A 53,298-nucleotide genomic window follows, 5' to 3' on the forward strand; every position below is an offset into this window, starting at 1 on the left:
GAAGAGGATTAGGGCCACTGGAAAAAAAAAAAGTTAACTGTTTTTTAGATTTTATTTCGGTTTAGCATGGTAAAAGAGTCAGAATTCTAACCTTTTTTCCCATACTAAACCGAAATAAAATTTAAAAATCAGTTAGCTTTTCTTTTTTCTTTTTTTTTTGTCCAGTGGGCCCCAATTCCAATTCCGTATGTTTCTGAATTTATTGGCGTAACGTTTAATTCACGGTTTCGCCTACTCCGTCATGCTTGATTGGTCAAACTTCAGAAGAGGAGGGACAACTCATAAAGCTATAATTTGATTGGACAGTGGCTTCGAGGGGCGGAGCCTGCTAGTCTAGTATCGTGTCGCGTCGGACGTGCACAGCTATTTGGCCGCTGCTCCACCGAGGAATGAACAGGAAGAATTTAATCCTTCAGAGGTTGTTTGTTTTGTCGTAATTTGCGGTGAAAACAGGCGGTTACTCATTCCTGCTGTTCGAGGTAAGAGTCCTGCTATGTGGGTGACTGCCTGATATCCTGCGGTGTTCAGGAATGATATGAGGACGGTTAACTACGCAGAATGCACCAACTGGGCTCAATCCAGGACTATTTTCTCCTAATCTACATTCAGAAAGCTCCTGTTTACATCCGGCTTTGATTCTACAAGGCTGTTTTTTTCGTCTGTTTACTTTGTATTAAAATTCTTTCATCTCAAATAAAACGATTAGAATATCTAATTTAACTTCACGGCTGAAATTAATGTACTCTTGTTGTTAGATATTGAGAATTGTGCACAATCTATTATGTGTTTGCTGTGGAAGGTGTGGCTCTACTGTATGTAACAATATCTGGGTTTTAAAACCACAACCAAATCTGTTGTCACATGAGTCTGTAGGAGTCTTAGCATTTGATTCATTTGCAAAGAAAAAAAAAAGAAAATATTACCAGAAGTTACCTGAATGGCTTGTTCATTGCAACTGTTCATTGAATAAATAAGTTTTCATCTCTGTTTTGTAAGAAATTTGAGGCACCAGCAGCAAAACAGGAAGTGCATTTTTTTCCCCTACAAGATTTTATGAGTTGCAGGCCCATACAGCCTTGGTGAATGTTGCTTAACAGATGATGTTTGTTTCTTTTCGTAAAGGATCAGACTCAGAATGGCTTGGCTGTGTCGTCTGAGGCCGTGCCACCCCACAGGCATGGCTATCTCTCATTTTCACACCAGCATCCGTGCCTCTGCCAAACAGCACTACAAGATGTTGGTCCTTGGAGGGGGAAGTGGGGGCATCTGTATGAGCTCACGGATGAAGAGGTTGTTTGGGGCCGAGAACGTGGCTGTTGTGGAGCCATCCGAGGCAAGGATCATAACCGTTAAGAAATGGAAAGTTTAAAAAGTAGTCATCAGTATAATCTTCACAGTTTTTTGTTTTTCTTTCTTTCTCCCAGGTGCATTATTATCAGCCAATCTGGACCCTCGTCGGGGCCGGGGCTAAAACTGTTGCCTCATCGGCTCGTCCCACTGCCAGCGTTATGCCGTCAGGTGTTAAGTGGGTGAAATCCAAGGTTCAGGAAATAAACCCAGACAAAAACAGTGTCGTTACAGAAGATGGGACTGAGGTGATTAAAACGCTACTCAAATGTTACCTGGCAGAGATTTAAGGTTAGCATGATTTTAAAATCAGTCCTAAGTGATTCTTTGTTCTCTACAGATCTCTTATGAATATTTGATAGTAGCTCTTGGCTTGCAGCTCCATTATGAAAAGGTAAGATCATCTTATTTTCTCACCTATTCCACATAAACGTAATCGCATGGAGTGCTCCTATCACCCACAGGGAGCAGGAAGTTTCCCATAATTTTATAGTTTGATCAGGGGTCATAATCTTTTCTACTTCATAAAATCTAACTAGCCTCAGCTAGGATCAGACACAGAGTCTATAGAAATAAAAAAATCACATATGATTTAAAAGATTTTTGTGTTTTATGATAAATTAAATAATTTAACAATCAGGGAAGAATGCTTGTATCTCTTAAGGGTTATTTTTTTTAATGATGGCTTTCAAACCCAAAGCTCAGACTGTCAAAAACTGAATTATCAAACAGGACCATAACAAAAAAAGATGTTTAAGAAAGAAATGAACAATGCAGGAACTAAATATATTCACTAAAGAAGCTGGTTGTTAGGAGGAATAAGTTCAACCATATTAATGGAAGGTTGAGTGGAAGAAAAACATTTTCTTTTTTAGTTTCTGCAGTTCTTGAGAAGATTGTGAAGCAAAGTAAAGGTTTGGACATCATGGAAATCCAGTGTTGTCTCTACTTGGACAGAGAAGAGAAGGGACTGGAGTGTTTATCAGTGGACTAAAGTTCTCTTTTTAGATGGAAGTAAATCTTTCACTTCATTTGGAAATGAAGGTCAGAGTCAGAAGGAATGGGGACAGAAATCAGGTCGTTTGATTTAATTTTCAGTAGGGCGACATTTCTGTCTTGATCGGATTTTATTTGTTTTTACATTTTATTCTGCAAGTATTCTAGGATAAAGAAATTAAGTTAAGATTGCCGCTCACACTGAAGGCTGAGTTATGCTCAGAAATCAGGTCGCCTGCTTGTGCGTCGCAGTGAACCCAGAAACGCCCCCTTCTGCACCACTCTGGTGCACCTGTCCAAAATTGTAGGTGACTGCAGATTGGAGGCCTGGAGGTCAATTCTACACCCGCTCTACTCTGTGTATTTCCTGTTTGGTTCCTTACCGGCTTGTTTTGTTTGTATGACCACCATTGTGGAAAACGACTGAAGTTGGACCAGCTAGAAGAGCGTATCTAGGCCCACAGCTAGTTCCTGATTGGCCCTCTGGTGTTGTGGCGTGGAATAACATAGCGCAGACCACACTTCAATATTGGGCATAAATCAAAAATGTCTGCATCATACGTCCGACAAGCTGACTGCTGTGGGACGATAACCAGCCCTTGAGCCTGGTTCTGATGGAGGTTTCTTCCTGTTAAAAGGGAGTTTTTCCTCTCCACTGTCGCTACAAGCATGCTTAGTGTGAGGGATTGCTGAAGAGTCAATGAGTCGATGCAATCAGCTGGTTTTCCTTAGATAGAAAACTTTGAATCAATCTGACTGGATGATCTGGTTGAACTGGAAAGTGACCTGAGATGATATGATGTGAATTGGAGCTATAGAAATAGACTGAATTGAATTGAAATAAGTTCTATAACATTATTTATTTACAATATAACATTATTATAAATATTAAAAAATAAACTTTTGGATGGTTATCTAATTTGTTAATCTCTACACTAGTATATGGATATAATATTGATGGATGTAGGGCCTAACATGTAATGCATAGGTACAAAATGGTTGTTCCAGTTGGCATAGAGGTGAAGTAACGACCAGTCCTTCGTTTTCCTTGTGGGTTTTGTTTGTGTAGATTAAAGGCTTGCCAGAGGCTTTTGAGCATCCAAAGATCGGATCCAACTACTCTGTCGAAACTGTGGAAAAAACCTGGAAGGCCCTGCAGGACTTCAAAGAGGGCAACGCTATTTTCACTTTCCCAAACACTCCAGTAAAATGTGCCGGAGCTCCGCAGAAGATCATGTACTTAACGGACGCCTACCTCAGAAAGGTAGCTCATCTTTGGGATGTAATTATGCCTTTTAAAATGAGCCAAATTAGTTTTTTTTATTTTTATCAAAACACTTTCCTGTTTATGTATTTAAGACGGGGAAAAGGGCAAAGGCCAACGTGATATACAACACATCTCTACCGGTGCTCTTTGGGATCAAGAAGTACGCCGACACGCTGTGGGACATCGTGAAAACCCGTGACCTGCAAATTAACCTCCGACACAACCTGATTGAAGTGCGGCCCGACAAGCAAGAAGCTGTGTTTGAAAATCTGGACAAACCAGGAGAAGCCAAAGTGTTTGAGGTAGCTGCCTGCCTCTCACGCTTTACACCGTGCAAACCTCTGAAAATGAAGCCCTTTCTGATTTATCCTGATCATTATTTTTTATCAGTATGAAATGCTTCACGTTACGCCCCCCATGGGGCCCAGCCTGGTGGTTAAAGGCAGCCAACTTGCTGACAAGAACGGCTGGCTGGATGTAAACAAAGAAACGCTTCAACATAACAAATATCCAAATGTGTTTGGGATTGGAGACTGCACCAACCTTCCCACCGCCAAAACCGGAGCTGCAGTCGGTAAGTGATTGCCGAGCAATCAGAATTTTCTTCGCATTATTTTTTTCCTGGGCTTTAAAGGCACACTATTTTTCAGGAAAATTTTTCAGTTAATTAATGTGTTCCATAACGTTTTGGATAATTAAATGAGTCATTTCAGGTCGAACAAAGGTTTTCTCGGCCGCCCTGGTGGTCTGTTGGGGAAATACCGTACTTGCAATTGCAGGAGCCCTCGGCCCGCACCCACAGGCTCAGAAGTCTCGTGCGTCGCGAGAGTCGGTCTTGCTTTACGGCGAGAACTGCTACACGCCCCCAGTGAAAGGCATGCTTGTTGCTAGCGCAGTGGCGATCTTTGTGCAGTTATCATGGCGGAACCAGCGAGAAAACAGCAAAAGCTCATGTCGGAGTAGGCAAGAAAGAGGAAAAGGGTCCAGTGTCTAGTCATACTATGGCAGACTAGAATAGTGATTATCTACCATACTATTTCAAATATTTCTGATGCATGCATAAGGTTGTTTAGATCATTTTCAATTCTTTGAAATGTACTAATTCAGTGCTCGAGGTACAAAACCACAGAAATCAGAACCCCCTTCCCCGAACGACAGTCGGATAAATGTATGGGAAACTCCAGCTTAGCTAACTACAATTCTTTGTTATTTAGACACATGCATAACAAATAATGTATGAAAACATGCTAAATTTTCAAACTCGAAAATTGGAACAAAATAGTCACTTACCGTAGTAGACGTGGTGATTCGTTGCGTTCGCCTGTCTGCTAAGCTCAAAACAACCGCGCCTGGCTTGACGGAGAAACCAGGAGAACAGCTGAGCATATTTACGACAGTGCACTTTTACTTTCGCCCTCTGGGGGGAGCCTCGCTGGAAAATCAACACCGGTTACATAGTAGACATTTAATCTTCAAAATCCGTGTTTGCAGAGCATCATAAAGGTAAAAAACAAACTTAAATAATTAGTAATACTGGTCTTTTTTACTTGTTATCTCTTTAGGCACATCTTTGCATTCAGGCATCCTTATCTCCGGGAATAATAATGATGTAATTACATTTTATGAATGCAATATAAATCAGTTCCACCCTGTATGCCTGGTTAAATGAGGTCCCCCCCCGATACAGGTTGTAATCTAGGTGTTAAAGTAAAGTTGGACTCTTTATCTCTCTGTACACATTCACTGTAAACAACATGAGGTGTTTCCAGAGGGGATTCGGCGCTCTGTTTTTTTTCCTTTATGGAGGAGAATTATTTTTTTAATTACTTCTTTCGCATCAGCATTTTAATAGAAAATGACAAAAAGCATCCTTAACCCTTTTAAAGCCCGATCCAAGAATAAAACAAAACAGAAAATTACTTTTTTTTGGGTTTGAATTCTTTATTTGGCCTTTTAACAAAATATGTAAAAAGAAAAAACACAAATACATATTTGATATGAATAATTTATTACTATGCGATAAGTCAAGATTATTTTTTGTGTAGTCTTCTGCGCTCTGTTATCAGGTATATCTGATTGTGTACAATAGGATTTTGAGCGAAGTTTTTACCATAAAATTATGCAAAAGGTGTCAGACGCAAAACATTTCAGAAACCGTATGTATCAAATATGATACATTTGGCATTATAGGGTTAAATGCCTTTTGTATTTCTTTATTTTTATTAGGACCTTTAATTATATTTGAGATATCAATCGTTGGGTCCATCGGGTGTAATGAAAACTGTCCCACCAACATTAAACGACACAAGAACATAAACTGATATCATGTCTTGTTTCAGTGGCCTAATAAAGACAAAGTCTGGGTGGATTTGTTGACCTCCATATTTAGATCTCTCCTTATTGTTGAATGAAACAAATGTTAGTCTGTTGTTTTCATATCAGATCCAGCCTCCTCTGGAGTCGCTCTTTAATCTGTGTACGCTGCAGCACAATACTATCTGTCCTATAGATGCTCCATATAAAGGCAGAGGGTGTTGCACACGAGGTCGGGAAATGAAACCAAAAAAAATGCTATAGTCTTATTATCCACATGTAGTTTAGACTCAGTTTACTTGGTTTGATCCAATTTAGGACGGAGTGAAATTCCTTAAAGTCATTATCTGTGCCAGATCATGGATCTTTTTGTTTAAATTTCACCATCTGCAGTCCTGTTACTGTAACGAGCGTTTCTTGCTCGCTGTGAATTATCCTCCTAATGACGTCTTTGCCTCTGGTTGGACCCGTCTGGTTCAAATAATTTCAGACTTTTTACAGACCGTCCCCCACCATGATAGAGGGAAGGAGGGTTGTGCAAGTGTGAAAACGGCATGTCCTGATGCCAAACCAGTTTGGCTTTTAGCTGAGTCATTGTTACACTGAAAGACGACTCTTGTTGCATCGTAGGGAAAGGGTTACCTAAAGGCAGCGGAAGTAGGTCAGTGAAAGCCTTTTATTGTTGTTGTTAGGCAAAACATTTAAAAAGTACAATCAGCTTACATTACGTTGGAAAAAGTATTGCTACCTTCTTAAGCATTTTACTTCTAATTCACATTAAATTACAAACGTTCCTTTTTATGGTTATTCAGCCTGGAGACACTCAGATAAAAGCTGCATTTATAAAAGTATGAATTTATTTATACAGGTAACACAATCATTATTATTATTTAAAGACAACCAGCTGATTGCAAGGACTTAATGACTCTCTACAATCCCTCACACCAAGCATGCTTATAGCGACAGTGGAGAGGAAAACTCCCTTTGAACTAGAGACTGACACAGGAGTGGATTTTCACTCCTGTCCCGTCCCACTCCCACAGAAAAAAATTGTGTCCCAATCCCAGGCCAGAGTAGAAATCTAAATCCTGTCCCGTCCCACTCCTGGTGAAATTACTTCCACTCCCATCCCGCTCCCATTCAGAATGACTCCCGCTCCTGCACCACTCCCATTCTTGTTGTCTTCAATAAGATTTCTGCCAATACTCTGGCTGCGAATTGAGATTCAGCCATTGAATCTGAATTTGTTGTTTTTGAGCGTGGGTGAAAAACTCAGAGCGGAAGCACTGTTGGTTTTTGGGTCGTGTAGTTTTTTTGACTCGCATTATAGTGTAGGCTTCAAGGAAAAAAACTACAAAATGGCGGCGCCAGTACTGGATTTTTTTTCTTTTTATTTTATTTTTTGGCATTGATCCTAGTTTTTTTTTTTAGTTACTATTGGTTTTTTCCCGCTCCCGTCTGCTCCCGTTAATATTTAATCCTGTACCGTCCCAATCACGTGATCGTTACTAATACTGACTCCCATTCCACGGGAATCCCATGGGAATCCCGTGACCCGTGGGATTCCCGAAAAAATGTCAGTCTCTACTTTGAACAGATAGAAACCTCCAGCAGAATCAGGCTCAGTGTGAGCGGCCATCTGCTGAGGCCGACTGGGGTTCAAGGAGACAGAAGCAGATTAAGACATAAATGACATGAGTTATTTGACGCTTGGGCCCCGGCACAAGACTTTTATCCTGTGAATCAAAATTTGCTTGGACGAGTAACCTAGAGAAGAATTAAGAGTATTCTTCCTCCGGTGCCTGACGCTGGTGGTGGAGTAAAGTTCTGGTTCTCCTCCTGCAGCAGCGTGTCGCAGATATTTTTGATTTATGCCCAATATTGAAGCGTGGTCTGCGCTACGTTATTCCCACCACAACACAAGGGGGCCAATGAGGAACTAGCTGTGGGTCTAGATACGGCCGAGGCGGTGAGGAAGTGGGGGCAAGTTTGTACGACAACGGAGGGACATGAGGGCCAAAAAGAGTGGGGATCCAGGTGGAAAAGGATCCCAGCGTTCTCACGCACCTCGCTCTTCTAGCTGCTCCATCTTCACCAGTCGTTTTCCACAATGGCGGCCATACAAACAAAACAAGCCGCTAAGGTACCAAACAGGAAATGGGCATAGTTTAAAGCGGATGTAGATTTGACCAATCAGAGGCCTCCTGTCTGCGGTCACCTACAATTTTGAAGAGGTGAAGCAAGTGAGCGTCTGTGGAAAGGGGCGGGGGCACATTTGCATTCACTGCGACACACACACAGACGACCTGATTTCTTAACATGAACCAGCCTTAAGTCAGAGGAGAATAGTCTGAGAATGAGGGAGGAGATGGGGGGAGGTGGGTGCAGGAGAGAGAAGCTAGGCTAGGAGCTAAATGTAGGGGGGTGTGTGTGTGTGTGTGTGTGTGTGTGTGTGTGTCATGGGTACTTGTTGATGGCAACCTGGAGAGAAATATCAGCTGTGCTGCTTCCATCAACACCCTTGTTTATAGATGCTGGAGATCGGCCTGTTTTCCAGTGTAGTCCTGTTTCTCTGACCGTGACTGGCTGGATGTGCTCTCTTCATCCTCTGGCATGGGAGCTGGCTCAGAGCTCATCTGCCTGGCTGCGTGTTTCCTGGACGTGTCCGCCTTTTACAGCTGCTTTTTACATCTCTGCTTCTGTCTCCTTGAACCCCAGTGGGCCTCAGCAGATGGCCGCTCACACTGAGCCTGGTTCTGCTGGAGGTTTCTTCCTGTTCAAAGGGAGTTTTTCCTCTCCACTGTCGCTACAAGCATGCTTAGTGTGAGGGATTGTATTTGAGTCGATGCAATCAACTGGTTTTCCTTAGATAGAAAACTTTGAATCAATTTGACTGGATGATCTGGTTGAACTGGAAAGTGCCTTGACATGACATGTGTTGTGAATTTGGCGCTATATAAATAAACTGGATTGAATTGAGTTAAAATTATTTCTAAGAGCATTAAAAAGTATTAAATTAGAGGTTCGGATCCGGACCGCGGTCCGCTAATCCGTGACCTCTGGTTTAAGACTGAAGAAGTGTATCAGAAGACGATGTGGTTTGAGATTTACTAAACCAAGTGCCTGCATTTTTGAGACTCTAATTGCTAATTGTTTATTAACTTCTGGGGTGAGGACAATGCCAATCAAGGGGTAATTATGTTTTATTACAGGTAATTAAAAGATAGCTTGTTATTATCCCTTTTACAATTACTAACACAGATTAGCAAGTCAGAGGATTGTCGCCGTTGGTTGGAAAGCCAATTAAAACTTCCATTCTGAGAACGAAAGTGGCAAAGTACAGTTTGACATGGGTGGGATCAGGATCAGGGATGAGCGTGATAAATACCAGCGTGCTCTTATAATCAGAAGTCCGGCTTTAAAGCTGATGAACCTATGTGCTGCTCTCATTGTACAGCCTTATTGTGGCAGCATTCCTGCTGCTGAGAAACTCCACCTCAGAGTCAGATTTGCCAGGGAGGATCGCTCTGTGGTGTTTACCCAAATACAGATAATCCAGTTTATGGCTCTCGCTCAGATTTTAGAGCTTTTCTCTTATCTTTCCAGGGTAACTTTGAACTCCAACTGGGTGCGCTTGTTGCAGGTTGAAGTCTGGCTTTGGTCCAGCTGCTCTACCATATAGTCCGAAATGTTGGAACGATTGTTCTGAGAGATTCTACTATTTTTACAGCTGTAGCTCAGGATCAAGTTCCACACACAGTTTCCTGACCTACTAGCTTGCTGTGTCTGTGTGGTTTCAGGTTACTTATATTTCACAGCTATTTAGGTCAGTGTGCCATAGAAAATCTCAGTGCCAAGAAAATAAATCAGAATAATTCAGCTTTGTTTTTTATTAAAATTGAATATACAGCAAAGAGCCTTTTCAGACCTTTAAAGGTTTTTTAACCGGCAGCTTTAGAAACATGAAATACCTGGATTAGCTCCTCCTGATACGGGTTTAAGCAGGGTGTATGAAATAACATTTGTCCCCAGTTTGTTGTGGTATTGCTAAAGGTTAAATCTCACTACCTTTACAACTGTGTGCCTAATTTAGAGCAGTGACAGCTGCTGGCAGCCGATTGGTCCAATCTTTTTAACGAGCCTCCTGCCCTGGGTGATAAATTTAGTGTTCGCTGTAGAGGGTGGAGAGCAGAGGAGCTGGTGGTTTGCCAGGCCTGTCATTTCAGGTTCATTTTATTTATGTTTCATGATGATTTTGTTTAACCAAAACGCTCAGATAAAAATGACTTTAATATGGAAGAAAAACCGTCTCATTGGGATCTGCCTTTTTTTGAATTTTTTTTAACACTGTATTTTAAACACTGAATTGTTTACACATTGAATTCCTTACACTGAATTTTTATTTGATGAAAATTTATAGTACACTAAGAGTGTATATAATCGATGCAGCGATCCACCAGCTGATGATCCGATGTATCGATACGTCCGCAAGATAATCGATTCATGTTTTTTTTTTTTTTTTTTTCCAGTCAACTTTTATCCATTTGCTCCTGGGCGTAATTCTCCCTCCCGTGCTGCGGTGGCGCTAAACCTATTTTGCCCTCCTACCTCGCTTCCTGGTTATTCTCTTACAGCAGTGTGTTGCAGTGAGCTTGACACAGACATTTTTAAATTATGCTCAATATTGAAGCGTGGTCTGTGCTACACGCTGTGGGTCTAGATACGGCCGAGGCGGAGAGGAAGTGGGGGCGAGTTTAGTCCGACGACGGAGGGACATGAGGGCCAAAAAGAGCGGAGATCCAGGTGGAAAAAGGGTCCCAGCGTTCTCGCGCACCTCGCTCTTCTAGCGGGTCAAACTTCACGAGTTGTTTTCCGCAATTTCGGTCATAAAAACAAAACAAGCCGGCCTCCTGTCTGCGGTCAGCTACAATTTGGGAGAGGAGCAGCGGAGCGTCTGTGGAGGGGGCGGGACGTCTGGAGCCGAGGTATTGCATTGCACTCATTGCACTGATTCTGTGCAGTATTTTTTTATGCAAGGCCTTTCAGAATCTATAACACCGGGGCATTATTTTTCAGTGAATGAGGTTTTAATAGCAATAGATGGACTACAACTTTTCTACTTCTGTTATTTGCTGTTGTTTTTTTTTTTTATAAATTGCACAACGATATTACAGCTTTCATTGATTTTTGAAACATTGTTTAGCCTGTAAGGTGTAAAAAAAAAAAAAAATCGAATCGTTGGGTCAGGAAATCGATACTGAATAGAATCGCCATGATGGATGTGATTTACACCCCTAGCATACACTGCAAATATATTAGAATCTGTCCTTAAATTCCAGCCAAACCCATTTACACAGTAACAGAAAAAAACATTTAAATAAATCAAACATTACCGCTACATATCAAACTCGATAACCATTAAAACAACTATTTTCATTCATTTCAGACGGAACTATTCACATACTTGTATTATATATAATATATTAATAATAATATATACATATATATATATATATATATATGCTATATCAACCATCTCTGGGCGCGCATTTATGCATGTATGTGGCGTCGCGGTTGAAGGAAAGAAACAAAGTAGACTATAAAATAAAACCGTGCATCTTTAACTTACCAGAATGAAAATGCAGGGAACACACTCTCATTGACATCGGGATGCTGTGGAAAGTTATGTTCGGTCGTCTTACAGCCGCGATCCAAGCTAGCCGACGACTCTTTATCTCTGACGCTTGGTCTCCATGGTTACGCCTCCAGGCAGGAAAGCGGTGGAAAGTTAACCCATTTTCTATGTTTTTCCCATGGCGATCATGTGTTGCGCTGTTACTCCCCACAATACAGCAACGGTTTACCATGGTTGAAATCAAGTTAAGGTGAAATTAATCAAATTAAAACACGGCTGAGAGGGAGTGCAGTACGCGGTAGTCATAGGCAGTAGTCTGAGTAGCGGTAAAGGAGGCCATCAACATGGCGGCCGCGCAAAGTAAATACATCATGACGCCCAAGCCCTATTTTTCTGCACGGCAATACGAAAAAAAAAAAAAAAAACGGCAAATGGACTTGCGAAACAATGTTTTTAAAAGAATTATTGGAAACTGTTCTGCCATCACAGCAAAATTTTATTTGAGGCAGGCTAAGTGGAAGTAGGCTACCAGTATCATATATTTCAAAGGAAATTCAGAACTACGAAGGCCAACGAAATTCTGTCATTTTAACGCTGCCTGGTTACCACCAGACCTACAGGTAATCACATGAGTCTTTCAGATCAGAACGATTGTGTAAGGCCACTACGATCATGGGACTAATGTCTTGGATTCATTAGCAAACATTGCCCCCCTGTGGTACTTGTATGTTACTATCACAAATTGTTGAGGACTGCCCAGGAACATTGTTGGTTCTAATTATAGCCCCGGCCATCATTTACCTCTGCTGACAGCGAGACAGGCCATTGTTAGAGTCCCGGCCGCTACTGGAATACAGGCCAATATTAGAGGATTTACGGTATTCAGTAAAGAAACCTTTCTGGAGAAACGAGAGGGAGGAAAACTAACTGGGTCAGGGTATCGGACGCCTTCTCCCTCTCTCCTCTTCCTCCTTCCTTTCTGTTATTTTTGAAACCCAGACTTTTATGCGCTGCTTTTTCAGCCACGGATGTTTTTTTTTTTTACCACATTGCTGCTTATTTACACATTTTCTTGTTAGTTTGTTTCTTTAGTAATCGCCACACTAAAGGACGTGTGCGTTGCATTTAAGCCCCGGTACGAGCGAGCTGCCGGTGGCAAACTGGGAGACCTGATGTGATGCAGGACATGAGGATCAAACCATTTATTGCAATTTCACAGGAGAGGGGGGGTGTCAATATATTCATGCTTTGTTTCACAGTTTACTGCTGAAAAATGAGGGAGAACATGAAGAGTGTTTATTTTACTGCTGGATTATCTTTTTATATTTGAAAAATATAGGGGGACTATTCTTCTTCTTCTGCCCCCCTCCCTCGACATTTCCCTCCCCATCCAGGAAGCGTAACTTCATCAAACTTGGAAACAAATTTCAGTGGATTGTTTTTTTTTTGTCTTGTTTTTTTTTTTTTTACTTTTTTGATTGGGCTGAATCTGATCACTATGTTCCAACCATCAGCCTTTTATTCCCATTATGTCTATGCAAACGTAGCTTTAGTCTCCATCTTTGTCAGGAGTATGAAGACAACATGTTTCTGTTGGTGAATACCAGCAGATACGCCTGAAATGCTGGCATGCATTTTTGTGTTAAGGTTCTTGGTTTAAAGAAAAAAGAAAAAGAAAAAAAATCAGGTAACAGATTGCAGTTGTGTAACAGAAACCTCCTGCCAAAATGCAACTTTCCTTTTCAAGGTGTAATTATCTACGTTCATTCATCAGAGCAGCGTGTAGCAGGATCTGTTTTTTTAGCTAAGAGCAAGCTGGGGCACGCTGTAACCTTCAACCTGATTATGATGAGTGCTGCTTCAACATTGGTAAAAGTGTCTGGGTTGGGTTTAATTTCAGCAATATCTTTCTTCCATAAAGTAAGTTAAACTTTTTTGGTTTTTGTTTTTTTGTCTATTTAGCTGCACAGTCTGCAGTTCTGAGCAGAACGATCAGCAAATTCCTGAAGAATCAGAAGCCAGATAAGAAGGTAGGTGCTGCTAATCAGTGTTTAGATTTTGAATAATGTTTCACCCTCTTTAAACTCATAGGGAAGTCATATTTAAATGTCAAATCATTCCGGCTTAAACATGTATATAAATGTACTCTTTATCAGACCATATTGTCCCAAGAGATAGAAAATTCCTATTTTAACAAAAATCCTGTCTTAAAAACTGTTTTTTTTTTCGTTATCTTCTGCAGGCCAGTTAGTTCTACGTCAGCCTGAACACTTAAATTCAGCCAATCATATATAACGCTCATCTGTCAATCAAATGTTTTCGGTCATAGCATCTTGATTCATATGTCGCAGCTAATATACGCAACGGTTGAAACCAGAATCCTTTCCTTTCCCATTGAGTTGCGTCCCAGTGTTCACGGGGATGGACGTCTGTGTCTTCAGCAGGCGTAGAGCTAACAGAACTGGCAGCGTTGTGAGGCAAGGGCTCAAACATGTACGGCTGGAAGCCTTCTACACCAAACCAAACTTCTGCCGCCCTGGCGTCCTCTTCCACAACATCTTCGTCCCCGCTTTCCTCCTCTAAATAAAAAATGGATGACGGAGGAGACTCATCCACGACCTCCGACACTAAACTCTCCTCCTCTTGCATGTTTCCGCTGTCCATAGCGTTCCTTGACAGCGTCGTTTCTAAGTTACCAATTTAGTGCTACTTGGTCCCAATGGAATTTCCCATTGGGAACCTGCTAGCACTAAGTTGCTAACTGGTTAGCAAGATGCTTCCGACAAACCGGCCACAACCAAACATGCTTGCGAACCTTCCGCCACAACAATCCCGCCCCCTTGATAATCGACCAATCACATTCACTTTATTAACTCGTGTAAAGTCGGGAACCACTCGGTAGAATTCGGAAATGCAACAGTTGGAACAGCCGCTTCTCTACGACTTTAAATGTTTACGTTTCTGCTTTTAGAGAACCTACGAGATTTGTACAGAAAATAATCATGCGTTTTTGTCCATCTGAGATTGGGTTTACTCATTTATCAGCTGTGTTTATTTGGTTTGAGGTAAATAAGACTGAAGCAGTGGGTAAAATCCCCCAAAACAATTAAAAACTTGCTTTTTTCTTCATATACAAGTATGACGGCTACACCTCCTGTCCGCTGGTCACGAGCTACAACACAGTCATCCTGGCAGAGTTCGACTATGACGGACAGCCGCTGGAAACGTTCCCAATCAATCAAGCCAAAGAGCGACGATTAATGTACTACATGAAGGCCGACGTGATGCCTCACCTCTACTGGCACGGCCTTCTCCGGTATGATCGTGTTCCATAAAATGCTTTATAATTCATTCATTACATGAACTGCTACATTTTTATTGCTGTTTCCAGGGGCCTGTGGGGCGGACCTGGACCATACAGGAAGCTCCTGCATCTTGGGATGAAATGAAACTGAATGTTTCCTACAACTATACATCATGTCATAAACTCCTGGTCTTCATCATAAAACAGCAGACTCATCTCAGCTGCCTAAAGAGAGGGGCGGGGCTTAATTACAATGGAAATGAATGATTATAACATGAGTAACTCCTTTTCATTTAGATAGCTTCTACATGAAGCTGTTGCTCAGAACTCCATCAGGTAAAGTGAAACTCCTCCTGAGTCAGTGTCATAAAGATGGGTCCACAATCCAGATTAATCCAGCAGATTAAGAGGGTCACAATTGGTGTTGCACAATGTTGAGTACACCTTTGTTTTTTCTTAAAATCATATTAATCAGTTATCGGAAAATACCATAGCGATGCCGTAGACTCTGTGGTTGTCTCTAAAAACTACATGAATGTGTTTTCTACAATAAAAAGCCCGCAGTGCTGGAAGCAAATGGCAGTTGTTTCAGCGCCGTCCGATTATGTTTGTTTTGTCTCGCTCATTATAAACAACAAGTAATCCAATTTATCATTTCACTTTTAAAAGAAAAGGCTTGACCGTATACATGAAAGCTCAGTGCTTTATCTGACTTTTTATATATCAGTGCTGGAGTTTGTTTTGCTGTTTTTTAAATGTTATGATTTATGCTTTGACACCTGGCCAATATAACTATCATGGGTGTATTGATACTAAATAAATAAATTTAAATCTTAAAAATACATTTTTTTTTTGTGTTTAACTATAAAAGTGTGGAAACAAACTGCTTTTTGTTAATTAGGGTTTTACTCTTAATCATTTTCCATTAAGATACAACTGCAACTTGCATGTATCTCACATGTTAAGATATATTGAATACATGTCGGTGTTTATTAATGAACACCTCCCTTTACTGCTGCATTATCGTTATCTCTATGCTGCAGAAATGCTTCTTTTTTTTGTGGCTCAGCGTAAATAAAGGTTGTGATCCAGGGTTGGGAATTCAGGTGGGTTTTTGTGTTGTCACTAATAGAATTTCACTTTGGTTACAGCATGCAGACATAAATATATAAACAGCTGCATGTTGTAGTTATATATATGTAAAAGAATTGTGATTTTGATTTCTCAATTATTGATGAAAGTAAAATTTTTGTTGCAGTTTTCACATTTATGCAGACGATAGATCTACGTCCCACTGAGGCAAAACTGAATCTTTTGAAATGTTTGGATAATGTAAAAGCACGAATGACTTCAAATGTTTTCCATTTAAAATTTTTATGAAAAAAGGAGAATTTATGTGTTTTTTTTCTAGGCACTTCAGAGAGCCTACTTTTAACCTGGGCTATCTGGATCACTTTGTGAAGACGGTGGCCCTAAATTTCTATTTTAAAATGGACCGCCATCTTAACTTTGACAGCAAGATCAAAGTTGTCAAATTAGGCCTCTTTCAGCTGCGGCAGGTGAACAAAATAAAGTTGGCTGGGTTACTGTAATGAACTTTATTTGGGTGTAAGTGGATCTTTAATTTCCCGTCTGTAGACGGTTCAAATTGCTGTTGCATGACTCCATAGTTTTAAGTTCACTTCATTGGCCAGTGGTTAATTTTAGAATTCATTTTAAACCTATTTTGTTTGTCTTTGAATGGCCTTGCCCCTTCATATATTGCTGATCTCCTGCCTACTTATGTACCGCTTCGTTCCCTTAAGCCAGCTGATCAGTTACTGCTGTCAGTACCTAGAAGGAGGCGTAAACTCAGGGGACTCACATGGGCAATGTAGGCGTTTTGGGTTTAACCCTCAGAAGAATGTTGGCGTTGGTTGATTTTATGTTGTACTATTTTTCTTATTTTTTTATTTTATATTTCTTCTTAATCTCATTGCATTGTATGGTGTTTTCATTTATGCTTTTATGCTGCACTTTGGTCCTATTGTTCGTTTAACGCTTTATAGGTCACTCAGTGAAATACTTTGAAAATCAAAAATTTAAGCTAAGAGTGTTATTGGAATCCAGGACCAGACCTTATTACCTTTGTAACATTTAAACAAATATGGATATTTTGATGGGAAAAATGAATGTCAATGTAATAACAAAAAACCCCAACTTGCCCGAATATATTAAGAAAAAATAACAAAAGTGCTTCTATAAGAAATTAATGAAAAACACTCAGAGTGAAAGAACTTTTTTTTTTTTGGGTCCAAATAACCTTAGTGGCATTAATGCTGATACTGGCACTTACATTTTTTTGTTTTGTTTATAACCCTAAATAAAATTGTTAACTAGGCTTTTTAACTTTACTTTTTCACTTTTCAATTAGCGTTTTACCTTTATTCTTTCGACTTAATTTCCAGTAGGTAATCTATCATTCAAGGGCTCATCTAATTGGTCAAATGCCAAAAGATGTACAGCCATGTAGCAGGATCTTTGCTGAATGGATGGATATAGATCTTGTTCTTCTAGACCTCACTGGGGGGGGTCCATTTGTAAGGGTGATCAAAAACGCTAACTTGCCCAATAAAGTATTAAAGTGCTATAAAGATAAATTTGGATTTGGATTGTAAAATAACACGGGCTCTAGAATCAAGGATTATTTGGAAAGTGAGCTGAAGTGTGACTATCTCCTCCTGTCTGTTTATAAAATGATAAAGCGGCTTGCCATACCGCATCATCAGTTCCTCTCTGTCGCATTCCCCTGCGCTCCGCCAGCGTTCTGTTTGTGCTGAGGCGGGAAATGGCGTCCGAAGACACGGCTGTTCTGCGACTTTAGCCACTGAGAGACGGACACAGCTGGCGGAAACAAGCACGGCTCGACCTCCAAACGGCGGCCGCCGCGGTCGACACTGACAACGCCCTGTCGGATTTTTTTTTTTTTTTACGAGCATCCGAAGTGATCGGTAAGAAAGAGCCGCCATATAAACAACAGATATCTGCCCCCTGTGAAAGTCCAACTGCTGCTAGCTAGCGGCTAACGTTAGTCAGCGAAGGGGGCGTAGTCTAATGGCTGAACATAGTTATGGAGCGAACAAAACGACATGTTCTTTAAGGTTGTAAAACACATTAATGAACGGCTAGTTTAAATATAGATATAATATATTATTAGAAGAAATGATGGTTGATGTGTGCTGTGCGAAAACTAACGTTACGGAACCGCTTGTTCTGCCTTTGGGGTCTCGTTAGCCTCGAAGCTAAATGTAGCTTGTTAGTCACTGAGCCCACTGACAGCATTTCCTTTAACGGTATTTAAACTGAGAGGTTAAACCCATAAATGTGATTTGAATCCAAATTGACTCAACGCTGTGCGATGGATCATAAAGCAGCAGCAGCAGCGTCAATCTGTTCGGTGTCAGAGAGCCCGGTCTGGGCTAAAGCGGTTTGTTACGTAACGACAGACAGCGGAGCTGCTGGCTGTCAGACACTATTTAGCAACAAAGCGCGACTCCTGAAACAACCCTAAAGATTATAACTAATTACAACAAAGTTGTAGTTTTTCAAATATATGGTAGTCCAACCTAACGTTTTTTTTTTTACTGACAGCAGGTTAAGCGTTTAAATCGACTCTTAAATGACTTTTTTTCTTGTCACAATGAGTTTAAATAGTGTTTTTATTTTATTTTACCTAATTTAATTCTGATTAATGTGACGACATGGCTCAGTTTAAGTACAGGTGCTGGTCATAAAATTAGAATATCATGAAAAAGTAGAGTGATTTCAGTAATTCCATTTAAAAAGTGAAACTTGTATATTATATTCATACATTACATACAAACTCATATATTTCAGATGTTTATTTTGTTTAATTTTGATGATTACAAATGACAACAAATGAAAATCTCAAATTCATCATATCAGAAAATTAGAATATTACTGAAGACCAATAAAAACAAAGGATTTATAGAAATGTTGGCCAACTGAAAAGTATGAACATGAAAAGTATGAGCATGTACAGCACTCAGTATTTAGTTGGGCCTCCTTTGGCCTGTATTACTGCAGCAATGCGGCGTGGCATGGAGTCGATCAGTCTGTGGCACTGCTCAGGTGTTATGATAGCCCAGGTTGCTCTAATAGTGGCTTTTAGCTCTTCTGAATTGTTGGGTCTGGTGTATTGCATCTTCTTCTTCACAATACCCCATAGATTTTCTATGGGGTTAAGGTCAGGAGAGTTTGCTGGCCAATTAAGAACAGGGATACCATGGTCCTTCAACCAGGTACTGGTAGCTTTGGCACTGTGTGCAGGTGCCAAGTCCTGTTGGAAAATGAAATCTGCATCTCCAAAAAGTTGGTCAGCTGCAGGAAGCATGAAGTGCTCTAAAACTTCCTGGTATGTGGCTGCGTTGACCCTGGACCTCAGAAAACACAATGGACCAACACCAGCAGATGACATGGCACCCCAAACCATCACTGACTGTGGAAACTTTACACTGGACTTCAAGCAACGTGGATGAAGTGCCTCTCTTCTTTTCCTCCAGACTCTGGGACCTTGATTTCCAAAGGAAATGCAAAATTTACTTTCATCAGAGAACATGACTTTGGACCACTCACCAGCAGTCCAGTCCTGTTTCTCTTTAGCCCAGGCAAGACGCTTCTGACGCTGTCTGTGGTTCAAGAGTGGCTTGACACAAGGAATGCGACAGCAGAAACCCATGTCTTTCATACGTCTGTGTGTGGTGGTTCTTGAAGCACTCACTCCAGCTGCAGTCCACTCTTTGTGAATCTCCCCCACATTTTTGAAGGGGTTTTGTTTCACAATCCTCTCCAGGGTGCGGTTATCTCTCTTGCTTGTACACTTTTTTCGACCACATCTTTTCCTTCCCTTCGCCTCTCTATTAATGTGCTTGGACACTGAGCTCTGTGAACAGCCAGCCTCTTTAGCGATGACCTTTTGTGTCTTGCCCTCCTTGTGCAAGGTGTCGATGGTCGTCTTTTGGACAACTGTCAAGTCAGCAGTCTTCCCCATGATTGTGTAGCCTATAGAACTAGACTGAAAGACCATTTAAAGGCTTTTGCAGGTGGTTTGAGTTAATTAGCTGATTAGAGTGTGGCACCAGGGGCCATCAATTTTGAACCTTTTCACAATATTCTAATTTTCTGATATGATGAATTTGAGATTTTCATTTGTTGTCATTTGTAATCATCAAAATTAAAAAAAATAAACATCTGAAATATATGAGTTTGTATGTAATGTATGAATATAATATACAAGTTTCACTTTTTAAATGGAATTACTGAAATCAATCTACTTTTTCATGATATTCAAATTTTATGACCAGCACCTGTATATATCTAGAAGACATACAGATAGAGCAGTGTTTCCTTTTTTTTTTTTTAAACAACTTTGTCAAATTGATTTCTACGGAAGAGGATTAGGGACACAGGGAAAAAAAGTTAACTGATTTTAAAATATTATTTTAGTTTAATATTCTGACTTTAATCTCAGAGTTCTGACTTTAATCTCTGGGTTGTGACTTTAATCCCAAAATTCTGACTCCTCAGAATTTTGACTGAATTCTGACAGCTAACAAACATGTTAGCATCAAGCCATAGCCATGTGCAGAGACTAATCTAGCTCTCTGTTTTAATCTCCTTCTGCTCTTCCATTAATGAAACAGCATCACCAGAGACCCTCGGGAATGTAAAAAGTCACCTAAGTCCATAATTATTCACCATTGTGTTCCTGTTCCTCCCAAAAAAACTACCATCTTTGTCAGTGAAGCTGAGTGCTCCACATCTCTTCCTTCATGGTGCCCATTAAGATCCAAAATTCTGAGAAAAAAGTCAGAATTATGACATTAAAGTCAAAATTTTGAGAAAAATGTCTATAGGCTGAATTCTGAGATTAAAGTTAGAATTCTGTCTTTTTTCCCCAAATTAAACTGAAATAATATTTAAATATATATATATATTTTTAGTGGCCCTAATCCTTTTACCTAATTTTAAAACCACACAAAGCTTATATGTTTACATCTTGAAGAGCTAATTTTATACAGCTCCGCCTGTGTGATGATAAAAGTCCCAAAGCCTGCGAAGTTGGACCAAAGGTCCGTATGGAAGCTTCTGTGTCCATACGGACCTTTGTCAGAATTCTGAGTTTTTTACCATATTAAACTGAAATTATATTTAAAAATCAGTCAACATTTTTTTCTCAGTTGCTCTAATCCTCTGCCGTAGTTTTCAGTTCCTGTTAGAGACATACAGGTGTTAGCGCTGTGCTATTCAGCCTAAAATTACATTTTATATATTTGCTCTGAGTTGATTTAGAAAAAGGAAATAATATTTTTGCAAACAAAACCACCTGATAACATTTTTGCTTTTAGTAAAATCCAAACTATGCTAAGCTAAGCTAAGCTGTCACCTGCAGATCGGACATGAAAACAAAAGTTTCTCTTTATCACATTTTGTCATTTTAAAATTATACTTTTGTTGGTTGCTGTTTTTGGTTTGTTTTTAATAACTAAAGGTAATATTTTCCTTACTATTTCCTTCTAAGTAAGTAATGTTTATATATATATAGCACCTTTCGCAGACATAGAGGTCAGAAAGTGCTTCACAAAATTACAATACAATTAAAATGTATTTACAGTCATAAACGACATGGTCATAAAACAAACCTGAATCTACTAGATTTAAAATGCTTTCTTAAACAGGTTTTTAGTTCACTCTTAAAAACATCAATTGAATCAAGTAAGAGCAAGGAAAGCGGAGGATCGTTCCAGAGCGCCGGCGCGACCGCCTGAAAGGAGCGATCCCTCCCTGGTCCTGTAACGAGTATGAGGGAACATGAGCAGGTTCAGCTCCTGAGACCTCAGCCTCTGAGAGGGGGGGTATAAAGACACAACTGGCCTCTAATGTAGGAGGGAACCTGACCATGGAAGGCCCCTTTAAGCGGTCTTTCCCAGGTTTACATGTGGGAATATATGAGAAATATTAGATATTTCTGCTGATTTTTCTTTGTAGATCAGCTCAAGATTAGTTCACAGTAAGATGGTTAGAATATCTGATTCAAACCTTAACGCTAATTGCTTGGTTTAGGTCTGGGCTTTGACTAGGCCATTCTGTATGGCTTATTGCTTACTTTAAAACGGGACATCCAGTTGCTTTCTTTGTAAAATTCTTACAATAAGGGAAGATTTAAGGAAATTTTCAGAGCTCATGATGTTGGTTTATAACTGTGCTTTAAACCTCTCTACATCTTTTTTTTTTCCTCACCCGTTTACTGATGCTTGGTGTTTATGATTCTGGTTGTTCACTGATGTTCTCTCTCAAAGGCTGTTCAGAACATCTGTAAAAATACCAAGATCTAACTGAATATGGGTGGAAACATTTTTTATTATACTTAATTTTATGTAGGTTCAACAGAGTAACAGAGAGCAAATATGAATGTATACCACCAAATGTCTACAGATTTCAATTAGTAAAATAAAAAAATCTTAACCTTGATCCTTTTTCTTCCATTTTACAAGAGTTTGTTAAAGTTATACTTTAAAATGACAATAAGCTTTGAAGTTTTTCACTATAGTGACTAAAAAGAGAGAAAGGATGGTAAGGTGTGATTACTTTTGCAGAGTGATATGTAGTACTAAGAGGAATAAGTTGCGTAAACAGGGCAACTAATGATTATTTTGCAAATCAGTTAATCTGTTGATTATTTTTTCAATTAATAATCAGCCAAAAGGTACTTGAAAAATACATTTTTTACTAAATTAAACCAGTGAAACTAAAACTTTTCCACTGTTATTATTGTATATTAACAAAAGTTTTTTATCTTAAATGCAAAATGTTTACATCTTGATATAATTGCTGCTCTAAGTGGGTCAGTCTGTCAACTAAAGGCATAATTTAGAGTCTATACTACAGTTAACGATTAATCGATTACTAAATTAGTTGACAATTTCAATAATTAATCACAGTTCATGTGATTAATTGTCACAGCCGATGTGTAAATATTTCTTTCTTTGGAAAGTTTTTTTAATTAAGCTCTCAACATAAAGACTTTGTTAGTCCTAAATCTCTCCTTAAATTCAAATGCTATTCCTTCATATTGCATGGAGTCTGATTTAAGAGACCATCAGAACTAAACTTTACTTTATTAACATTTAATGTTGGTTAAAAATGGAAAATATTTAAGAAACAATCGTAGGCAATAACATTTTTAATGCATGCTGTAACCATGTACTTTTATTAACATTTAAGTTAACAAACATTCTGCATATGGAACCTTTTTGTTCCAGTTATCTGTCCACATTGAACACTATTAAAGCAGAAACTAAATCATAACTATATTTTTCAGCTGGTGTTTCTGTTCCTCCTCAGGTTTTTCTATGTGACTCCGGAGCATGATGAGGCTGAGAGTGCGTAAAGCTCCTCAGCAGCCAAACAAAGGCCACCGAACGCACCCGTCCCCGGCCAAACGAAAACACAGAGAGGTGGAGCCGTCCCCGCCGAGAGGCCGAGGCAAAATGCAGAAAAATGAAACTGGGCTCCTCTCCACCATAAAGAAATTTATCCGTGGGAATGCTGTGAAGGTAAACACGCAGAGCTTTACTGCTTCTTGCTTTTATTCTGTCACCTCTATTTATTAAAATTACAGATTTTATTGTAATATTTTCTAGCTTTAGGATTCAGGAAGGATTCTATTCAACTTCATTACTTTTTTTTTTTAATCTCAAAACAGACTCAGCCTATTGTGATATTAAATCAGTAAAATTAGTTTCACGCTGATGATCGGTGGGATTACCTAAACCCATCTAATCCCGTTCCTCCTCCATGCGTTAATTTTCACTCCTCTTCTAATATTTATACTTTACACTGCAAAAATGATCTAAAAATCAGTAAAAATTTGTTAAATTAAGTGTATTTACCCTTAATTTGAGCAGATAATTAAGATGATTTGCCAATGGAATGATTATTTTGACTCTTAAAAAAAGATAATTAGATTATATGCACGTGTAATAAGACAATATAATTGTTTTCCTATTTTAAATGTAAATGTTCTTGTTCCATTGTCAAAGTGTCTCACTTACTTCCTTAATTCAAGCAAAAAATGCACTTATTTTAAGAAAAAAATCACTTATTGAGATTTAAATTTTTTGCAGTGTATAGATTAAATGCACATGAAGCTTAAGAATAAAAATTGATAAAACTTTTCATTCACATATATCTTATAGTTTAAATAAAAAATATCTAATCAGGGAATTTTAAATAAGTTCTCTAATAAAATGGAATTGGGATCATTTAATTAATGAGATTATTAAGGTTGTCTGGCATTTGTTCATATTTAACATCTACCTTGTATTATCTTCTACTTCATCTAATCAATAAAACGTATTTTATATTTTACATGGTACTATTAAAATAGAATGCATGATATCCCATAATAACCATATTGTAATATAATCTTTGAATTGTTTTATGCCTTAGGCTTGCTTTAGTTCTTAAAATTTTGTTTAGTTTAAAATTAGGTTTTACTCCTTTTATTAAAACCCCCAATTTTAAAACTGATGAATTAATTGAAACCCATCCCTTCCCCCGAACAGTCTTGAAGGGTTGTTTAATTATTAGTATTATTATTTGGATTTCTTTGTTTTTTTTTGGGCTTTTCCCCCAAATTCAAACTCTTTATTTTTTTACGAAGCAAGTTAATTTTAAGCATATTTAATGTATAAAAAGTGTTCCTGTTTTCCAGATAACCAGCTTTATTGAGACGATTAAATTTCTTATTCTAATTAAATACTTTTTTGTTTACTCAATAACTGCTTCCTTAGTCTCTGCACAGTAACTTGGATGTTACAGTCCTTAGCTTTCACTTGTTGATTTTGTCGTATATATTGAACATTGCATTAAGTCTTTATCATGTGTATTATCATGCATCAGTTTTGGGTTTTTCTTTTTTTCATTGAACTTTAACAAATTGAGTAAAGTGTCCAAATTTGACCATTTTTATTTGTCTGTTTGCTTTTAGGTGGAGCAGGAAATCCCGGCCAAGCGAAGTCGCATTGATTGTAATTCAGACGATGAGCTCATTACTTCAACGCCTCAGACCCGGGGTCTGGCCAACAAGTCGGTGTCAAGAGTTTGCAGAAAAACTCAAAGTAAAGGTAAAGCAGAGACGGCCTTCTGGTCTCTGTCCTGTTTTACGGCAAATGTAAAAGAGAAAAAAAAACATCTTTCAACTCTAAAACATTCGGTGTTCATGTTTTCTGATGAGAATGGGACTTTAGGAGGAATATGGTTAATATGATTTCAGAAGAACGGCAAAGTGTCTGATGCCTTTTATTATAGAGAACATTATTTAGTTTATTTAAGCTAAAAAATACCAGAAACTGGATTTATTGAAGCTAACTTGTGGAGACAAAAAAAAAAGTGGAAAAAAGAGTTATTCCACCTTTCTGATTCCTGATCCTCCACGGACGGGTTGGTCGTTGGATCGCCAACTTGAAGAGGGAGGATTTGCCATCGAACTTCTGGCCAGAGAAAAAACCCGTAATATGTAGCCAACATTTGGAAGAAGAATGTTTTCAAGATGACTTGGATAATAGCGCGTTGTGACAAACACCAGATACAGCACTGGGACTTGATCAACAGCCGATACCGCACCGTGACGTCACAAACCAGTAGGTGGCAGTAGTGTTCTTTGACAAACATGGATGCCTCCAGTAAAGCACATTCACATGAAAATTACTCTGAATTAAAAACACTGATCATTTATTGAACAGGATGGAATAAAATGTCCATGAATATTCCTTTAAAGTCGTAGGGAAGCGGCTGTTCCAACCGTTGCATTTCCGAATTCTCCCGAGTGGTGCCCGACTTTACACGAGTGAATAAAGTGAATTTGATTGGTCGATTATCAAGGGGGCAGGATTGTTGTGGCAGAAGGTTCGCAAGCAAATTTGGTTGTGGCCGGTTTATTGGAAGCATCATGCTAACCAGTTAGCAACTTAGTGCTAGCAGGTTCCCAATGGGAAATTCCACTAAATTGGTGACTTAGAAACGACGCTGTCAAGGAACGCTATGGACAGCGGAAACATGCAAGAGGAGGAGAGTTTAGTGTCGGAGGTCGTGGATGAGTCTCCTCCGTCATCCATTTTTTATTTAGAGGAGGAAAGCGGGGACGAAGACGTTGTGGAAGAGGACGCCAGGGCGGCAGAAGCTTGGTTTGGTGTAGAAGGCTTCCAGCCGTACATGTTTGAGCCCTTGCCTCGCAACGCTGCCAGTTCTGTTGTTCCATCCCCGTGAACACTGGGACGGAACTCAATGGGAAAGGAAAGGATTCTGGTTTCAACCGTTGCATATATTAGCTGCGACATATGAATCAAGATGCTATGACCGAAAAAATTTAACTGACAGATGAGCGTTATATATGATTGGTCGAATTTAGGTGTTCAGGCTGACGTAGAACTAACTGGCCTGCAGAAGATAACGGAAAAAAACACAGATTTTAAGACAGGATTTTTTTTTTAAATAGAAATTTTCTAAATTTTGGGGCAATATGGTCTGATAAAGACTACATTTATATACATGTTTAAGCCAGAATGATTTGACATTGACATGACTTCCCTACTACTTTAAATACACGACTCCATGTTGAGTGAAATCCAGAAAATCAACTGAAGAGCTTCATTCAAGCGGCAAATAAATTGGAGCGATCCAAGTTTGGGTTTGCTTTTTTTCCTACAGTGTCTGATTTCCAAAGCAGAGGGTGCAAATAAAAAATAGAGACGGACACAATTATATATATTTGTATTAATTAAATCTTATAATGTATTGTTTATTTTATAGATGCAACGACCTGCAACAGTAAACCTATGAAACCAAATGGTAAACTGGAGGCTACAGTAGACTCACCGAGCAGCCCGCCACGCACAACCCTCCTAGGAACCATCTTCTCTCCAGTTTTCAACTTTTTCTCACCAGCAACTAAAACTGGTAGGGAATAGAAACAACTTGTCAGCTTTATTAGGCCGTAAAGCTACTGAAATGTCATTTGTGTCACTTTAAGCCACTCCAGGCTCAGATTCGCCGGGCCAAGCCATGGAGGCGGAGGAAATCATTAAACAGCTGGACATCGAGCAGGCAGAAGAAATGCCAAGCAGTACTCTGACATCCAGGGATGGAATCACTCCGTGTCACACCATCCAGATGTCGCCTCAGAGGCTTCAGATCCCCTCCGAGACGACCATCGAAGAAGGAGAAATCGTCACTGAAACGGACATACCCCCATTAACAGGTAACCAAGTTTCTTTTTATTATTATTGACAAAACAACAACATGACGTTTTCTGCTTTTGGACAGACCTCTTCATTATAATGTCGGGCTTTTTGGTTTAAATAGAGCTCATTTTTAATTCTCTGTCTGCAGCTCCTGGGTGTATGCCAGATGGCAGCTACCAACACTCTTTACCTTCAGCACCTGCAGAAACCTCGTATGAGGAGGACTGGGAGGTTTTCGACCCGTAAGTTGATTTAAAACAAAAAAAAACATCAAAAAAACATTATTTATTTTTAATAAAATTCAAGTTTCCAGGTTTTCATAATGGGAAGCTTCTGACCACTAGGTGGCAGCAGAAAGCTGTGTTATTGTTTCAGCTCACAGTTTTACAGCTAAACCTCAAAAATTATTTTAAAAATATATATATTTTACAAAATCTTTTGTACTTTTCTGTTAGGGCTGGTCGATACGTCTTAAAATAAAAAAAATAAAAAATAAATAAATAAAACTGTATTTTTCCCCCTACCAAGTCCGATTATTAGATTTATTTATTTATTTTCCTTTATGGTTATGATAAAAATGACTTTTAAAACTAGCTTTAATTTTGGTTCATTCCCTTTAGGAGGTGACCTTAATTTAAAGAGAAACGATTCAAGTTGTGAAAATGCTTGCTAAACAACGTTTCACAGCAAATAATGAAAATGATAAACAGAATGTTTGCAGCCAGTGGTGTTACACAGTCAGCAGATTTATAAGTAATCATCTAATAACAAGAACGGAGGAACTGATGTCATCCAGGGCTGTGGAAGCCCAGGAAGTGCTTTGGTGGGAATAAAAAAAATATCCAGATTTTCCCAAAATGTAATCTTCATTTCCATCAATCATCCTCTCCTGGTATCTTTACGTCTCTGACATCAGAAAAGTGAAGGACTGAATTTCAATTAAAGTTATGAAGATAAAAATGACGACAAATGAAGACTTTAGATATTTCAATGTGTGTCATTAATCCTTATCATGTTTTACTTTCTGACCAGAATGAGAAAAAAATGACTTTTGCCCAATTGTCAAATATTTTAAGCTGTTCCTGCCTCATTAGTGCCTCATTTCTCTGGCCTCTTTCGGCTCTTTCAGTCAAACCTGTCATCCTCCATGTCCCCTAAGGACAGTTTTCATAAAGTGTTTTCAGTAACTCACAACTTCCTAATATTTCTAGCAAAAAAAAAAACTGGTATTGAATCTTTGAAGCAAGTTTCTGATCACAGCTAATAATAACTTGGCTGCAGGACGAAGCCGTTTAACCGATTTCCTACTATTTAACCCTTTATAGGGCAATTTAGCATTTTTGATCACTTGCATTCCCCTTACAAATGGAGTCCCCACCGCCCCTCAGTGACGTCTAGAAGCACAAGATCTATATCCAGCCATTCAGCAAAGAGCTTGCTACATGGCTGTACATCTTATTTTGGCTTTTGACCAATAAGATGAGCCCTTGAATTATAGATTCCACTGGAAATTAACTTGAAAGAACAAAGTTAAGAAAAAAGGTAAAAAGTTCATTGAAAAGTAAAAAAGTTAATAAGCCTTGTTAACAATTATATTTAGGTTTATTAACTAAAAAATGTCAGTGCTAGTGTCAGCATTAATACCTTGTAAGGTTATTTGGACCAAATAAAACATGTTTCTTTCACTTTCAGATAGGGTTGTCACGATACTAAACTTTTCAACTCGATACCGATGCTAAGGAAAATATTCGATACTCGATACCATTTTCGATACCACAAGAATAAAAACAAAGACTCCAAAATTCAACAGAAATATTTTCATTAATAAATAAAATACAATAAACAATAAGAACAATGTTTTGAGGTTGTATGCTGTGCACAATATTAAGCAAGCTTGATAAAAAACTTGGCACTGTATCAATACTTTTAAAAACGAGTATTGTATCCGGATACAACATTTCGGTATCGATACTTTTGACAACCCTACTTTCAGAGAGCTTTTTATGAATTTCGTATAGAAGCACTTTTATTTGTCTTAATATATTCGGGCAAGTTGGCATTTCTTTTTTTTCTTTTTTTTTTCTCTCTTAGTTTTATATTTTATTTGAACCCAAAGCAGAAAAGCAGTAAACAATTTATCACTAGAAGTGTGAAATCTCATATCCTCCACCGGCATCTTCTGTTTCTCTGCAGGTACTTCTTCATCAAGCATGTGCCTCCGCTGACAGAAGAACAGTTAACGCGTAAACCAGCTTTACCTTTGAAAACACGCAGCACACCCGAGTTCTCGCTGGTCTTGGATCTGGTAGGAAGTGGAATGTTTTTTTTTGTTTTTTTTTTTTAAATCTTTTTAATTAGCTTTTTTATAATTCTTTCATCTTCCTGCCAGGATGAAACCTTAGTCCACTGCAGTCTGAATGAATTAGAAGATGCAGCCCTGACATTCCCTGTGCTCTTTCAGGATGTAATCTACCAGGTAACTTTAGGAAAAAAGCCCGTCTGTTATTAAAACCTCTCAGGTTTTTATCCACATTAACAAAAACTCTGCTTGCCTTTGAATTCTCCAGGTCTATGTCCGATTGAGGCCCTTTTTCCGAGAGTTTCTTGAGCGCATGTCTCAGTTGTACGAGGTGAGGTTCTTCTCTGCGGCCGGCGGTTTTTCTTGGTGTCGCTGAATCTCATTACAGCTTAAATTAAATTTAAAAAAAAAAATGTTTGCCTTCAAATTTCAGATTATTCTCTTCACTGCTTCAAAAAAAGTCTATGCAGATAAGTTGCTCAACATACTGGATCCGAAAAAACAGCTAGTAAGGTAAGTTAGCTCAATTTAAAAACAGCTTTTAGAAAAGAGTTTAACTTTATATCTTCTCAGAATTTAATAACTATATTTCATATATCTAATGATTATATAACAGTAATAAAAAAACTATTTAATCATCAATTATAAAATGGTTAATTTTGTATTATTTATTACCCCTTATTAACATCACTTAACGTGTTTACAGGATGTAACCACAGTTTATGTTGTTAACCCTTTTATTGCTGGTGAGCATTCTCCTCCAGGTCAAAAAAAACAATCCGCTGGACTTTGTTTCCAAGTTTTAAGACGAAGAACGCAAGTATGGACCTGTGTCCTCCTCGCCAAGTATGTTCTTGAGAAGAAAACAGGAAAGTGTGGACTTGGGGAGAACGGGAGCATGCAGCATAAATCTGGGTCAATTGGAACAGAACTGATGACATCATCGCACGCTCTGCTCGTCTGGAGCTGCTTTTCACTTGTTACTAATAGTCTCTAGATAAAAATAAATGTTGACTTTTTCTTTTGTTGGGGGAATAATAGTTAACAGTCAGATAAAAACAAATCAAATGAACATTTTTCAATAAAAAACAAACTCGCCATCAGAGCCAGCGGTTCTTCGCAGACGGCTATACTGAGAGAGGACTGCCGCAGGCGGGCTAACGTTAGCCCTGGCTGTCCTTGGAGGGCCACTGGTTGCCGCGGTCCTCTCAACTTCAGAATTGTTTTTTAATTACGCAGTAAATCAGTAAATGGGCCATATAGTGCATTTAAAGTATACTGGTAATGTTCTCGCCTCAAATGATCTTAAAATGTACTTTTATTGAACAACGGCAACAGAACAGAAGACTTTCAACTTAATCCTCTGAGCTCTGTGAGCGCTAACCTGGAAGCTGCTGCTGCTGCAGTGCATGCTGGGACAGCTGTCAGTCTGCTCTGATGCATGCTGGGTAAAGAGGGAGGGGAGTGAACAACATCCAGGGACTTTGTCCGTTCTTGGTCTTCTTGTTCTTGTGAATTGGAACAGGGCTGAAGCTGAAGACGTTTCACGAGTACATTAGAACGCACAGATTGAGAAACAGCCAAAGTCTTGTTTTGTCATAGAAAACTGGGCTAATGTGTCCGCCCCTTTCGAATGGACGGTCGTTTGCCTTCTCCAAAGGGTGAACTGGTTCAATTTGCATGTTTTCTAAACCAAAACAAGGCTTTGTTTTAGTCCACTCTATAAAACCTGGAACTTAACGCTATTTCTGCCATTTTGAATTGAAAAAGCTTCCTGGATGGAAGAGAAACGTCTTCAAACTTGGAAACAAAGTCCAGTGGATTGTTTTCTTTTTTACTTTTTTGTAGTAACCCTTCTGTTATTTATTTTTTCCTCAGACATAGACTGTTTCGGGAGCACTGTGTTTGTGTTCAAGGAAATTATATCAAAGACCTGAACATTCTCGGACGGGATCTGGCAAAGACGGTCATAATCGACAACTCCCCCCAAGCCTTTGCCTATCAGGTAAAACCGTGTCACCGGAAGCAGAAAGACAAACTGGTGTTGGTTTTTGGTTATTTTTCTTCCCCCCACGGTTCTCCACCAATGAGATTCAATCATGAATTTTGTCTTTTTCAGCTAACTAATGGAATCCCAATCGAAAGCTGGTTTGTGGATAGAAACGACAATGAGCTTCTAAAGCTCATTCCTTTCCTTGAGAAGCTGGTGGAGCTGGTATGTATTTGATCGAACCACTCGGCTCCGTGGAGCCTGATGTTTTCTAGAGGTTTGGGATTAAACTTTAAAGCACGAAACTAAGGCACGGGGTTTAGCGTTCTGTAAATTTGTATTTTTTTTTCTTTTCTAAAGCTTTCGACAGTTTAGATCTCAATAAATTGGTCAGAGAGAGAGGGGGGCGGTTTACAGTAGATGGTTAACAGCAGGGTTTCAGGTCTAGTCTCAGTTCATTGGGCGCCTGCTTAAGACGGCGTATTCCTGACGTCCCAAATCTTCTAAAAGGTTGGCATACGCTGAACTTTCTATGTATTTTTTCAATTTTTGGTGTATACATAGAGTATTCATAAGGTGTCCAGCGACAGCCTGACTTAAACATAACGCACAGCATCAGTTAAAGCTGCTTCCATTAAAGCTACAGTGTGTAATAATTACAGGCATATAAATTCAGAAATTTAATATATTATACATAACTATGTTATTTATCATCACCTATGAGCTCAGCCTTTTAACCATAACATTTGCGTTGCCTTAGAATTCGTTATTTATAATTACATAGGAGCGGGTCTCGCAGCCATGGAGGCTGACATCTTTGCGCTACGGCAGCGCAGAGGCAACAAACTAGCGATTGCGAGATCTCCCATGACGCTCGAAAATAACTACGGCAAGTTGAGAGAGATGAACTGAGACGGTACTGAACAGTAGATGGCAGTATTATGCCTGAGAAGCGTTTAGTCTGCCTGAAACCAAAGAAGAAGAAGAAGCAGGTATACTGCGCCTCGGTAACAAGAAAGGTAAACAAGGCGGCAGGCGTGAGTGACTTTGCAAACTGTTTGGCACTGTGTGGCCAAACATCAGACGAATGGAGGATCATGCCTACTCTGTATCACAACGAAAAGCGGCGGACACCGAACCCCCGTCATCTAAGAAGCGGAAACACGACGAGAATAAACGCAAGAGTGACAAGAAACGACAAAAAACACGGATCAACATTGGCACGGCATTTACACGATGGAAGTCACTGATGGAGGAAAAAGGTTTTCAAAGTGACGCTCAAGTTGCCAGTTTTCTCTTGGACAGGTAATTAATCCTATACACACAATTGTCTAATATCACTGCAGTTTTTGGAGTACAGGATGCTCAGACCTGTCTAAAACAATAACATGCTGCGTGATGATGCTGTTACTCTCCAGTATACTTATTCAGCAACGTCCCTGACGTTTCACAGGTAATGATTCAGTTATTTTCTGTAAAATAATTTTCTGGATATATACCTCGGTTACTTCTCTCCGGCTCCTTTGGAGATCTTCAAGCCTTTCCTCCTCTGCTCTCACCCCGCTGGCTCCCCTCTCTCGCCTGGCCCCAGCTGCACGCTCACCCCGGCCTCTCTGCCCTCTTCCTTTCCCTCTTCCTTGCCTTGTAACCCCCGTGCCACAAACAAGACTTGGACTCTGTAAACGGGGAATATATATTCTTCCAGCGAACACAATCTCGCTGTTAAACTAATGACTACAATTACTTCGTCTGTTTATATCACCATGCAAAGCAGCTCACCAAAACGTCACAACGACGTAGAAAAAATAACGGGTATATTTATTATCTTAAGTCTACATGAAATCTATACCCTACACAGACTAATGAAATACTATCTGTAAAATTATCTATGTAAACAAACCTCATCACTTGAGAAGGTAGGTGATGCGGACGTCGTGGAAGACATTTTGTCCCGTAACGCTCGCCGTACTGTTGGTGGGGGGGAGACGTTCATGTTGCTGCAGTCTGCAGTCTGACCGCTAGATGTCGCTGAAAATTACACACTGTAGCTTTAAGCGCAGAGCAGCGATGTTCCCCGGTCTGCATCCAAAGATGTCTTTGACATGCTATTGACCTAGAAGTAAGCTGCTGCTTAACCCGCCCTAAACAAAATAATGGAAAAAAAAGAAAAAAAGGTAGATAAGCCCTTTAAAAGGAGTGAGTCTACTTTAACCCCCCCCCAATTGGTGTTTGAGCCGCTTTGAGCCTTGGCTACCTGATAGCAAAATATTCCAATTGCGGCAAAAAAAAACAACAACACTGCAACCCAATAGAATGAATTCCAATTTAGTCATCAATCGTTTACATCAGCGGTCCCCAACCTTTTTTGCGCCACGGACCAGTTATACGTCAGATAATATTTTCACGGACCGCCCTTTAAAGTGTGGGGGGTAAATACGATCAAATAAAATGATACGACTGGCATAAGATCAAATACAAACAGCATAAAAATAAAACTCACCATTATGTTGAATTAGTGGGAGCACTGAGCTTGTTTCTCCAAAACAAACCGGTCCCATCTAGGCGTAATCGAAGACAATGACAGACCAAGTGTGCTCCTGATGTCCAGTCTGCTCCGTAGCTTTGTTTTGGTCGCTGTAACCGCAGAAAATCCCGCTTCACAAAGATAGGATGTTATAGATAGGATGAGACTGGATCTGAATTAACCTGTGTCAAGAGGCACAGATGCACCGACTGATGGAATTGGGAGAGAATACCCTAATGTTTTGTATTTTTCAAAATAAAACACCACTCAGACTCTGATCGTCGATAAAATATATATAAATATATTTTTTTTTTCCTGTGCGGCCTGGTACCAAATGAACGACGGACTGGTACCAGTCCGCAGCCCGGTGGTTGGGGGCCGATGGTCTAAATGACCAGGTTTTTTGATTGGGGCACCAAAACACTATTTTAAAATGATGCCGAGTTCTTGCCAGGTTCAAGTAACTTTCAATTCAGTTTATTTCTATAGCGCCAGTTCACGCCACATGTCATCTCAAGGAACTTTCTAGTTCACCAGATCATCCAGTCAGATTGATTACACTGGAAAAATAGAAATTAAATTAAAGTAATTTTTTCTTACAATAAGTGCATTTGTTCTTGAATTGAGGAGGTAAAAGAGACATTTTGCCAATGGAACAAGACAATTTACACTTAAAGCAAGAAAACACAATTGCATTGTCTTATTTCAAGTGCAAATTCTCTAATTATCTTATTTTAAGAGTAGAAACACTCACTCCACTGGCAAACTATCTTATTTACCTACTTAGAATAAGGATAAATACACTTAATTTAAGAGATTTTTACTTATTTCTAGATCGTTTTTGCAGTGTAGAAGTTTTCTATCTAAGGAAAACCAGCTGATTGCATCGACTCATTGACGCTTCAGCAATCCCTCACACTAAGCATGCTTGTAGCGACAGTGGAGAGGAAAAACTCCCTTTGAACAGGAAGAAACCTCCAGCAGAACCAGGCTCAGTGTGAGCGGCCATCTGCTGAGGCCCACTGGGGTTCAACGAGACACTTTAAATTTATGCTTCCTTTCAGCTGGAGTCTTGTGGATTTGGAAATAATTTTCCTCAAGTTTTGCAATAGTCAAACTTCCCCTATAGATGCTAGAAGACCTGAACTCTTCTTCCTCTTATTTTTCTTTTTTTTTAATTGAATTCTTCTGTCACAGAATGAAGACGTCAGACCGCACATCAGAGAACAGTTCCGTTTGCACGACCTCCTTCCTCCAGACTGAGGAGCCTCCGTTCATGCGTCACTTCAACATTGTTTGTGGGAAAGACTCGGCAGAAGGAGATGTTCAGTGGTTTTCTGTTTGCGTAAACATTGCCATAGCTTAAAAAAAAAAAAAAAGAAGAAAAAACAAGCTCTGATTCAAAACATCCTGGGTGTTGAACAGGAGCAGAAGACCTTCTGGAGGGTAGTTTGTCTCTAACACAACCATTTTGGATTGACAGAAGTGAATGTGGCGTGACGTCGGTTCGTACGGACCTCGTTGGTTCCAGCCTGACTTTAAGGGGCCGGGCAAACCTGTATATTATTCATTCTGGTTACTTGTAAATAATATGTATATAACTGTTTTTTGTTTTGTTTTTTTCTCTAAGGTTTTTAAGTCGTTTTATTTTCACTTTGGATTTTAGTATGTACTCTTTTGATCGGTTGCTTTTTATAAAACCCACAAACTCTTGTGTTTTCTTTAAAACTGTTAAGCAGATGCTTATTTTTTTTTTCCTGTTGTATGCCTGCAGTATTCCTGTGATGCTTTTCCCCGTAACATGCAGTCGTCTGTAATAAGGTCCAGTTTTTAAAAAGAAAAGAAAAATAAGACTGTTTCTGAAAGGTTTTAAAATTAAGATATATAAGCTAGGATAAGGTCTCAAACGAATACAAAGCCATAACGGCCAAACAATAATTTTAGAGATTTGTTTCCGAGTATCCATTTCTGATTTCGACACTTTGATCGTCCTCTTTGTGGGGTGCGGGGGGGGGTTCAGGCATCTTGCACTTTGACTTCCAGCCCTTTGTAAGTTGATATAATAAAATCTTGTCACTTTTCTACACTGGTGTCAATCACCTCAATTTGATATTTAGGGGGAAGATAAAATTTGTAGCACCAGCAAATGACCAACATTGCTTTCAAATCTCGTTTTCCAAACATCTTATTTGTCAGATCTCTGTAAGAGTCACAGGTTTAATTGACTATTGAATGATCACTCCTGGTGTATTCAGTGTTACTCAATGGATCTCTGAAAATAAATACATTTTTATACGACTTTAACGTTTCCTTTTTGATAGGAATATTAATGCATTTAGAATAGAAATACTTTATTTTATGTTTGCAGAAATTTGTCTTTGGCTTGCTCACACACGACAGTCATAAAATAGATTAAAATACAATTATAAAAGAGTTAATTGCAGACAGAGCAGCAGATTCACTTGATCAAGGAAAAGGAAGCAGAACAAATGCTGATGAAGGTTCTCAGTCATCCAGGGGTCATAGTCATTGCAGAACAGACTGAGAAATGTACAACTTGTTCAACTCTTTGATGGCAGAGTGAACAAAATCATTTCTGTACACATTTTCTGGGCATAAGGAAGTCGGACTCTGCCGTGATGGAAGGAGCTCAAAGTGACGGGAACGTGAATACAGTGCAAATGTGTGGGGACATAAAATGTCCAAATAAAATTTCTTACTCTATAGACTCTTTACTATAGAAGAAAAACAATCTAATAAAAATCTGCCATTTTTTTTACTCCGTATTTTAAATACTGAAATTTTTAAACAGAATTTTAAACACTGAATTTTTATCTGGTAAAAATTCACTTGCAAAAAATTCAGCTGCAAAAAAATTGCCTGCAGAAATTCAAAGTTTAAAATTCGGTATATAAAAAAATATATATTTCAATGAGACTGTTTTTCTTCCATACCGATTTCTCAGATGATTAAAATATTACATTATGAGGTAACATATGGCCTACATACTGGAAGACTATACTATATATCTATATATATATATACACTCACCGGCCACTTTATTAGGTACCCCATGCTAGTAACGGGTTGGACCCCCTTTTGCCTTCAGAACTGCCTCAATTCTTGGTGGCATAGAGTCAACAAGGTGCTGGAAGCATTCCTCAGGGAGTTTGGTCCATATTGACATGATGGCATCACACAGTTGCCGCAGATTTGTCGGCTGCACATCCATGATGCGAATCTCCCGTTCCACCACATCCCAAAGATGCTCTATTGGATTGAGATCTGGTGACTGTGGAGGCCATTTGAGTACAGTGAACTCATTGTCATGTTCAAGAAACCAGTCTGAGATGATTCCAGCTTTATGACATGGCGCATTTCCCTGCTGAAAGTAGCCATCAGAAGTTGGGTACATTGTGGTCATAAAGGGATGGACATGGTCAGCAACACTACTCAGGTAGGCTGTGGCGTTGCAACGATGCTCAATTGGTACCAAGGAGCCCAAAGAGTGCCAAGAAAATATTCCCCACACCATGACACCACCACCACCAGCCTGAACCGTTGATACAAGGCAGGATGGATCCATGCTTTCATGTTGTAGACGCCAAATTCTGACCCTACCATCCGAATGTGGCAGCAGAAATCGAGACTCATCAGACCAGGCAACGTTTTTCCAATCTTCTATTGTCCAATTTCCATGAGCTTGTGCAAATTGTAGCCTCAGTTTCCTGTTCTTAGCTGAAAGGAGTGGCACCCGGTGTGGTCTTCTGCTGCTGTAGCCCATCTGCCTCAAAGTTCCACGTACTCGGTTTGAACTGCAGGAGATTGTCTTGACCATGTCTACATGCCTAAATGCACTGAGTTGCCGCCATGTGATTGGCTGCTTAGAAATTAAGTGTTAACGAGCAGTTGGACAGGTGTACCTAATAAAGTGGCCGGTGAGTGTAGATATATCTATATATGATAAGGATTGATGATAAAGCATATTTATGTGATGAGGATGCATCACTTAAAATTACCGTTATACCTATGGTTAAAAGAATTATTTTTAATTGTTTGTATTCAAACTAATAATCTGGATCAAGAGTTCATTCTGGTTCCATTTTCTGAGTCAGAAACCCAAAAGTTTGGGAACTGAAATAAAATTTTTAAAAGTGAATAAAAATATATATCAAAAAATGAATGGAGATGTTTTCTGTTTGCAATTCACTAGTTTTTTCCCCCCCTCCTAAATGAAACTTAATTTAGGAGGAAATAGACTTTACACGGTAGAAGGCAAAAGGCTTCATGCTCCAAACATCCGACGTGCACAAAAGTTAATTATTCAGCCAGATTTTGTTGCGCTGTGAATCTATAGAAGTTCTACTTTTTAAGTTGATGTGCAAAACTGAAACCACCTTTTCAGTGATGCTCTAATTCATCGCTGAGTTTAGCCAAAAATACGTTTTTTCTTTTTATTCAGATGGTTTGCTTCTAATCTGGTCTCTCAAAAGATGAAAGCAGTAAGAAAGGATTAGCAGTTTTTAAAAGATGTAATCCTGATATTATATTTTTAAGAGTAAAAACATATTTTTCAGTAATCTTCACAAGAAAATCGTAATTGGCTCTGCAGCAATCAAATCAAACCCTTCTTCTCTCTGCTGACCTGCTTTCTGTATCTAATTATTTATCGTTTTATCTTTTTCTGACGAGCTCCATGGTTGGAAGGCCTCCTTACCATCACCCTAATCATTTGCTCCCTCCACACACGGTTCATGTCAGGGCTGTCTGGATCGCTTCAAAACATTTATATTAACTTCTCTTAGAAGAAACCTTTGGGTTAAATTATATAAAAGAATGTTTTGGGTTTTAATTTCATTTATTTATAGTAGTGTTGCACCGATACCAGTATGGGGCGGGGCCCCGATCCAGCACTGAAATGGTGGTATTGGTATTGGCGAGTGCCAACCAATAGGGCACCGATACCATTTTGAGAGCCAGAAGTTTATTCAACTATTGTCACCCATTCTAGGTAAAAAGTTCTACTGGATTCACTTTGTTTTAGTCTGTTTCCTGCTTAACGAAGGTAGGCAGCAGCTTGACATTAGCCTCGTGAGACCATCCTGATCTCGCGAGCTTTCAAGGTTTCACTCGCAGATCAGTCTGGAGACTCTCCGTTAAAGACAATTTGGAGCCGTTCACCAAACGAACGTCCAATCAGCGTTGGCTTTGAGGCGGGTTGAGGTGTGACGCAACGAGAAGCGCGACAGTTCAGTCTAAAGAACATGGCGGCTTCAGCCGATGAAACTAGCGTTAGCGTGGCTATCGAGCAAGTTTTATGGGAATTACAGAGTATTTCTGCACTGAAAGAAGAGCAAAACACTGCTCTGGAGGCTTTTCTCAGAGGAAAAGATGTTTTTGCTCTTCTCCCGACTGGTTTCGGCAAGAGTTTGATCTATCAATTGGCTCCTCTTCGTCGTCGCTCTGTTAGTACGTCATATGCTTCGTTGATCTGATTGGTTTATTTGGCCCGTCTATCACCAACATAGGCCAATCAGCTAACCAGTATTTTCGCCCCTTCCCAAAATTACTTCAACCGAAGGTTTCCAGATGGATATGGGGAGCAAATCCATCTGGCGGAGTCAGGTTAGCATGACAAAGCTTTGATGGAAATTATTTTACATCCAAGTAGTCTGCAGTTCTTCATATTTACACACAGATGGTATCGGTATCGGCTGAAACTGCACGGCCAAGTATCTTTCATCGGTATCGGGGTCATAAAATGGCATCGGCGCAACACTAATTTATATTATATTAGACTTCAGGCAAGAATGGATACAGATTTCACAATATATTGGAAGGATCTGAAACTTGGCAAAAATCTATTAAAACAAAAAGGAACTTCAGTTTTACTGAAAATAGAGGTAATCTGAAATAACGGAACACATTTTGTTCTCAATTAGTCAGTTTGATTTATTCATAGAATTTAACATAAACAAAAGAAACTATTATGCACTATGGTTGACTTATAAATGGAATACAGAGGAAAGGGAAACGATGGTCCAATTTACAGACTCCATCGTCTTTCCTTTAATTGGTAACACGTGAAATGTATTCTATATTGAAGAGATTTATGGAATCTTCCTCAGTTTTTATAAGGAAAGACAAAGAGGATTCATGGATGGTGATGCAGAAGTTCTGCAGAGCTGATTTAATGCGGTGAAACATAAATGTTATGATGTTTAAATGTTTTAAAGTCTTCCGCTCTTTACAGTTTTTTTCTGTTTTCTAGCTACTATTGAACTTCTAATGTTATTAGTGTGAGCTTTATAACTATTAACCCATAAAGATTCAACGCGTTAACGTCATGGCAGCGATGGTTTCACCTGACTTTTACTATTATGCAATTTTAAATAATTCCCTTAAAAATATATAACAATTTATTGGTGAAATGTTCCTATCGTTAAAACGTTCACTTTCTGTCTTTTAGTTTGAAATTTAAAATAGCTTAGAAGGAATGAGACTTTTAACAAATAATATTTTACTGATTTTGAATAATTATGGTCAAATTTTTTACATTTTGGTCTATTTTATGTAGTTTAATCATAAAATAAAATGCATTCACATCTAAACACTTTTTGTTGGATTCCTTCTATTTTGAGTATTTTAACATTTGCTTAAATGTTAATTTACTTATCCAGATAAAAAAACTTTCAAGAAATTTCTGAAAAGAAAAAAAATGTTTTGTAGAAATAAAAAAACCTTCTTAAAAAGCAAAAAAATAAATAAAAAATAAGTGCTTCTTTTAGTGTAATGAAAACATATGGAAACACAGTTGTTAAAATGTTTTTATACATTTAATATATTTTCTAAACTAAATAACCAAAGCAGATGGATTTTAGATAGTTTGCTGTTTTATACCAATTTGAACAATAAAACCGAAGAAAAAGATTTTCTTTCTCCAACATAAAATGAATTCTTATGACCAAAGGAATTCATTTTTCCATAAAACTTCAAAAGTTACAAAAAGTCAGAAAAAAATCCAATAATCGCGTTTTAGAAAAAATATTTCTGAAAACTGCAAATTTTACAGTAAAAACTTTTTTTTTCATTATAGTTTTAAACACTCAATATGGGCAAACAAAAATAAATTTTAATGGATCAAATCTAAAATCAAACTTTAGTCTTGATTTACCAGTTTAGTTCTGTAATAAAATATAATGAAAATAAAATGTAATTCATCTAAAATCTAAATATCTTCCACCGCCCAGAAGTTCTGCCTTTTTTGTTTTTCTATCTGCACTAAAACTTTTATTTTCTATCTATCTATCTATCTATCTATCTATCTATCTATCTATCTATCTATCTATCTATCTATCTATCTATCTATCTATCTATCTATCTATCTTTTATGTATCTATTTAAGAATTATTATATAATCCAACAAATAAAAAAAAATTTCAGCAAAATATTTCAGACCCAGTGTGATAAATGTTTGTTTGATCTAAAGGTTTTAGGTTGTTTATAAAATAAAACCCCTCAAAAATAAAAATAAAACTGGTACCTGAAATAAATAATTACTACACAAACAAGTCGATTTATTTTATTTCAATGAAATAATGTTTGACTCTGAATCATTTCATAGATCACTGAATATTTTCAACAATAATTCCTCATTAATTAATTTTATAAACAACTAATTTAACCAGACTTTACTTTTATAGAACCACTCGATCACATTTTTATCACATTTTAATCGAAGAAGCCTTCCAGGAAAATAAAGGCACAATTATAAAGAGAATTTCATGAAAATAATAAATAATGTTTAAGTATAGAGAAAATAAACATGAAAGCAACAAAGAAATGTAAACAGTTTTATGTATATATCCATAACACACACACATATATATTTTTATATATATATATATATATATATATATATATATATATATATATATATATATATATATATATATATATTCTTTTTAGTTTAAACGGCTTAGAAAATGGATTTCCAGCGTCAGTTCTTTGAATATTTTCTTGCTTCATAATCTGGGATTATGAGGACCACCTGCTTTTTCAAAATATCTAAAAGATGCTAAACATTTTCTAAAATGATATTTAAATTTGATGATTTGACAGAAAGGTGTAAGAACCTGAGTTGTTGGCTGAGCAGCGGGATATATCGGGAACCGTCGTTTATTGTTCACATCCTGCCAGTTTTTACTCACCGGTTGTCTTGATCAGATAACCTGTTGTTGTCTCAATCTTTTGTTCTTTTGAGAAACGGGTCATTACCTGATCGTAATTGTACAGTGAATTGCCCCCTCAGAGGTCATGTGACTCCAAACACAAAGGGGGCCAGTCTTTCCAGCTTCATCTCGCTTATCTAACTGTGTTCAGGAGAACAAATTGTTTCTTAAGAAAACTCTTTCTGTTGATAGTGTGAAGATAAGATGAGGGGCTGATCAACACCCCCCCCCCCCCCCCCCCCCCCCCCCCCCCCCCCCCCCCCCCTCCTCATCTATTGGCTGCCACAGGAGGTTGTGCCTCACAGAGCCTGACTGGTTTGACCCTCCAGGTCCTCATGACTATAAAAGCTGCCGGGTTCCCTCCACTGCAGGACTGCAGGGCGTAAACTCCAACATGTGGACGCTCCTCCTTGTGTGCTGCCTGTTAGGGGTGTTGGGGACAGAGGACATCCTCCCTGGGGACGCCCGGCAGCTTCAGACCCTACACTGCCCGCCCTGCGAGCAGATACACTGCTCCTCCAAGCGGGCGCTGAGGCTCCAGTGCAAAGGTGGCGTCACGACGGGCGTCTGCGGCTGCTGCCCCGTCTGCGCCCGGATGGAGGGGGAGACCTGCGGGGGGAACTGGGACTATCTGGGGAAGTGTGACGAGGGGCTGGTGTGCATTCATCAGGCGCCAGCAGCTGATAAACCAGGAGCAGAGAGGAAGGGGGTCTGTAAGGCAGGTGAGCTTAACGCCCACATTTATACGTTTTCTCACTTTATGAGAGAAAATGATTGAAAATGATGAAGATTTTAAAGTTAAACTGAGATGAACTGTAATAAATTAGCATATTTTTAGCTACTGGTGCCTTAAAAATATGTAATGTATTTATATACATCAAATTTAACAGATAAAAAAGCTTTTTTTACGGCAGTTTTCCAAATGGCCACACTGGAAAAAATCGAAATCTAGATAAGTAATTTTTTCTTAAACTAAGAGCATTTGTTCTTGAAATGAGGAGTTAAAAGAAACATGTTGCCAATAGAACAAGACAATTTAGACTTAAAATAAGAAAACACAATTGCATTGTCTTATTTCAACTGCAATTTATCTAATTATCTTATTTTAAGAGTAAAAATACTCATTCCATTGGTGAACTATCTCATTTACCTACTCAAATTAGGGATAAATACACTTAATTTAAGACATTTTTACTTATTTTTAGATCGCTTTTCCAGTGCAATAAGGCTTTCTGCTCAGGGCAGCATGGATTAAAGGGCGTCAAAACAAAGATCTGTCAGTTGACTCGTTTATGAACTATTACCTGTTTGCATTTTCATAAAGAACTTCCTATTATCTAGAAATGTTGACTGGTCAGACCTTAACTAGAATACATTAGGAATTTCTATATTCTACTTCTATTTTTGTGAAAACAGACATAGAACTTTTAATAACTTTTTGCAGTTGCTGCCAATTAAGATTAAGAGAAAAATAACCATATAGACAGAGATTATTCTATAGCAACTTCAGATGGTTTTAAGAAGTTTGCAATCTCCTGCATTTCTTCAATCGAAAAAAAAACAAACCTTCCATGTTTTGCCAAATTCATTTTGATCATTTTTTATAATTTTTTCTCTATTGTTTAATTTTATTTGGGGTTTTTATGGAGTGGCACAAAGAGCCGTTCTCTTTCTATCTGAGTTTTAGATTCTGGCATTAAAGCACGGAAACAGCTGATAGAGATTATTATTATTATTTTATTTTTTTAAATATGGAATGCTCCATTCCTGATGCTACCCTGGGCCCAGGGGGGGATTTACCATTAGGCAATACTAGGCAGTTGCCTAGGACCCCAAGTTCCTGGGGGGCCCTATAAAACTCTGTTAAAATATATGGCTAACACACCTATTCCTTACTTGTGCACTTTAATTATTTTTTTGATAAAAATCTTTTCGCTAAAAGGACAGCAGCAAACATTTGAAAAAAAAAAAGATGCAAAGAGCGATGTCGCATTTTAACGACTTTTTAGGCTCCTCTAGCACTTTAATTTAAAAAAAGCTCCTAGCGCCAAATTTAGCGACTTTTTTCTGCTACTGGAGACTTTGGCGACTACATTCATAGGGCCCCCTGCCTGTCTTTGCCTAGGGCCCCAATTTTCCTAAATCCGCCCCTGCCTGGGCCACCGCCCCTGCACACTCCGTTGCATTCGATCTGTACGTGGGGTTGCAATGGGAACGACGCCAATATGGTAAACTACGTTTATGAGCTGCGAAGGCTGATAGCGTGGTCAAGGCTTCCTTTGATCCAAAGGCTTCCGCTCACATAATCATACCTCTTATCTGTCGGTGATGAAAAGAAGTGTCACCGTCACCGATAGGAATCGATGTCATGCATCCTACAGCAGGAGCTTCTGGGGATTTTGTTTTAGAAAACTGGGCTGATTGTATTTCCTGTTGCACAGTGATTGAAAGCCTGAACCCAGAGAGCTGCAGCCCAGAATGCACCAAGGAGTACTGCCAGGCTAACCCCGCTGCAATCTGCTCTGCCAGGTGACTACATTAACCCTGCAGTCCAAGCCTTTTATAATCTGTCTGGATTGGAAACTGTAACTGTTATTTTTGCAGGTTTGCATCCCTTGAGAAGAAGGCATGCCAGGGCTCCTGCCAGCACACCTCCTGCTCCAGCTGCCTCACGCTGAGGCGGCCTTCATGCCCTCACAGCTGCGCGCCCTCCGATTCGGCCTGCATGCACCGCTTCGGCAGGTGTGTTCACAATCACCTTAGAGGTCATCCTGCCTGCAGCAGTGACATACAGGTGAGAGGAGAAAAACTGGAAAAAAATCCAAATCTAGATAAACCATTTTTTCTTAAAATAAGTGCCTCTGTTCTTGGATTGAGGAGGTAAAAGAGACATTTTGCCCACGGAACAAAAAAATGTACACTTAAAATAAGAAAACCCAATTGCATTGTCTTATTTTAAGTGCATTTTATCTAATTATCTCATTTTAAAAGTAAAAATACTAATTCCCTTGGCAAACTATCTCATTTACCTACTCAAATTAAGGGTAAATACGCTTAACTTAAGAAATTTTTACTTATTTCTAGATCATTTTTCCAGTGCACCAACAAAACTTTACACTGTTTCGTTCCAACGTGTTTTGTTTTCGTTTCAGAATAATGGCGAAGGGCGTTTAGTGTGTTTGGTGCCGGATTGCTGACAGCCAATCACGCGCCTGTAAGACCACCGCAGGAGGAGATGAATGAAACCAAAGGAGAAACTTCACAAGTTCATGTAGCAAAATATAGGAAAAAAGGCAGCTATCTTCCTAACATCAATACCTGGAGAATAAATGTGATCTCATTTTGAGATGTAAATTGTAAATTGTAAAATAACTTTGTTTACATTTTTGCAAAATAAACATTTAAGTGATAATTGAGTGTCTGGGCCTTTTTTAATGGTCATCCTGTTTATATTTTATATACCTGAATACACATGTGGAGTAAAAAATGTTGAGATATGTCTGTTCTTAGCCTCACAGGCTCCAAACGAAGGTCATGAGAGATAAGAATGAGTCACACAGCTTCCTTTAAAGGCATAAAGGGAAGAAAAAAGTTATTTTTCCTCCAAATGTGTTATTTTTCCTCCATATGTGGGGGGTGGGTTGGTTCCCCTGGGGGGGAGTGTGTGTGTGATGGGATTATTGTAAGGTAAAAATGTATGTACCAAAATGCCTCAATCAGAGCTCTACCTTTCTGTCTGAGGACGTTAAATTAATATGAACCTTTTTTTTGCAAGAAACGCCTCAGCCTCTGCCTCCTACGCTGGAAAAACAAGCTAGAAATAAGTTAAAATGTCCTAAATTAAGAGTATATACCCCTAATTTGAGTAGGTAAATGAGATAGTTCGCCAATGGAATGAGCATTTTTATTCTTAAAATAAGATAATTAGATAATATGCACTTGAAATAAGACAATGCAATTGTTTTTTTTCTTATTTTAAGTGTAATTTGTCTTGTTCCATTGTCAAAATGTCTCTTATACCTCCTCAATCCCAGAACAAATGCACTTATTTTAAGAAAAAATAACTTATCTAGATTTCAATTTTTTCCAGTGTAACTTCACACACTTGAAATGTTTCGTGCAGTTTGCAGAGTTCCATCTTCATTATGTTTTAGCAAATAGTCGTATTTTATGGAGAAATTGATCTATAAATCATTGCAGATAGACACACTGGAAAAAAACAAAATCTAGATAAGTAATTTCTTCTTAAAATTAGTGCATTTGTTCTTGAATTGAGGAGATAAAAGAGACACTTTGCCAATGGAACAAGACAATTTACATTTAAAATAAGAAAATACAATTGCATTGTCTTATTTCAAGTGCATATTATCTAATTATCTTATTTAAAGAGTAAAAAACACTCATTCCATTGGCAAATCTTCTTATTTATCTACTCAAATTAAGGGTAAATACACTTAATTTAAGACAATTTTACTCATTTTTAGATTGTTTTTGCAGTGCACTATATAAACAGTTTCCACTGCAAAAAAATATATAATCAAAGTAAGTTTATTATTCTTAAAATAAGAGCATTTTTTTCTTGAATGAAGTAGTTAAGTTATACACTTTGCCAATGGAATGAGGCAATTTACATTTAAAATAAGAAAAAAAACAACTGCAGTCTCTTATTTCAAGTGCATAATATCTAATTATCTGCTTTGATACTTATTTTAAGAGTAAAAATGCTCATTCCATTGGCAGATTATCTTATTTACCTGCTAAATACACTTAATTGACATTTTTTTAAAACTCATTTTTAGATCATTTTTGCAGTGTAGTGGGTTTGCCTTCTGAAAGTTGTTGAAAATGATTTTTAGTTTCTCGGCTTAGAAAATGAAACATTTTTCTAGGAAAAATCAGAAGGATTTAGGTCATCCTTAAAACAACAACTACAAACTTCTGCTGCATTTAGCTGAGTCAGATTTAGATACATACAAATATGGATCATTTGTGCTTTATCCAATATTTTTATTATTAAGGTTTCAAACAGTCTGGTTTAATAGAACACATCTGCAAAGTATTTAGAGCGTTGCACTTTTCCACTTTTATTTATTCCTTATTCCAGATAGCAGTCATTTAATTTATGATTTAAAGAAACGAGTCAGAAAAGATGAACGTGAATGCTTGGTCAGATAATGAATTACTGTGCATCTTTAAGATTTGTCTTTATTAAGTCACAGCAGTGTGAATTCAGAAGTTCAGCACAGAGAAATAAACTATCATTTAGCAATAAAACAAAGAAAAAACATGCACAGGACCTCAGAAGAGTACACATCCATGTCAAACTGCCATGGTTTCATAAGAAGACTGGTTAGAGGTGCTTAGAGGATTGATTGCACTTGGAATGCAGAAGTTCTGTAGCCTGGTGAGACCATCCTGATCTCGCGAGCTTTCAAGGTTTCACTCGCAGATCAGTCTGGAGACTCTCCGTTAAAGAAAATTTGGAGCCGTTCACCAAACGAACGTCCAATCAGCGTTGGCTTTGAGGCGGATTGAGGTGTGACGCAACGAGAAGCGCGACAGTTCAGTCTAAAGAACATGGCGGCTTCAGCCGATGAAACTAGCGTTAGCGTGGCTATCGAGCAAGTTTTATGGGAATTACAGAGTATTTCTTCACTGAAAGAAGAGCAAAACACTGCTCTGGAGGCTTTTCTCAGAGGAAAAGATGTTTTTGCTCTTCTCCCGACTGGTTTCGGCAAGAGTAGCCTGGCTTGTGGTTGTGTTTTCATCGTCGCTCTGTTAGTACGTCATATGCTTCGTTGATCTGATTGGTTTATTTGGCCCGTCTATCACCAACATAGGCCAATCAGCTAACCAGTATTTTCGCCCCTTCCCAAAATCACTTCAACGGAAGGTTTCCAGATGGATATGTGGAGCAAATCCATCTGGCGGAGTCAGGTTAGAAGTTCTGAGGTTCGAGACCCACTCCCACAGACTGCCACTCTGGGCCCCTGAGCAAGACCCTTAACCCCCACACTGCTCCCGGGTGAAGCACAATGGCACCCACTGCTCCCCAAAGGGATGGGTTAAATGCAGGGAGTGAATTTTGTTGTGACAGTGTACTGACCATTAAACAGTAAAAAAAAAACAACAACAATTTTTAATCCTTCAATAGAAAAAACATTTTTCTGGGTGGAACGTCCAGTTCAGCACAGTGATAAAATGCTTCAATTCTTTCAACTTTTTCTTTCCTTCCATCATTTTGATCTCTTGGATAGAAACATCATCTTTATTAATGATCTGAAACAGGCTGACCTTGTATTACGGCTCATTAGCCTGATAACAGCCAGTTTGCAGAGAGGTTAAAAGGCTCCTGAGGAGGCCATCGTGGATCAGTCAGAAGAAAAGTATAAAATATTCAACCATATCAGAAATATGTATTAGAGCAGTAGAAAAAGTTAGCACTGAATGGAGAAATGGGAGAAACAGTAAAGCTGCATGAACCAGATGTTTTCTGTTTTTCCTTTAATTTAAAAAATGATCCGGGATACACTTTTAATTCAGTTTAATTCAGTTTATTTCTATAGCTCCAATTCACATCATGTCATCTCAGATCACTTTCCAGTTCACCAGATCATCCAGTCAGATTGATTCAAAGTTTTCTATCTAAGGAAAACCAGCTGATTGCATCGACTCATTGACTCTTCAGCAATCCCTCACACTAAGCATGCTTGTAGCGACAGTGGAGAGGAAAAACTCCCTTTGAACAGGAAGAAACCTCCATCAGAACCAGGCTCAGTGTGAGCGGCCATCTGCTGAGGCCCACTGGGGTTCAAGGAGACAGAAGCAGACATAGAAAAAGAAGCATAGATACAAAAGGCAACTGTCAACCAGCTCCACAGGCGGCCCTGTCCAGGAAACACACAGCCAGGCAGACGAGCTCCGAGCCAGCTCCCATGTCAGAGGATGAAGAGAGCACATCCAGTTAGTCACAGTCAGAGAAACAGGACTACACTGGAAAACAGGCCAAGCTCCAACATCTAGAAACAAAGGTGTTGATGGCAGCAGCACAGCTGATATTTCTCTCCAGGTTGGAGTCACAGCCAAACAGGAACAGACCAGATGAAGCTACTATGAGAAAAAGCAGAGAGAGCAGAATGTTAGAGATTGAACTAACAGATTCTGCAGAGTGGGAGAATAGAAATAGAATGATGCAGAATGATGAATTTTATCATGGACATTTTACTATCATGGAGTAAAACATGGTTTCAGCAAAATAAGGACAATCAATCTTGTAAGTTAAATGAGTGAATGTGCAAAGAGCTGAAAGTTAACAGCAGAACACTGATGAGAAACAGATGTGAAGAAGGTTCAACAAAACAACCTGTAGGACTTTTCTTCAATCTGACCATGCAGGCTAATAAATCTGATGCCACTTATCTTGAAAGATATGCACTACTTATGACTGTAATGCAAAGCCACCAACTAAAAAATACATCTAAGTCCGAATATAAAACACTCCAAAGGAGACTTTCAGCCATCCATTGTTGGCAAAAACATCCAGAGCCTGTGTGGCCGGATGCGCTGTTTTCAATAAAACAAATGTTATTGTTCCAATTCTGTAAGGTCACATTGGCACACAATAAAACATGGCAGAGGTGGAATCATGGTCAGGTCAGGCGTCTGCTTTAAACCTATAGATAGGTACCTTTTTTCTGATGCTGCATGAATTCATGTTTCCAGAAACAAAAAACGATTTTAATCAGAAGAACTAAATGTGTGAACCGGTGATCTCTTCACATTATGCCTCTTAGATCTGAACATTTTCGATCAAGGTAGAACAATTGAGCACATCGCTGGTGAAGATTCTCAGTCATCCAGATTATAGCCACTCCAAAAAAAGTTAAAAAACAAACCACTGGACTTTGTTTCCACGTTTGAACATGTTTTGCTTCCAATACAGGAAGCTTTTTCAATTCCAAATCTTAGACACAATTATTGGCACTCCCTCCATTGTCAATATTTTATTAATGAATGTCTATTGTTTACTTTATTGTAACATTTGTAACCATTATTTAATTTCTATCAAGCAAATGGAAGAAGTATACTTTTTTTTTTCACTGCAAAAACAATCTAGAAATAAGTAAAAATGTCTTAAATTAAGTGTATTTACCCTTAGTTTCAGTAGTTAAACAGGATGATCTGCCAATGAAATTAGTATTTTTACTCTTAAAATAAGATAATTAGATAATATGCACTTGAAATTAGACAATGCAATTGTTTTTTCTTATTTTAAATGTAAATTATCTTGTTCCATTGGCAAAGTGTCTCACTTACCTCCTAAATTCAAGAAAAAATGCACTTATTTTAAGAAAAAATGACTTAAGAATAAACATTTTTTGCAGTGTTTTTGTATTTTCATCCTTGATGTTGAATTGTAAAAGAAATGTAAAATCGGCTTGGGAAAATATTTGGAATGTTTTTCTATTTCTACGTACATTGAAAATAACAAAACAAAATCGTGTTATCATAAAAGGTTCGTGGAAACATCTGAGTGGACTGCCCCCGATGTTCAAAATGTCTAAACGCCATCCTCGTATCACTGCAAAAACGATCTAAAATTGAGTAAAAATGTTTTAAATCAAGCATATTTTTAACCTTAATTTGAGCAGGTAAATAAGATGATTTGCTAATGGAATGAGTATTTTTACTCTTAAAATAAGGTGATTAGATAATATGCACTTGTAATAAGAATAAATGGCCTGGTTCCATTGGCAGTGTCTCACATTCTTAATTCAAGAAAAAATGCACTTATTTTAAGAACAAAATGACTTATTCAGATTTATTTTTTTTGCAGTGATATACAGTGGGGCAAAAAAGTATTTAGTCAGCCACCAATAGTGCAAGTTCACCCACTCAAAAAGATGAGAGAGGCCGGTAATTTTCATCATAGATATACCTCAACTATGAGAGACAAAATGAGAAAAAAAAAATCCAGAAAATCACATTGTCTGATTTTTAAAGAATTTATTTGCAAAATATGGTGGAAAATAAGTATTTGGTCAGTTACAAACAAGCAAGATTCCTGGCTCTCACAGACCTGTAACTTCTTCTGTAAGAGGCTCCTCTGTCCTCCACTCGTTACCTTCATTAATGGCACCTGTTTGAACCCGTTATCAGTATAAAAGACACCTGTCCACAACCTCAAACAGTCACACTCTAAACTTCACCATGGCCAAAACTAGAGAGCTGTCAAAGGACACCCGAAACAAAATTATAGACCTGCACCAGGCTGGGAAGTCTGAATCTGCAATAGGTAAACAGCTTGGTGTGAAGAAATCAACTATGGGATCAATTATTAGAAAATGGAAAACACTGATAATCTTCCTCGATCTGGGGCTCCACGCAAGATCTCACCCTGTGGGGTCAAAATGATCACAAGAACGGTGAGTAAAAATCCCAGAACCACACGGGGGGACCTAGTGAATGACCTGCAGAGAGCTGGGACCAAAGTAACAAAGGCTACCATCAGTAACACACTACGCCGCCAGGGACTCAAACCCTGCAGTGCCAGACGTGTCCCCCTGCTTAAGCCAGTACATGTCAAGGCCCGTCTCAAGTTTGCTAGAGAGCATTTGGATGATCCAGACGATGACTGGGAGAATATCATATGGTCAGATGAAACCAAAATAGAATTTTTTGGTAAAAACTCTACTCGTCGTGTTTGGAGGAGAGAGAATGCTGAGTTGCATCCAAAGAACACCATACCTACAGTGAAGCATGGGGGTGGAAACATCATGCTTTGGGGCTGTTTTTCTGCTAAGGGACCAGGACGACTGATCCGTGTGAAGGAAAGAATGAATGGGGCCATGTATCGTCAAATTTTGAGTGAAAACCTCCTTCCATCAGCAAGGGCATTGAAGATGAAACGTGGCTGGGTCTTTCAGCATGACAATGATCCCAAACACACCGCCCGGGTAACGAAGGAGTCGCTTCGTAAGAAGCATTTCAAGGTCCTGGAGTGGCCTAGCCAGTCTCCAGATCTCAACCCCACAGAAAATCTTTGGAGGGAGTTGAAAGTCCGTGTTGCCCAGCGACAGCCCCAGAACATCACTGCTCTAGAGGAGATCTGCATGGAGGAATGGGCCAAAATACCAGCAACAGTGTGTGAAAACCTTGTGAAGACTTACAGAAAACGTTTGATCTCTGTCATTGCCAACAAAGGGTATATAACAAAGTATTGAGATGAACTTTTGTTATTGACCAAATACTTATTTTCCACCATATTTTGCAAATAAATTCTTTAAAAATCAGACAATGTGATTTTCTGGATTTTGTTTCTCATTTTGTCTCTCATAGTTTAGGTATATCTATGATGAAAATTACCGGCCTCTCTCATCTTTTTAAGCGGGAGAACTTGCACTATTGGTGGCTGACTAAACACTTTTTTGCCCCACTGTATTTCGCTTCAAACGAGCAGAAGAGAAAAAAAATCTAGAAATAGGTAAAAATGTCTTAAATTTTGTGTATTCACCCTTAATTTGAGCAGGTAAATGAAATAGTTTGCCAATGGAATGAGTATTTTTACACTTAAAATTTGTTAATTAGATAATATCCACTGAAATAAGACAATGCAATAGATTTTTTCTATTTTAAATATAAAATGCCTTGTTTCATTGGCAGTGTCTCACTTGCATCCTTAATTCAAGAAAAATGCACTTATTGTAAGAAGAAATTACTGATTCAGATTTATTTTATTTTTTTGCAGTGATGTTTTTTTGCTTCAAACGAGCAGAAGAGAAACTGCTACACTGGAAAAACAATTTAGAAATAGGTAAAAATGTCTTAAATTTTGTGTATTTACCCTTAATTTGAGCAGGTAAATAAAATAGTTTGCCAATGGAATGAGTATTTTTACTCTTAAAATAAGATAATTAGATAAAATGCACTTGAAATAAGACAATGCTACGGTTTTTTCTTATTTTATGTGTAAATTGTCTTGTTCCATTGGCAAAAAGTGTCTTTTACCTCCTCAATCCAAGAACAAATACACTTATTTGATCTAGATTTCAATTTTTTTCCTGTGTTTAGCCTCCTTCTGTTTCCAAATC

At 38.5% G+C, this 53,298-nt stretch overlaps 3 protein-coding genes across 4 annotated transcripts; all 3 read left to right on the top strand.

The window, feature by feature from the left end:
• The first annotated feature begins 323 nt into the window (after window positions 1-323).
• sqor (sulfide quinone oxidoreductase) lies at window positions 324-15,412 on the top strand. Its single transcript, XM_038291199.1, has 10 exons — window positions 324-479; window positions 1,123-1,333; window positions 1,425-1,595; window positions 1,688-1,741; window positions 3,413-3,607; window positions 3,703-3,912; window positions 4,001-4,184; window positions 13,521-13,588; window positions 14,696-14,874; window positions 14,950-15,412. Exons 2-10 carry the CDS (start codon window positions 1,136-1,138, stop codon window positions 15,005-15,007), a joined length of 1,317 nt encoding a protein of 438 aa, XP_038147127.1. The 5' UTR covers window positions 324-479; window positions 1,123-1,135; the 3' UTR covers window positions 15,008-15,412.
• Window positions 15,413-17,649: 2,237 nt separating this feature from the next.
• ctdspl2a (CTD (carboxy-terminal domain, RNA polymerase II, polypeptide A) small phosphatase like 2a) lies at window positions 17,650-36,275 on the top strand. Of its 2 annotated transcripts, none has more exons than XM_038291190.1 (13): window positions 17,650-17,852; window positions 23,266-23,477; window positions 24,914-25,049; window positions 26,734-26,880; window positions 26,954-27,181; window positions 27,313-27,406; window positions 29,358-29,469; window positions 29,554-29,640; window positions 29,732-29,794; window positions 29,897-29,976; window positions 31,342-31,468; window positions 31,583-31,678; window positions 35,175-36,275. In XM_038291190.1, exons 2-13 carry the CDS (start codon window positions 23,289-23,291, stop codon window positions 35,238-35,240), a joined length of 1,425 nt encoding a protein of 474 aa, XP_038147118.1. In that variant the 5' UTR covers window positions 17,650-17,852; window positions 23,266-23,288; the 3' UTR covers window positions 35,241-36,275. The 2 variants fall into 2 exon arrangements, with proteins under 2 accessions (XP_038147118.1, XP_038147119.1); XM_038291191.1 differs by lacking the exon at window positions 17,650-17,852 and adding an exon at window positions 17,979-18,002.
• Window positions 36,276-42,466: 6,191 nt separating this feature from the next.
• On the top strand, window positions 42,467-45,624 carry si:ch73-330k17.3 (IGFBP domain-containing protein). The gene is made up of 4 exons (XM_038291186.1): window positions 42,467-42,930; window positions 44,650-44,737; window positions 44,813-45,002; window positions 45,361-45,624. Exons 1-4 carry the CDS (start codon window positions 42,603-42,605, stop codon window positions 45,403-45,405), a joined length of 651 nt encoding a protein of 216 aa, XP_038147114.1. The 5' UTR covers window positions 42,467-42,602; the 3' UTR covers window positions 45,406-45,624.
• Window positions 45,625-53,298: the final 7,674 nt, after the last annotated feature.

The sequence above is a fragment of the Cyprinodon tularosa genome, unplaced genomic scaffold, assembly GCF_016077235.1.
Source record: "Cyprinodon tularosa strain WSP-4 unplaced genomic scaffold, ASM1607723v1 ctg296, whole genome shotgun sequence".
NCBI classification, from domain to species: Eukaryota; Metazoa; Chordata; class Actinopteri; order Cyprinodontiformes; family Cyprinodontidae; genus Cyprinodon; species Cyprinodon tularosa.

Excerpts from the sequence above, each read along its gene's own strand:
- sqor (XM_038291199.1), top strand. The coding sequence starts at position 1,136 with ATGGCTTGGCTGTGTCGTCTGAGGCCGTGCCACCCCACAGGCATGGCT. Across the intron at positions 4,185-13,520 it reads CAAAACCGGAGCTGCAGTCG|CTGCACAGTCTGCAGTTCTG; the intron begins GTAAGTGATTGC and ends TTGTCTATTTAG. Across the intron at positions 13,589-14,695 it reads ATCAGAAGCCAGATAAGAAG|TATGACGGCTACACCTCCTG; the intron begins GTAGGTGCTGCT and ends TTCATATACAAG.
- ctdspl2a (XM_038291190.1), top strand. The coding sequence starts at position 23,289 with ATGATGAGGCTGAGAGTGCGTAAAGCTCCTCAGCAGCCAAACAAAGGC. Across the intron at positions 26,881-26,953 it reads CTCACCAGCAACTAAAACTG|CCACTCCAGGCTCAGATTCG; the intron begins GTAGGGAATAGA and ends TGTCACTTTAAG. Across the intron at positions 29,470-29,553 it reads TCTCGCTGGTCTTGGATCTG|GATGAAACCTTAGTCCACTG; the intron begins GTAGGAAGTGGA and ends TCTTCCTGCCAG.
- si:ch73-330k17.3 (XM_038291186.1), top strand. The coding sequence starts at position 42,603 with ATGTGGACGCTCCTCCTTGTGTGCTGCCTGTTAGGGGTGTTGGGGACA. Across the intron at positions 42,931-44,649 it reads GAAGGGGGTCTGTAAGGCAG|TGATTGAAAGCCTGAACCCA; the intron begins GTGAGCTTAACG and ends CCTGTTGCACAG. Across the intron at positions 45,003-45,360 it reads CCTGCAGCAGTGACATACAG|AATAATGGCGAAGGGCGTTT; the intron begins GTGAGAGGAGAA and ends TTTTCGTTTCAG.